The sequence below is a fragment of the Capricornis sumatraensis genome, chromosome X, assembly GCF_032405125.1.
Source record: "Capricornis sumatraensis isolate serow.1 chromosome X, serow.2, whole genome shotgun sequence".
In the NCBI taxonomy this organism is placed as follows: domain Eukaryota; kingdom Metazoa; phylum Chordata; class Mammalia; order Artiodactyla; family Bovidae; genus Capricornis; species Capricornis sumatraensis.
This window is the reverse complement of record NC_091092.1, coordinates 28,898,220-28,970,308: the sequence shown is the minus strand read 5'-3', so window position 1 is coordinate 28,970,308 and position 72,089 is coordinate 28,898,220. Positions and strand designations below refer to the sequence as shown.

The following is a 72,089-nucleotide window of genomic DNA, read 5'->3' as shown; positions in this document are numbered from 1 at the left end:
GCCCAGGACCCCCAGGAAGGCCTCACCCTACAGGGAGGCCAGGCAGAAAATCCAAAAGGGCTCAAGGATTTCCACTCATACCTGGACATATGAGTCACTTCAGACTCATTGAAAGGCATTCAGGATATTTGGGGTGCTCCTGAGTTTAGAGGTGGGCCGGGCAAAAGACCCTTATCCTTAGTCCCCCAAAGAATTTTTCTAGTCCTTTCTGTGTACCCAGGCCAGGGTTGAGGAGCAGCCGGCCAGGCCCACGTTCCAGCGCCGTCCCCATGGGCCTTTTAGATTGTTTTCTCCCATTTTGAGCTAAAGCTGGGACAGAGGTCCCAGGAGCCAAAAAGCTGCCCTCCCAGCCACCCCCAAACCCCGACGACGGCAGATTAATGACAGGAAAAGGAAAGAACTGCAATTAGAGGGCAGCCTAGCGGTCAGTTTACTCTTCCTCAACAAAGCCCACTTCCGGCCCCATGCCTTCCCTGCTGCGGGCTTTCCAGGCTCACTGGTCCCTGGGGCTTCAGGGGCGACTCTCAGCCTCCTGTCTGCAGACCAGACTCGGGCCTGGTGAAGGGAAAGCCACAATAGACCTGATCAGCCTAAATATAGGCGCCCAGCCTACCCTCCTTGGGCCCGGGCCAGCCTGGTGCCCACCCTCTCTCTGTTCCCTCGTTTCCAGGCAATAAGAGGAGGAAGTTATCCAGGCAGCTGCATCCTAGCTATACAAGAGGGGGGAAATGAATGGAAGGTGGAGGAGAGAAGGGGAGAACAAGGGAGAAAAAGAGGAAAAAATAGTGGGTAGGGAAAACCAGGGAAGGAGGATGGAAGAGATGCATAGGAATAGGAGCGGTCACCCCACCACCATGCCCTGTACCACTCAGGTCCCTTTCCCAGCTCCCCCGCATCACATGTAAGGGGCTTTCTTCCTAAGGATGCAGGCGCCTCACCCAGTAGGCCTTCATGGTGGTGGTATCTGCTTGACCTGGCCGCTGACCTGGTTTCTGGTCCTCTAGCTTGCTGTGACCTCTCGGAAGGTGTGGTCGCTGCCCCTGATTACTGACTTGCTCTTGGTCAAGACCAAGGGAACTGAAGTGTTCCACGGTAGTCCCTGGGAGCGGGGGACCAATTATGTGTATGGGGGTGTGTGTGATACTGCCCCTGCCCTGGGGGATTGTCACTGGACCCCCCTTTCGTAGGAAAGAGGATGTGAAACTTTCAACTTTGTGCAGGTTTGGGGCTTCAGTTCCTCAAGGCCTTATCTCTGGTGTCTGCAGCCGACCCCACTCTATCTGTCTGGCCATCTGTGAACCCTGGTTCCTGTGTGCACCTCTGGTCTTGACTTGATTCGGGTTCAGCCTCCCCTTCTTGTGTCTCAAGTCAGCTCTCCTTACCTGGCCCCACTTTCTCCTACTATCTTGCCATGTGCATGCATGTGCAGTTAAGAAAGCTCATTTCCTGAAAACAGGCTTATCAGTGCTGTCGACTGAAAAAAAAATGCATAACCTAAAAGTTGAGAATTATGGTTTATTGAGTGGACTTTCTGAGGACTTGGGGGGTGGGGGATGGGGGATGGGGGAAGCCTCTCAGATAGCTCTGAGGGACTGCTCCGGAGAGGTAAGGGAGGGGCCAGAATACAAAGGAGTTTTGTAACAAAGACCAGGTAGTCAGAATATCAAAAGATTACTGTTAGTTAAAGAAAACTAGACAACCCAAGTAAATAAATTTAGCACTTCTCTGTGTTATGGGAAGATGCAAGAGTCTGCGCTTATTGAAGTTATTCCTTTGCTTTGCAAAGATAAGGGCCAGTATTGTGTTCTTTCCCATCCTGTGTCCCCTCAGGGAGCATCATCAGTGGTGGCTGAAGTGGCTAAGAGCCTGGCAGCTGGCAGCCAGTCTGCATCCTGGTGCCTCCAGGCTCACCGTGGGGTGACTGATGGTTGGATGGCCATGGCATCCTTTGTTTGCTGATACAGCGGAGATGGGCAACAGTTTTCATCCGCAATAGGTTGAGCCATGGACAGAGGAGCCTGGTGGGCTACAGTCCATAGGGGTCCCATGGGGGTCACAATGAATCGGACAGGACTTAGTGACTAAACAACAACAAATCTGAACACTGGCAAGTGTGTAGAGTAGCCAGCTCATTAGCAGCTGAGATTAAAAGCAGAGATGAAGACAGAAACTGGCAGCATTCTTTTATTATGTTAGAACCAATCATTGATGTCCCAAACCTTTTCTCATTCAGTCTGTACCATGGCTTTCCAGAACGCATAATGCCAGTCTTACTGGCCCTTGGATGGGACAACAATGTGTCACAGCCCTCTCTCTTGGGATATCGATGTGTCAGGCTGAGGGCCCCAGTGTGTTTCCCACGATCCGTCACAGGAAACCAGGCCTGGGGAAGAGAGAGCCTGGAGGCCGGGCTGTGGGGTTTTGGAGGGTTTGCTGTACTGCATGAAGAGGTGACGCTGTTGCACATGAGGTAGGTCTCCAGTAGTAGACACGCGTTTCCTCAGACACATTTAATCTTTTACTACAGGGTTCTGGGGACCAGAATTAAGGTGCTGGTGGAACAGTGGGCTCAGCCTGTGGCCTGACTGGGTTGAGGCTCCTGAGGTGAGGAGCCTGCTTAAGGGGACCGCTCGCTGCTGAAGAGCAGGATGAGGACTTGCAGCGTCACCTCTCAGCTCTGGGCCCAGCCCTGGTTTAAACGCGCTGTGTTGGGAGCAAGAACAGCTCTGTGCTCCTTACTGACCACAATTGTAATGCAACACAATTTAACTCCTGGTAACACTTCTGCTTCTCCCAGCTCTCCCTTCAGCGCTCCAGCAGCTTCAAAGATTTTGCCAAATCCAAACCCAGCTCCCCTGTGGTGAGCGAGAAGGAATTTAATCTGGATGATAATGTGAGTTCCAGAGCCTCCTTGGGGGATCTGGCTGCGGGCCCTGGATTGGGGAGTGGAGGGGAGGGAGGGAGGGAGGGAGGGGAAAGAGGATTTTAGGATTGTGGAGGCAAAGCCTTTTTAAACACTTTGGGCCTACCTCTGCACCCACCAAAATTCTAGGCCCTAAAGCTTCATCTGCATTCTTTTCGTTTGCAAATTGCCAATTTAAATCTGAATGAATAGGGCCAAGAATAGGTCTGGGGCTAAAATGAGGATAGGGACCTCTCTTTCCCACCCCTCCAGGGTTTACCTGGACCCCAAGGCCTCCTTCTGCTCCCAAGTCCTGGACCCAGACATGGCCACCTAGGTTCCCGAATCTCCAAATTTCTTGTCACAGATTCCAGAAGATGAGTCAGGTGTGCCGACCCCAGAGGATGCCGAGAAGAGCGGCAAGAAGCTGGGGAAGAAGTGGAGAGCGGTGATTTCCCGAACCATGAACAGGAAGACGGGCAAGAAGATGGTGAAGGCCCTGTCAGAGGAGATGGTGAGGCCTGGGACCCAGGGACTCCGCGGGTTGGGGCGGGTGCCACAAGGAAAAGCAGCGGTCTAGTCGGGGGTGAGCATGTCCGTCAGGAGAGCCACTGCCTGGGCACACTGCCTGGCCCCATACAAGCACGAAGGTCACCATGGGAAGGGAGTTCCCCCAGCCAAGCACGTGGCAGGCAGGCACGGTCCTGAGGGAGCAGGAGTGGGGTCTGAGGAGGGATGAAAGTCTGGGAAACAAGCCTCCTCGGGAGACTGACCTGAGGAGATGAGATAGCCTGGGGCATGTTCATTCACCATGAAGTTTTACTTGAAATGAGCCACTGAGATTGGAAAGGCTTGATTCAAAGATGCCCGAAGAAAGAAAATCGAGAAGGCTGGCCGTGGGGACGGGGTTTGGGGTAGAATACATACATGTATAGCTGAGTCCCTTCGCTGTCCACCTGAAACGATCACAACATTGTTAACTGGCTATATTCCAATACAAAATAAAAAGGTTTTTTTTTTTTTTAAAAAAAGGCTGGCCTTGGCCCAGGGAGGGAGGGCAAGACAGACAGCTGTGCTGCAGGCACATCCAAGTAGGTGAAGTCACACCGGGCGTCTGGTTTGCTCCTGGCTCTCAGAGGAGGCACCCTGGCAGCAGTGTGCTGGAGTTAGCTCCCGCTAGCTAGCAGACTCCTGCCAGCTCAAGACAGCAGTTGCTCAAATCTTCAGTAATTTCATGAGCCAGGTGTGAGATACAAGCATTATTGAAAATTAATTTATACCAACTTAGAATTAAATCAATTATTTTAAGAAGAAAAAGAGTAAAGTCAGTCTTCAAAATTCACTTCCTAACTCTTGTCCCGCCTTTCACTGTGCTCTGTGCCCTTGTCCCAGTGGCTGGGGGGTGCAAATAGCCAATGCTGCCGCTCATGCTGGCTTCCCTGGTGGCGCAGTGGTAAAGATTCTGCCTGCCAATGCAGGAGCCATAGGAGATGCGGGTTCGATCCCTGGGTCAGGAAGAACCCCTGGAGAAGGGCATGGCAACCCACTCCAGTATTCCTGCCTTGGCTATCCCATGGACACAGGAGCCTGGTGGGCTACAGTCCATGGGGTCACAAAGAGTTTCACACAACTGTGAACGCATGCACACTGCTCATTTAGGTGGTAGATCTGTTGGCCACTATGGGAAGTATTTACAACACAGAAACTGGCAGCCCCTACAACTCAGGGCTTTTATTCCCAGTCAACTAGTGAAAGAGTTACAACTGCACTGAGGGCTGGGGAGGCCCAGCAGCTGTGGAGTCAGGCTGACGGGGCTGTGAGTTCCTGCATGGCCTTGGGAACATTCCTCCGTGACTTCTCACCTGTCAGCTTGGGAGGATCAAGCACCTGTCCTTGAGTAAGGATGAACTAAAATCCTCTGTGTCGCACATAGGAACATAGTTAAAAGTAGTGAGTCTCTTCAGCACTGTAACCTGCCTGGCTATGCGCTATTAACACCTCTGGGTTCAGACTCCAGCACCAAGACTTTTTGTGTGTGTACATGGGCACTTCAGGCTGACACAGCACGTTCACATGGTACCAAGGGAGCCTCATTCCATGGGCAGGGCAAGCACTCTCAGTCCCACTTCACAGAAGAGGAAACTAGGGCCCAGAGGGTGCCCTGCAGCCTTGCAAGAGGCACGGCTGGGGTGGCAGCCAGGCCCCAGCTCTCCCGGGAGCCCCGGCTCACTTCCTCTGCACCCGAGGCGGCCCCATGGGCACCTCAACCGAGGCTACTCAGGGCTTCCTGCTTCTCCTCCCCTCCAGGGAGATACTCTGGAGGAGGGCTCAGCGTCCCCAACGTCTCCAGACTGCAGCCTGGACAGCCCCGGCCCTGAGAAGATGGCGCTGGCTTTTTCTGAGCAGGAGGAGCAGGAGCTCCCAGCTCTCAGCCGCCAGACATCCACAGGTGAGTGTGGGAGATGGGGGCACACTTGCTGACCCTGGAGGAAAGGACAGGGTGAACACCATACAGGTGACTGTCTGAGAGGGTTGGTAAAAGAAATGAATCTTTCCTGTTAATCTGCTGGGACCTTTCCCAGTCTTTTGAAATTAAATCTTCCTAACAATCTCATGGGGTGGTAATATTATTATCCCCACTTCGTTGATGTGAAAACTGAGGCTCAGGCAAGTTAAGTGACTTTCCCAAGGTGACCCCGTCTTGAATTTAATTCTGCCCTCCAGGAGCCTCCACTGGCTGGAAGAACCTCATTGCCCTCTTGGTCTAGGCCTCCTCCATCTTTCAAGGGGAGCTAGAGGCTATGGGCTCCCTGGGCCTCTGACATCCAAGGCTGGGGGTCAGGGTATTGGCTCTCCTGCTGTGAAGACTCCACCTCCTGGACACAAGCCCTTGGTTTGCTGGGCCCGGGGCTCCACTTGGCATCTTCTAGATGTCCCTGGGGCTGGACAGGAGCTTTCAGCAGCCCTGCCTGAATGAGGTTCTGCAGGCTGTGAGCTGCAGACCTACAGAGGCACTGCCTTTCTCACCCTTATGATTAGTTCCAAGTTCTCTGATGTTTCTCTTGCTCCAAAGACACTTCCTTACCCCCACTAAAAGTCACTTCCGCCCTTCATCCTGCCCTTCTCAGAAAGAATCTGAGTTTCCATGTGATGTAGCTAGACACCGAGTCTTATTAAGTAATATTGATGCACGGTGTGGCTTCTTGGTGGAAGGTGACTTCCAGGAGCCCTGGAGTGGGAGTCAGGAAGCCTGGAGTCTAACAGACCCAGGGCTGCCAATTATAAGGTGAGATGCTTTGGGCAGTTCACTTAGCCTGACTGGTCTCAGTTTCCTCATCTGCTCATTGGGGGTGTTGGCCCAGTTGTTTTCTAGAGACTCTCCCAATTTGCCTAGTCTTTGATCCTCTTATGGTCAACTATTTTCATGCCTGGGGCCCCTGAAGCTATGCTCATCAGGGTGGCGGAGAGGTTGGTTCAGAATCACTTCTGCAGTGTGAGACTTCTTGGAGCTCAGTTTTCTTCCCTTGGGATTTCTAGCCAGACCCCCTGGAAGGTACCAGCTGGGCACTGCCCCAGCTGAACTGGGGACAAAGATGACCTTCCTCCCCGCCCCATTTCCTGCAGGCAGTGAACTCTGCAGCCCCAGCCCAGGTTCTGGAAACCTTGGGGAGGAATCAACTGCACCACAGTACACGGGCCCCTTCTGTGGCCGGGCACGAGTCCACACCGACTTCACTCCCAGCCCCTATGACCGTGACTCACTGAAGCTGCAGGTAAGGTTAGCATTCAGGCCTCTGTTGAGCCTGGCAGGTTGTACCCATACAGGAGGCTGCACTGAGCCAGGGTAAGGTGGTGTCAGCAAGAGGCCAAGGGGCCCTCTCATCCTCTGTCCGTTCTACTCTCCTCTCCTCCCACAGAAAGGAGATGTGATCCAGATCGTTGAAAAGCCGCCCGTGGGCACATGGCTGGGCCTGCTCAACGGCAGGCTGGGCTCTTTCAAGTTCATCTATGTGGATGTGCTGCCCGAGGAGGCTGTGGGGCCTGCGCGCCCCAGCCGCCGACAGAGCAAGGGCAAGAGGCCCAAGACCAAGACTCTGCATGAGCTGCTGGAGCGCATCGGCCTTGAGGTTTGAGTGGGGGGCCTGCCCGTATGTCTAGGAGCAAGGGATGGGGGCCAGAGCAAGTCAGTTCCGGGCGGAGAGATGGGTCTTCAGTGGGGGTGGCTGGTAAGTGGCCTGCTTCTGCCCACAGGAGCACACATCCACTCTGCTGCTCAACGGCTACCAGACACTGGAGGACTTCAAAGAGCTACGGGAAACACACCTCAATGAGCTAAACATCATGGACCCGCAGCATCGGGCCAAGCTGCTCACAGCCGCTGAGCTGCTGCTGGACTACGACAGTGAGTGGGCTTAGGAGTGGAGGGTGGGAAGGGTGGGGTGGGGAGGCCTGCCCCAGTCCTGCCCTGGTGCCCCTCCGCAGTGGACAGGTGCTTTCTACACTTGAATTCCCATCTCTGGGCAGAGCTTGTGAGCAGAAGGGGTTTTAGGAGAGTTTTCTCGACCTCTACAAAGTCCTGTGAGATCAAAGGGGGCCAGAGGAGGTGAGGCACAGACTCCAGGCCTCAGTGTTGGGTAATGATGAGGCCAGGATGCAAGAGCAGGCTTCCTGGCTACTAGCTCAGTGCTGAAGACGTTTGCACTCCTGGACAGGAGAGCTGGCCTGGACAGCACTTGGGGCAGGGGGAGGGTGGTGGTGGGCCCCCAGAGGGAGAGACAGCCTCCAGTGGGCTTCCCAGGGTCCCTCCACCCAAAAGGAGCCCCTGAGATTTCTGAAGCCCCCTCACTGCTAAAGCCTGAGCCCCCCCCCCAATTCCTCTTCCTCCCTGGCCTCTGGCAGCTGGCAGTGAGGAGGCGGAAGAGGGCACAGAGAGTGGCCAGGAGCCAGCGGTGAGCACAGTGGCAGAGCCCAAGGTGGACATCCCACGCGACTCTGGCTGCTTCGAGGGCTCTGAGAGCGGGCGTGATGAGGCGGAGCTGGTGGGCACCGAGGAGCAACTGCATGGCCTCTCCCTGTCTGGGGCCCCTTGAGGCCAGAGAGGGGATGGACCCGGCCTCCCGTGGTGGCCCTAGGCTGGAGGACTGGCACTGATCCTGGCCCTGATCCCCCAAGGGCCCCTAGGGCAGCAGAGGCCGGCCAGGCCTTACAGATGCAACTGGAGTGCATGACAGGCCACACAAGCCCGGTCGCCTCCCTCCACCAGCTACTGACAGCACAGCTCTTCCAGCTGCGGCCAAGGCAAGGGGGGTACCAAGAGGCCACCAAGGCCTCCAAACCCTCCTTGCCTCCACACCATCTTCCTTTGTCGTGATGATCCTGAAAAGGGGGCCAAGTCAGTGGTTCAGGTCCAATCTCAACACCCTGGGAAAGGTGACCATTGCAAAGGACTCTAACTGATCACAGATGAATCCAGATTCTCAAAGGTTTGAAGAAAGCCACATGTATCTTTCCTACTTTCCTTCACCTTAATTTTCTTACAGGTTTAGCCACTAAATCATTGTGCCCCTTCAACCGAGTGCTTTCTTCAGTCTCAGTCTAGGATGGGTCAGGATAAGAATGTATAGTTTCTGAGGGCCTTGCTAACTCTGACATTCTGTGATGGTTAAATGTCTTTTGTCCTGTTACTATGGCCCCGGACACCAGTGGGGTTTACTGAGGGTGCTAGAGGGGCTTTGGGCTCCCAAATGAAATGGCTCCTGGTCCTCCGTTCCATACCTTCTCATATAACTCAAGCCAAGCTGCAATTGCCCCAGCTTAAGTCAATGCCCACACGTCAGTAAGCACCTTCCGAGCCCCTCAAATGACACTTCCCCAAGGCTGAGCCAGACCTGGCTTCCAAGGACAGACTGGCCCCTCAGAGGTCCAGGCCCAGACCTGGCCTCTCACATGGGTCCTTAAAAGCAAAGAAAGTGCAAAGCTTAACATTGTGGAGTCTGCTACTCCATCTTTACTCTGCTAAGGTTTCGATGGACCTTGAGCTCCAGAAGGGAGAGAGTGTTGGTAGGGGGCCTCCCTTGACCCCAGTACCAAGTTTGTGCCCAGAATTCCCAGAGTAACTCTTTCCCAGGGCCCAACTGGCCTGAGGGCAAACAGTGCCCACCATGTCTTGGACTGCCTGCTTCGCAGACACACTTGGACTCAGAACCAGAAACTCTGGTAGAAGCCATCTTGGGGGGGATAGTTTCAGTGTAAATATGAGGGAGGTGGGGGGGGGTGCTTCCAAGGTGGCTCAGTGGTAAAGAATCTGCCTACCAATGCAGGAGACACGGGTTTGGTCCTTGGGTTGGGAAGATCTCCTGGAGAAGGAAATGGCAACCCACTCCAGTATTCTTGCATGCAGAATCCTTTGGACAAAGGAGCTTGGCGGGCTGCAGTCCATGGGGTCACATGACTAAGCATGTGTGCATGAGGGTGGAGGGTGACAGGTTGGTAGTAATAAACTGGTAGAACTAAATTACTGTCTCCTGCTGTCTTTCCTATGGAGTAGGCGGGGAGGTAAGGGGCAGGGTGTGGGGGGATGGAACAGATCAGTCTCCTTCAAAGCTGGACTCAGCAGAATTTCCTTCACTGTCAGGGCCATCTGTCCCTTACCCAAAAGATGCTCATGCCCTTGATCCCGCTGATGGCTGACCAACCCTCCTCAGAGCCCAGGCTCCTGTGGCCACCAACCTTGCTCGGGCCTGAGGGTGGGAAGCAATAGCTCTCTCCTTCTTAGGACTATTCATTCCCCACCCCCAGTGACTGAGAAGCCTGTTCTGGGGGCTGTCCAGGGTCCAAGAGGGGGAGACTTGCAGTCAGCATGGCCTTTTCTCCAAGGTCACCTCTTCTCGGGTCCCACCATGTACCCACAGCTCCACTGTCTCCTGGGAGGTGAACTGGAGACTAGGACCCTTGGCTTTGTTTCTCCAACATGAACTGCTTTAGGTACGGCAAACTGGAATGTGAGCTCCCACCAGCATGAGGATGAGGCCACTCTGCTTCCATGCTTTGTTCCCAGCCACAATCATCCACTACTGTGAGTGGCTGGGCAGCCCAAATGGCCTCACCGCCCAAGGGGTACTGAATAGTTCCCGTCACTTCAAAAGCACCAACACAGGCTTTGCATGCATCCTCATGCTATCCCCCCACTCTGAGGGGATACCTTCCATCATCTTCCCAATTTACAGAGGAAACAGGTTGAGTGGGAAACCCAACAAGTTTTCAAAGCCTCGCCAGCCCTCCAGAGGGCAGTCTATCCCTCTGTGATGTGCCTCTGACATCCTTTGACCCAGCCATTCCCTTCCTAGGATTCCATCTGTACAAAGAGCCACATGAGTGCACACAGATATATGAACAAAGATATTCAGGCTAGCTTCACGTAAAAAATTGGAAACAATGCAAATGGGGAATTAGTTAGATACATTATGGTTCATTCATACATCATTAAACACAATGTTGTAGAAAAATATGTAATGACACAGGAAAAATCTTTGTGATTTTTTATTGTTTAACTTGAAATGTTAAAATTATACAAATAACGTACAAACGTTCTTGTAAAAGAAGTCTGAGCAATATCATGGGGGGAAAGTGAGTAATAAACCTTATTTATAGAGTGATTCCATTTTTATTTATGAAAAGGAAATATACACAAGAATACAGACCAGAAAAATCTGCATCAAATGGTTAACCAGTGGTGATCTTGTGAGGAGGGTGGTTGGGATTAGGGGAGTGAGCAAGAGGAGTATTCACATAATATATTCTTGTCTCATTTGAATTTCAAAACAATGATTTTTATATCTATAAAAAAGGACCAATGTGTTAATTTTTAATATAAATTTATTTATTTTAATTGGAGGTTAACTACTTTATTGTATTGGTTTTGCCATACATCGTGTTTTAATTTTTGAAAACATGGAACTAACGGGCCTAAGCCTCCAGTTTAGGGTAGCAGCAAAGTCGTTGTCCTGCTGCCTTTCTATGCAGGCTTTTGGAAAGATGGGGAGTGGGGGTGAATAAGACCCAAAGTACTTAAAATCCACATACACCAAGGGGAGCCTATCAGAGGAGAGTCCTACAATTTTCAAACCCCCTATTAACTCCAAGCTGGGGAAAGGAAAACTTCAGAAAAAGAGGAATGACTGAGAACATGTTTTGAAATCTTGCCCCGCCCTGGAGTGGGGGATGGGAAGGTGTCTCACAGCTACTGGGCTTCAGTTTGGTCTGTAAGCTGAATATAGGCTGAAAGTAAGTAGTTGTGCAAGGGCTCCAATGATCATCAGATTTAGGGAGTGGGCCGTGAAGAAGGGCAATGAGGAAATGTAGACTACAGGCCAGGGGGAGAAAGGCAGTGTGCCTCTGCAGGTCTGCTGCTGGAAGCTCCTGTCCAGCCCCAGGGTCATCTAGAAGATGTCAAGTGGAGCCCCGGGCCCAGCAAACCAAGGGCTGGTGTCTAGGAGGCAAAGTCTTCACAGCTGGAGCGCAAACACCCCCAGCCCAGGATGTCAAAGGCCAAGGGAACTGTAGCCTCTAACTACCCTTGGAAGGTAGGGGAGGCCTAGGCCAAGAGGGCAATGGGGTTCTTCCAGCCAGTGGAAGCTCCTCTAGGGCAGAAAGGAGAGTACTAACAGTTAGCAGCTCTGGCCAACCTGACTTTAAGTATTAGGTCTCTTACTCATTAGCTGGATCATCCTGGACAAATCGTTAAACCTCCTTGAACCAAACTTTCCACATCAGTACAGTAGGGATAATAGCACTAGTCCCCATGATGGAGCTGTTACCTAGATTGAATGAAGTAGTGTATGCAAAATACTTGGCATAGCGTTGAGCACAAAATTCATGCACAATGAACGATATCATGTCACCATCCTGTGACCTCCATTTCACTCCCTTTAAGGCGCATCTCTCCTTGGACCCCTAGTTAGTGCAGTGACCCAGAGCAAAGGCTTTGGAGTTACTAAAGTGTCTTCAAATCCTGGCTCCACCACTTACTAGTTAGTTACACAATTTGAGGTAATTACAGACACATACATTTCTTTTCTATAAAATAAGAATAATGATCTATATTGTGATAAATATATCAAGTGAACACTTTATACACCTTAAACTCACACAATGCTATGTTAATTAAATCTCAATTTTAAAATAATTTAAAATAAATAAAAATAAAATTTAACAAAAAAGAATAATCAGCTAATAATACCTACCTCTTGGGGTCAGCAGAGAAAGAAATGAGATAGTGTATAAAGTTCCTGGCACATAGTGACAATAAATCGTGGAGTTTTACATTTTTTGTAACCTTCAAGGTACTAAGCTCAAGAATGGGCACAAAGGCCATGCTGACATGTGCTTGTCTGCAGGCTAACTGCTGTAGCTCAGAGACAAGCTATCTCGAAGCTTCCAGAGGGTGCTAGCATTCAGGGTAGGGGGTTCCAGCTCTGGTGTGTGGAGAGGCCGGTGATGGGACAAAGTCCATCTGGGAAGCCCGGGACAGCCCTTGCTGTGCCCAGCCCATAGGAAGATGATCAGCCCTGGGTACCAGCCTTATTTTAGGCAACTCCCTTGGACGTCCATGTGCTGCCAGAAAGAAGTGGATAAAAGCCAGATTCAAAAAGAAAGAGCATCAAGTCAGGAGTAGAGGCTGAAGCAGTTAGGGGAAGCAGTCAGCGGTATCAGCACCTTCCTCCTAAACCATCTCCCCTGTCACTCGCCACCTCTCTTTCCCAGTGGAGCCATGGGAGACAACGGGCATTAAAACCAAGCTAACAGAGGTCTGTAAAGGGAAAAATGGGCCCTGATCACGGTAGTCTCAGTGAGGTTCACCGCCTTCCCCCCCAGCCTCCCAGGCAGGAAATTCAGGATGAGGTATGAAGTTTCCCAGCTGGGGAAAAGAAGTGGCTCTCCCACCCCTCCTTCACAATAAGGCTACCTTCACTTCTCACACAACGTCAGCCACATTCTATGTTGCTTGGCCAACAAACAACACAATCAAGTGGGAAGGAACTGCCTCCCCTGTAGACCCAGCCGACACTCCTCCTCCAGGAAGGCCCTAAATAAACGCAATTCTATAGCACTTGATATGTAGACTTCACCTTTTCCTATAACTTCACAGTTACCAATATAGCATTTGTATACCACTGCCTCTGGGACCTGCCAGGGATAGCGTCAGAAAGGGCCCAGGGCAATGGCCCTCACAAAGGGACAGGCAATTTGACTGTGGGAACCCGGCTAGGCAACTTCCTGACTTTCTGTGCTAAAGAAACCCCACCATCAGTTCAACCTAAGTGCAGGTGTCTGAAGAGAGATTTAAGAGATTTAAGTTTAAAACAAAAACCCAACAACTGCCCCCAGACCAGCTCGACTATATATAGTCAGCCCTCTGCCTGCCTAAAATGGAGACATCATTGGTAAAATTCACCCAAAATGGCTAAAAAAAAAAAAAATCCTAAAATCATCGCTGCTTCTCAACTCTCAAGAGAATGGGGTGAACAACGCAATTTCGCCTAAAGTTAGCCCTAGAATGTGGTCAGTTTTCAACAAGTATTTATTGAATGTTAAATAAAGGAAAGGTTCATTTCATTTCAGTGGCACTTGGAATTATTCAAACCACTTTCACTGTCTACACCTGCTCGACTGAGGGGTAGGGGGTTATGCTGGAAAACTCTCTGGACTCGGACTGAGGACATCTGGATTCTGGTCTTGGCTTTACCAGTAACTGTCCATGTGACCTTAGATAAGTCGTGGTACTTTCTGCTGAGAGACAGAGAGGGAGCACAAAAGTGAGCACAGGCAATATGAACTACATGGTTGATTGGTGTTTTCCTTTCAGGAGTGTCATGGAGAGAGGCCAGGTTTTATGACAGTCATGTCTCTAGTTGGGGCACAAAACTGCCACCCACGCAGGCAAGTTGGAATGGTCAGATAGCTGAAGACCGGCAGTGGCTTGCAGAAAAGGTAGTGGGAGGGGAGCTTGAAGAAAGTGAAGAGACATGGAATGTTAGGGTGGTAAATCTACGCTGTGCTCCAGAGTTGTAAGGACACTTCTAACTCAAGGCTCCCTTACTTTCTGGCCTACGGTGGAGGATGAGCTCAAAGCTTCCATTTATTAATGACAACCCAGTCCAGTACTCTTGCCTGGAGAATCCCATGGGCAGAGGAACCTGGTGGGCTACAGTTCAAAGAGTCACAAAAGAGTCGGACACAACTTAGTTTGACTAAACAACAAGAAAAACCCCTAATGCCAGAAGAAAGATAAACAAAGGACTTAGCCAATTCACAGAATAAAAATGGCAAGAAACATAAGGGAGATGCAGAAAATGTTTTACCTCATAATTAACGGAATTAGGAAATGAAGGCATGGAGATACCAGTTAATAACTAGCTATCAGATGATCAAATGTTTAAATAAGGTGTGTTGAAGGAGGCTCTCTGATACAGAGGTGGTAGGACAAACTGGGTCAGCCTTTCTGTAAAGTAATTTGGCCATATTTATCAAGAGCCATTGGAGGAGGAAGTGGCAACTCACTCCAGTATTCTTGCTTGGAAAATCCCATGGACAGAGAAGCCTGGCGGGCTACAGTCCGTGGGGTCACACGACTAAAGTGACTTAGCATCAAGAGCCATTAAACTCAGTAATTCCACCTTTAGGAATTTATCCTAAAGAAATAATAACAGATATGCCCATATATAAGGAAGTTCATCATAGCAATATTTATAATAAGGAAAAATTGGAGATGCCTAAAAAATGTCTGACAATAGGGGAAAGATTATATATATCATGGAGTCATTAAAAAACATTTTCAAATAATTTAAAATGGTATGAAAAATACTAAGTAAAAAAAGCTGGATTACAAAACTATACTGATAGTTGAATTCCAGTTATGTTCAAAAATATGTATGTATGTATATATGCATGCACAAGAAAAAAGACCAGAAAGAAATAAATAAAAACATTAACAGTGATTAATATATTTGGTGATAAGTTTATGAGTGATTTTTTTCAATCTTCTTACATTCCTTTTTTTTCAAAATTTCAACATGTGTTACTTTTAAAATTTAAAAAGCACATTAAAGGTATAAGGAGATGAGGGGCATTGTTGATTTTCTAAGTCTTCCAAATATTTAGAGGTAGAAAGGGACCTTTGAGATAATCTAGTCCAGGAGTTCTCAACCCTCCCTTCGTATATATAATATTTTGTAATATACCCTTGGCCTGAAATGCATTTCACAGTTAATATAAACTGCTTATACTCATAATTTCCAGAACAGTAATATAATACACTAACTGTAGTATAAAGAAGAAACAAAAGGGAAGTCATTTAGAATCAGATAACTAAACTTCAGATGCAAATGCCTTTATAAGACTATACTAAAAGCTCTACTAGTCCAATGCTTCCACTATACATGCAGATTCACTGCAAACGCAAGTGCTACAAAGGAAGAATAAATATTGGAAACTTAAAACACCATGAATGGCACTCCTGTTGGTGACCTGATTTTCAAAAGTCACAACTCTTGGTAAATTTCTGAATAAAATAAAGGACCATCTTTACTCAATTTACATAATTGCTGCATTACTGGAAATTCAGTGTATAATATTAAAACTATAAAAATATGTTTTGTGTTTACTTGTATAACGATTAGGCCCAGATAGTGGTACTAGGTTTTTCTACCTATACTGATGTCCTATAGGGCATCTGATGGTTTACAGAGGATTTCTAGTTCCCATTTCCCTTTCATATTTATCCACAACATGAAATCCACAATGACTCCGTTTTTAGGGAGTATGCCTTGCATCCTTTAAAAGTAATGATATTTGCAGTTGTAGCCTTTGAAACTATTTCTAAAGCATATTTCCAAAGAACCGCAAGCAATTCCTAGAATGTGTTCTCAAAAGTGACACAAATGCTTTTTGAATCATTGGATGCACTGGTCTTCTTTAGTAGCACCAAGGCACGAGAGGAAATTATTAAAAAAAAAAAACAAAAACATTTACTGTGATCCCTTGGTGATTTTCCCTAGCCCAGCCCCAAGCTTCAGAGGTATAAAGTGAACTGAGCTGGAAGAAAAGGACTAACAGGGCCAGGCCTTGGGGAGAGGGAGGGGAGCTAGGTTGCTAGGTTACTGCTTGAGCCAATCCAAGTGGTCCCAGAGGGGCACCAGACACAGTACTGGTCCCTCTCTCTGCCCCACTAGGCTGAGGGCCCTCTAAAAGGGAGGGGGTCAAAAGGTGGTGGAGGGGTCTGGTCATTCACACTAGGCACAAGTAAAGAAATGAGGCAGAAGCACAAAGAAACAAACATCCTTCTATTTCTACAACTATTCAAGTCTCCTTCATTAATTGGCTTCCCTCCAGAAAGAAGGATTTCTTTATTAAGAAACACCAGAGAGTGAAAATCCCACCATACACATACAACACACACACACACACACATTTGTAGGCTCACACAAAAGTGCTGAGATTTACATATTAAATTGCATTTAAGTTAGAAAACAGATTTTAAAACAAAATAATTATTTTTCCCTCAACAAGGTAACGAGATTCATTCAGCAGGAAAAAGGGACTTATGGGTAAAGGCAGGAAGGTCAGGACAGGAAGAATGGAGTTTAGCTGCTATAGATTGAGAACCCACTGCTGCCACTGGTGAAAAAAGCAAAGGGGGAGATGGTGTTCTCATCTAGGGCAAAGGGGGCCCCAGGGCCAAAGGGACATGAAAAATAAAAAGGCCCCAAAGAGTCAAATTCCACCAGCCCCCAGAGGTTTTGGATTCATGCCAACCATCCTGGCCTGGGGAAGTGGGGAACATAGGAAACTTAAGGAATGGGGAGGAAGGGGAGAGGTGGAAAGAATGTCAGCCATTGAAAAGAGTAAACAATTTAAAGCCTATTCCCCTGGGAAGGACCAATTCATCAATCTCCACTCTGATCAGAACTCAGACTAGGAACAGTCCCAGCTGGTGCATGGTATGAATGGACAGATCTTCAGGCCAAGGTCTTAAAAATAGAAGATTTATAAAGGAAAAGAACAAGGGCAGGGAGTAGGGAAAACCAGAAGCTTTAAAAAAATCATTTCACACTAGTGATAAGGGGTTTCCATTTTGACCCTTCACCTCAGGAAAAGACAGCTTATCTAATGGACCCAAGGGTCAACAGAAGAGTGGCTGAGGTAAACTGGAGGAGAGAGGACATGGGCTGAGACAAGATGGGCAGAGAACTGACTAAAAACAGTTTCATCTGAGTGGCGAGTTAACTGAAAAAAATCTAGTATCTTCCCAACTTTCCAGGCTTGGCCTTATTTTGAACTGACTAAAATCTAACTACAAGGACAAAACCGAGAGAGCCAGAAAAAGAATGGGAAAGCAGGGGCAGATAGGACAGGAATCAGTCAGTCCCAGGCCCAGTCTCTCTGTCTCTCCAACGACTGCTAACCTCAGATCCTGCTACAAGGAAAATAGGAAGACAGAGAAAAATCTGTGAGCAGCCAAGTTTCATTACTTTTGATTAACTGGGGAGAGTGAAACAGGAATTGGTAAGGAATTTTGATTAGAGACCATTTAAAAAGAAATATTACCATCACTCGTAAAAGATCACTAACAAAATATTTCCGGGGGCAGGGGGATGATAAGCCTGCTTTAATAACCAAGACTCATCTGCAATTAAAACCATCCATCTGTATAAAAACAATATCCTAATAAAGAACTTGTTCTATTACTTTAATATAACCCTCGACCCTCCCAAGCTTTCCAACACTGTCCATGGCCTTGAAAGGCTTTTTTTTTTTTTTTTTCATAGTTCAGAATAAGGTAAACTGCAACCCAGAGAGTAAAATAGATCAGTGGAGAGTTTGGGAGCAATCTCTCCAACCCAAGGGTCCCCTGGAAAAGGGAAGTATGGGTAGTAATAACAAGCAACCCCTTCAACCCCACCCCCACCCCCCACACCGCCACACAAAGATACTTACACCCCACAGTGGTTCCTGAAATGGAAGGGGAAGGAGGAGGCAGGCAGTTTGCATTAGACACAGTTTAATCACCTTCAAATAGATTAAAAGTTCTGGTTTACACTCCCCCCCCTCCCCAGAAGTCATCCAGACAGGACCCTGGCTTAGAAAGAGAAAAACACAGGTGCTCTAGGAAATATAGCCACATATAATACATAAATTTTCTTCCCTGAAATAGAGCAGGTCCTGAGCAGAGCTGACTGGGGGCCACAACCCACCCCCAGGGTGAAGTGACTCTGGGACTCTGCCGGTGGAAGTGCTGGAAGATTGGGGCCTGGAGGAAGCCCCTGGTGTGGTTACCAAGCCCAAGATGGGCCAAGGCCTTGGAGTGGGTTACCCGGGAGGGCAGCAGTGCGGGGCTTTCCCTCCTCACTCAGCCGAGGCCTAATGGAAGTACTTGTTATCCTCTTTTTTCTATTATTTTTTTTCTGTTTTGAGGGGATACAGGGGGAGAGGAGAGGAGAGGAGAGCCTCTCTGTGCCTTGGTTTCCCCATTTGTGCATACAGGGCCTCTACAGGCCTCACACAGGGAGTCTGAGGGGGTAGTGTTTAAGTGAGCACTCGGGCTTCCTCTGAGGAAAAGGAGCCACCAAAGTGCAGACTTTTATTACTGCCGTTCCTGCTCCCAACGGGAACAAGAGTCAAAAGGAAAACAAATTAAAAGGGGCTAGTGAGAGAGGAGGAGAGATGAGACAGAGAGTGTGAGGGGCCGTGCCATTGGCATCTCATAAGTTCTTATTGAGAATGGCACAGGTAGTAAAAAGTTTCTGGGTAGTCTACAAGAAATGTAAATTGTTATCTATACTACAACTACTTACATATATCTCACAGGAAAAGAGTGGGGCTTAGGTGTTAAGAGAGTGGACAGGGGACAAAGGAGAAGCTACACGAATAAATACAACAACTGGAAGCTACCTGCCCCATTCCTGAAAGGATTTGCTGGCAATGTTGGCACTTTGGAGCCGTGAGAATCCTCCAAACCTACTCTCCATCCTCCTCCATTCTGAAGGCCTCGAGAATCCAGGTAGAATGCCCTGGCCAGCAGTCTCTGTGACTGCCTCTGGACTCGTGACATGCAGCAACTTGAGGGGAATTGAGCCAGTCTCAAGGACCTTTACCCCAGGATTGGGCCAGTGACCCCAAGCAAGAGAGCTGGGATCTGGAGGGAAGAGAGGGGAGTCCAAAGAGACTCCGTGGCTGAGGCCATGGAAAACCAGCGCCAGGGCCCAAGGGACCCATTTGTCCAGTTACCAGAGGTGACTGACATCTTCTGCGACTGCTTAGAGTCCAGAAATTAAAAAAGCTTGCAGCAAGAAAATGTCAGTTTACAACAGGGTGAATAAAGACCAAAGAAAAACAGTGAGAGGAACAGTTTACTCTCTCTGTCTCAGGTTTACCTTCTCCCCTTAAATCTCTCACAGCCCTAATCAAACACAATGAAAGTCTCTTCCATACATAGGCTACTTCTCAGCTTCCGTCACCTCCTGTGGGGGCTCTGGGGGCTCTGGGGGTGGCATCTCTTCAGGAGTGCTGGTGTCCTCCGCCATCTCATTGCTTAGATGGTCTATTGGGGCCTGAGAAGGAAAAGATATCAAAGTCAATACAGAATCCAAATGGAGATAATCCATAGACACTGAACTCATCCTCTGAACCCATTAACCACACTCATGGCTAGAGATATGCTCCCACCAGCCCGAAACTCAGAACCAAAACTAGACTATTGTCTTCTCAACAGAAAGCAATTGAAATGTGAGTTCTACTCTTAACTGCCTGTTGTGGACAGATGTTTCCATTATTATTCATGATAATAATAAACAGGGCCACAAATAATTACACAGATCACCTTCCCTCTTTCACAACAGAATATTATAACATACATGTCTCACAAGGTCTGACACAGTGGCTCTCAGTCTTCTTTGGGCCCTAATACGTGGCTCACTAGAACAGTGATTCTAAACCAAAGGGGGTAGGGTGGCTAAATTTTCAGATGGTACATCTGCTTTGAAAATATCTCCTGAATGATAGTCAGGGAAGTCTCCAAAATAATTTCATTTATATTATGTGAAAGTGAAAGTCTCTCAGTCGTGTCCAACTCTTCGTGACTCCATGGACTGTAGCCCGCCAGGCTCATGGAATTCTCCAGGAAAGAATACTGGAGTGGGTAGCCATTCCCTTCTCCAGGGGATCTTCCAAACTCAGGGATCAAACCCAGGTCTCCCGCACTGCAGGTGGATTCTTTATGACCTGAGCCACCAGGGAAGCCCATTTATATTATAATAACATCAAAAAGAATAAAAGACTTATGAATAAGGGTCACAAAAGAAATATAAAACTTATACTCTGAAAACTACAAAACATTGTTGAAAGAAATTTTAAAAGACCTACATAAATGAGATTACAGCCCATATTATTGGCTTAGAAGACTTAATCATGTTAGTCTTAACATGTAATTATGTTAATCATAATATTCTCCAAATTAATCTACAGATTCAATACAATCCCCATCAAAATTTCAGCTGGTACATCTGCAGAAATTGATTAAGTTGATTCTAGGAGTCATATAGAAATCAGAAGGAACAGAACCAAAACAATTAAATAAAGAATAAATTTGGAGGACTCACACTTCATAATCTCAAAACTTACTACAATGCTACAATAACCCAGATAGTGTGATACTGGCATAGGAATAAACTTATTGATCAGTGGAATAGGACTGAAAGTCCAGAAACAGATTCTCACATTTATGATCAACTGATTTTTGACAGGGGTACCACAACAATTCAACACAGTGAGGATAACCTTCAATAAACTGTGCCAAGACAACTGGATATCCACATACAAAATAAAGAATTTGAACCCTCTACCTCATACAATATACAAAATTTAACTCAAAATGGATTAAAGACCTAAATATAAGAGTGAAAACTATAAAACTCTAAGAAGAAAACAGAGTATAAATCTTCATGATCTTGGATTAGGCAATGGTTTCTTAGATCTGACAATGAAGTGAAGTGAAGTGAAAGTCACTCAGTCGTGTCCAACTCTCTGCGACCCCAAGGACTATATAGTCCATGGAATTCTCCAGGCCAGAATACTGGAGTGGGTAGCCTTTCCCTTCTCCACGGGATCTTCCCAACCCAGGGATCGAATCCAGGTCTCTGGCATTGTGGGCAGATTCTTTACCAGCTGAGCTACAAGGGAAGCCCTGACAATGAAAGCGCAAGCAAAAACAACAACCAAAATAGATAAACTAGACTACACAAAACTGAAATCTTTTGTGCTTGAAAGGACACCATCAAGAATGTGAAAAGACAATATACAAAACTGGAGAATCTTTGCAAATCAAATCTCTGATAAGGGACTTCCATACAGAATAAAAAACTCTTACAACTCAACAATTTAAAAAAAAATCCCAAACAATCCAATTTAAAAATGGACAAAGGATCTGAATAGACACTTCTCCAAAGAAGAAGATACATAACTGCCCAATAAACTAATGAAAAGATGTTCAGTATCATTATGCATCAGGGAAATGCAAATCAAAGCTACCATGATATATGGCTGCACATATTCAAGGATGGCTAGAATCAAAATGGTGGATGATAATAACAAGTGTTGCCCAAGATATGGAGAAACTGGAACCCTCATATGCAACTGGTGGGGGTGAAAAAATGGTACAGCCACTTTGGAAAACAGTACAGCTGTTCCTAAAAAGGTTAAACATAAAATTATTATATGACCCAGTAATTTCATGTATATAGTCAAGAGAAATGAAAACATATGTCCATGTAAAAACTTGCATACACATGTTCATTTCAGCATTATTCATAATAACCAAAAGGTGGAAACAATCAATGTCTATCAATTGATGAACATATAAATAAAATATGGTCTATCCATATAATGGAATATTATCCAACCATATAAAGGAAAAAAGTACCACCACAAGCTACAACATGGATGAACCTTGAAAATACAATCCTAAATGAAAGAAGCCAGTCACAAAAGACCACATATAATACGACTGCATTTATATGAAATGTACTGAAGAAACTTAACAGTTGCCTAGGGATGGGACTGTGGAGAAGGCAATGGCACCCCACTCCAGTACTCTTGCCTAGAAAATCCCATGGATGGAGGAGCCCGGTAGGCCGCAGTCCATTGGGTCGCTAAGAGTCGGATACGACTGAGCGACTTCACTTTCACTTTTCACTTTCATGCATTGGAGAAGGAAATGGCAACCCACTCCAGTGTTCTTGCCTGGAGAATCCCAGGGACTGGGGAGCCTGGTGGGCTGCTGTCTGTGGGGTCGCACAGAGTCGGACACGACTGAAGTGACTTAGCAGCAGAAGCAGGGATGGGGCTGAGGGAACTGGGGGGAAAGGGACAGTGACTGCTAATGGGTACAGGGTTTTTTTTTTGGGGGGAAGGGCAATGAAAATGTTTAAAAATTGACTGTTGTGATGATAGCACAATTCTGTGAATATATTACAAACCAGTGAATCCTACATTTTTAATTGAGATTTTATGGTATCTGAATCATATCTCAATAGAGCTATTATTTAAGAAGAAAGTTCAACTAATAACTTCTGAGGAACATACTTTATTAAAGCATATCTGAGCAGTATAGCTGGGAGAGTTTCCGTAACACCTGCATATTCCAGAGAAGCAGCCCCCTTCTATCAAGGTAACCACACCACTAACTCCGACCCACTCCCCTGACCACTACCACTGCTCCTATAGCATTTTATTCTTCCCTCATCAAGACACTTGTCACTGTACCAACTAACAGCCTGTTTTATTGTCTCTCATCCCCACTACACAATGAGGTCCGTAAGACCAGGGACATTGCGTGCCTTGTTCATTGGTGTATCCTTAACACATTGGCTGGCACAAAATGTTGGAGAAATGACTAGATCTTAATCTATGTCAAGGGCACAAAGATCTTAAGAAAATGTCAGCACAGAAGCAAACACAGGGAAGCTGGAGTGATTGGACACAAAATTGCCTAATTATATTGCCAAGGTATAAATTTACCCTATACCCTCTATCACCGAATCAGTCTTAAAGTCTAAAAGCTTTAAAAAAGTCAGGAACACTTACTGGGCCCTGAGGCAAAAGGCTGGTACTCGCCTCTTGAGTACTGGGGGGTCGACTTCCACTTTCCTCCAGTGGCAAAATACCCCTTCGATCCAGCACACTGAAGGAGATAGCAGAGTTAACAAAACACTTTGCATCCACCTGTCCATCCACCCACATCTGCTTGCTGTGTGTGCTGGAAAACACAAGCCTGCCCTTTGGCAGTCTAGCCTGATCCAAGCACGCACCTCCTGCCTTCCATTCACTTTTTTCTTCCACAAATCATGGAATACCACATTAACAAAGGAATAAACAGATGAAATAAGAATGAAAGGTCATCCCTTCAAAACAACCAGCCTGTGGTCTACGGTCCATGTAGATATGGCACCCAGGGACAATCCCTGGGAAGCCCTCTTTTGACACAAAGAGGCCATGTTCAGAAGAACGCATCAGACCAGGTGACAGGATTGGGTCTAACTGCTTGTCCCAAGAGTCCCAGAACCTTCCAGTCCTTTGAGTACCTGGGGGGCAAGGGGCCACACAGCACTTCACAGCAGTTTTTCACAATGTTGCCATGGCTATAGGGATTCTGGACACGATTCTTCCCTGTCCATGAGCCTTTGATCTGCAAGATAAAAGCCAAGGCTTACATTAAACATTATGTTGAAGAAATACATAGGGCATGGGAAGATGGAAAAGTTCTAGAGATGGATGGTGGCAATGGTTGCACAACAATGTCAATGTACTAATGCCAGTGAATTGTACACTTAAAAATGGTTTAAGATGGTGTATTTTATGCTATATGTCTTTTACCACAATAGAAAAAAAAAGAAATATATGCATAGCCATGGAAAAATATTCACAACAGAGTTGAAAATGTAGATACCTGAGCGTTATATATTATTTCCATTTAAAAATACATAATATTCATGTCAATGTATGGCAAAACCACCACAATATTGTAAAGTAACTAGCCTCCAATTAAAATAAATAAATTTATTTTTAAAAAAAGAAAAAAAAAAGAAATCCAGACTGAAAAAAACCCCCATAATATACTCAAATAAACAAACATGGGAACAAGTCTAGACAAGTCTAGAAGACTATAGATCATACCATAACAATGGTGAGGCCTAGGAGGTAAAATTACAGGGACTTATTTGCTATTTTTTGTTTATCTGTAGTTTCTGATTTTCTACAATAAATATGGATTAATCAGTAACTTTTTAAAAGCAAGGATGTAATTCAATGCAACTGTCTCTCTCCATTCCAAATCCAGTTAGTTAACTTTTAAGGACGTATGAACATTTGAAGACCTTGTGCCCACCCAACCATTCAATCTCTTTTTCCTCATTCCCTATAGGCATTCAGCTCCAAACAAAGCAGTCTGCTTGTTCTTCTACACACCTGGTTTAACCAATTCCCACACCTGGCTTCTGCCTGCCTCAATCTCCCAGACCCTGGACACAGTTCTCTAGCAGGTAATTAGAGAATAGGCTTTTGGTAGAAGAATATGTGATAAGGAAAGGAAAAGCTGACTCACATCTTCATTGGTTGTCTGGTTGAGAGCCACAAGGAAAGTGTGGAATCCAGTCAGTCCCACGACGGACCAGAGCGTGAAGAAGCAAATGAGTACTTCTAGAACAGTGAGGTGTTGTTAAGGAATGTTGAAGAAGCCACACCAGGGGACTTAATGCCTCAGCCCATGTTCATGGCACCAATCATACCATCTTTACCCCTTGGAACATACATCACAAATATATATCCATTTATAACAATGGATGAATTCTAAACTCACTGGCTGTATCCCTCATGAAAAGTAACAGACTCCTGTTTATACACTACAAGGAGCTCTCTAACAGATTTACTGTATTTAGACGTTTTCTGTTTATTCATCATTGGCTCTTTGAAAGGGACATTTAGGAGGGGTCCAAAGCAAAACAACGATGGTCATCTCTGCCACCGGAAAACAAACGCTATAATCAAAAAAAATGGTGGGAAAGAAACCAGAATGTGATTTCTAGAAATCCCAGTTGAATCTCCTTCTCAGAAATGTAATTGCTGTACAAAATAAGCCTTAGCTGTAACAGGAAGGTGGGACTTCTAGTGACACAAGAGATCTATTGAGAGCAAAGTACAGCCCACTAGAGAAGGCAGAACTGAGCCTGGGATTAGAAGGACTTGGGAGGGAAGCAGCGGAGACAAGGGTGAAAAAACAACCTCCCTTTAAGCCCCAGCCATTTTCCATTCTGGTTGCTACCACTAAGACTACATTTTTCAATTTTAGACATTGGCACTCTCTGACGTCTGAAAAATGAGATGGTGGAGAACTGCAGACAGAAAGCACGCTGAAAAGTAGTTTAAGAGGGCTGCACAGGGACCTACTGCCAGGGGAGGATATGTTCCAGGAGTTTCTTTCAATGTCTCCAGGAAGCCAATTTTCAAGGATTCTGTGAAATTGGGAGGAGGAGTAGAAAGAAAGATTAGTAACTTCACTAAAAAATATCCACATACTCTAGTGCCTACTTTCTTCCCTCCCTATCCGTGTTACAAGCTGGCAAGAGATAAGCCCTCATTCAGGTAAGGGACTCACCTGCAAACTGGTGCTCTCTTGACTAAAGGGTTCACCTTTCCAACGCAGGACCCAACACAACTAGAGAGTCAGCTACAAGCCCAGCATCTGGCTCCCCTCCCTTCTCCCTAACCTCCAGCTATGGGCATGCAGCAGGGAAATGCATTCATAGGTGAAAGAAACCAGGAATATCCAAGAAAAATCCTCTCTCTTCACCAATCTATATCTCTCCACTGTTCAAAACCCAGCTCAGAACTTATCTCTTCCCAGGGAGCTACCCTGAGGAAGACCACTCCTTTAACTCCACATCCTGTCTGTTCTTGGGCTGTTGGATATGTGTGTGTGTGTGTGTGTGTGTGCATGTGCAGACATGCACAAGTGTGTGTTTTCTATCTTCCGAAGCAGACCATGAGCCACTAAAAGACATTTCTCTGGTATAACCCCTTCTACCACCTGACACCAAGCAGGTCTTACGAGGCAGAAGAGAGGACACATACACCAAAAATACATCCCCAACCTTTGGGATCACCTGGGACATGCCAGGTACTCTAGGGACAAACTGGTACTTATGGCCCCAATCCCTAGCAGAGGGCCACTGAGAAGGCCAACATGCTCAGTAAATCCTGAGGTTTGGAGCTCTGCTCAGGAGCAGACAGTAGTGCTCACTTCTAACTGTTCCTAAGGTGCCTTTGCAATGGGAAAGTCTCCCCAGGATACGGAACCACTCCCCTAAGCTGTCCTCAAGCCTCCTCCCTCCACCCACCCTCCCACCAACAGACACTGCCCTGTATACTCACTGAGAGCCACATAGACGATGTTGAAGGCGAAGACATAGATCGTGAGGAGGGAGAGAGACAGGATGAAGAGGTAGAAGTAGCGGTAGTTCCTCTTTCCAACACAATTCCCCACCCAGGGGCAGTGATGGTCGAAGCGCTCTGTGGGAGAAAGAGAGAGTCCAGCACCAAAGCCTCCAAGACGAAGCACAACCCCACCATCCACTTCATACGGAATTCCCAGACCCTTAGGGTCCTTGTGTACTGCAACTGTAAAAAATACTGGTTTTCACTTTTTGCAATGTTTTCACAGCCATCTCCTTCGATCCCCACAATCACCCTGGAAGTTAGGCAAAAGAAGATATTCTTTTCTCCATTTTACAGATAAGGAAACTGGGCTACTGAGGGGTTAAGTGATCTGTCTCACCGTCAGTTAACAGCACAGAGCTTGTTTTTCCCAAGAAAAGTCTTAGTACGTGAGTCTACTAAGTGCAGGAAGAATAAATCGGTATAAACAGCCAAGGAAATTTTGAAAAATGAGTAGTGTGGTTTTTCTTAAACTCCAGTTAGTAAAAAATTATACACTTTAAATGGTGTGGCATAGCTTAATGGAATGGAAATCACCCAGAAATAGAATATATAAAAATCTTCTGTCTGGGAAAAGCAGTGCTACAAAACCAGTGGTGAAAGGCAGTATCATTCCATAAACAATTGGTTACTTGACTGAAAATAAGCTTCAATCTTTTTTCCTCACACTATTTATCAAAAGTAATTCCAGATGGATTAAAGAGTTAAATGTAAAAACAAAGTGAAACCTTAAAATAACCAAAAACACTAGGTGAACATTTGTCTCCTGAATGGAGAAGGGCTTTCTAAGCATAAAAGTAATGGAAAAAAACACAGATGACAAAGAAATGATTTGACTTCATACACTTCAAAAAATATTTCCTATATGTTAAAAATACTATCAGGAAAATGAAAGAGGAAGAAAACCCAACAGGAATATATTTGAATTTTATAACAGTGTATTAAAAGTCCTTATAAATCAATAACTAAATACAAATACTCCTTCAAGAAAATAGTCAAAAAGCAAAACAGTTAATAATACCACATAAACATATATTTAGTCTTCTGATTCATTAATAAGCCAGTGCAATGCTGCTGCTGCTAAGCTGCATCAGTTGTGTCCAACTCTGTGCGACCCCACAAACGGCAGCCCACTAGGCTCCCCCGTCCCTGGGATTCTCCAGGCAAGAACACTGGAGTGGGTTGCCATTTCATTCTCCAATGCATGGACAACAATAAGAAAGTTTTTGCCTATCAAAATAAGGATATATAAAATGATATTCAATGCTAGTGAGAACAAGGTAAAATGTATAATATACTGTTTGTGGAACTACAAATTGAGAGAACCTTTCTGGAAAGCAATTTGGACATATGTATCAAGAGCCTTAATAATGTTTACATCCCTTTGGCAGAATAAATCCATTTTCAGTAATTTCTCATAAGGAAATAGAGAAGAGCACAGAAATTTAGGGTCAATACGTTTCCATTAAATTTTTTATTGTGGTAAAATTTATAAAACATACAATTTGCCATTTTAACCAATTTTAAGTGTAAAATTCACTGGCATTAATTACATTCACAGTGTTGTGCAACCATCACAAATACTTATTTCCAAAAATTTTCATCACCCCTAAACAGAAACTCTACTCATTAAGTAGTAACTTTCCATTTTCCCCTTCTCCCAGTCCCTGGTAACCTCTAATCTTCTTTCTATCTCTATGAATTTGCTTATTCTAGATATTTCACTTAAGTGGAATCATACAATATATGGCCTTTTGCATCTGACTTCTCTTACCCAGCATGTTTTCAAGACTCAACCATGTTGTAGCATGTATCAGCACTTCATTCCTCCTTATGACTGAAAAATATTCCATTGTATGGCTGTACCACATTTTTGCTTATCTGTTTGTTGAGGGACACTTGGATTGCCTCCATCTTTTGGCTATTGTGAACACTGATGTACAAATATGTTTGAGTTTCTGTTTTTCAGTTCCTTTTGGTATTGCTATGGACAGAATTTTGTCATTCCCCCGCCTCCCTAAAATTCATATGTTGAAGCCCTAAGCCCCAATGTGACTGTATTTGGAGATATGGCCTCTAAGGAGATAACTAAAGTTAAATGAGATCATAAGGGTGGGGCCCTAATCCAATACAACTGGTAGCCTTATAAGAAAAGGAAGTATGCGAGCACAGAGAAAAGGCCAGGTGAGGACACAGCCAGAAGGTGGCCACCTGCAATCCTCACCAGAAATCCACCCAGTTTGCTCTGTGATTTTGGACCACTAACACCCAGCACTATGAGAGAATTAATTTCTGTTATTTAAGTTACTGAGTCTGTGGTATTCTGTTACGGCAGCCCAAGCACACTAATACAGGTATATATCCACGAGTGGAATTGCTGAGCCATATAATTTTAACTTTTTGAAGAACTGCCAAAGTATTCTTCACAGTGGCAGCACCATTTTACAATTCCCACCAGAAAAGTATGAAGGTTCCAATTTCACCACATTCCTAAACTTATTACTTTTGATTAATGTGTTATAATAATGAATGAAATAGGATTGTGAATAATATAGACTGATAGCAGATTGCCTAAATCAACTAGAATATAGCCATATGATGGATTATGCAGTCATTAAAATAGCATATTCTGGGACTTCCCTGGCGGTCCAGTGGTAAAGACTTTGCCTTCCAATGCAGGGATGTGGGTTCAGTCCCTAGTCGGGGAACTAAGATCCCACAGGCCATGCAGTGAGGCCAAAATAATAACAATAATATATTCAAAAAACACTTATTAAAGATGTAGAAAAATGCTCAGGAGATAACATTAAGTGACAAAGGCAGGACTAAAAACTCTATCATGTAGATAGAGTTTTACAAACAAGAGAAAGACTAGAAGGAAATACAACAAAATGGAGAATGCGTTTGGGATTAAATTTTATTTACACCTGTACTTTCTATCTTTTCTACAATGAATATGTATTATTTTAATGAATCAAAAAAACCCACAAAGAATAAAATACATAATTTTTAAAGCACAATGAGCTGTGTACCAGTCAAAAAAATAAGTGTTAAGAATGGTGCATCTCCTAGTTAAAGGGCTGCAATATCTTTTCAGAAAAAGGAATGAAGATAGCCTTACTTTAAACAAACCTGCCATATAAAAAACATTGGAAAATATACATTCATACAGATATATTTTTATTATATTAAAATCACACTTTTTTCTAATAATACAACTAGTACATGCTCATTGTAGAAAACTTGAAAATAATGTTTTTCTAATGAAGGAAACAAAATCCCTTATAACCCCACAACCTATAGATAATAGACAATAAGCATTCTGGAGAACTTCCATGCATAATTCTTTATACATACTTATATTTTTTTCAATGGGTAACTGAGATCACACTATAAATGTAGCCTATCTTCTATTTTATTTCATTCCACTTTTCCCATAGACATAGATGAGCTTTTCCCACAGACAGAAGTCTACTGCATGAATGTCCCACAATTTATTTGACCATCTATCTAGTGGTGAACAATACGGTTCTTTCCAATTTTTCATTATTATAATAATCTGGAGGTAAATATGTCCATACCTAAATCTTTTACCATATCCCTAATTACTTTCTTGGGATAGATCCCTAGAAAGCAAGTTAGTGGCATCAAAGTATACATGTTCTAAAGGCATGAATCTTACTAGGTTGCCTTCCAAAAAGTTTGTTCCAATTTATACTCTCACTAGTGTAGGATGAAGCATTATCAAGTTTTCCTTGCTGAATTTCTAGATTTAAAAAGATCTTGTTTTAATTTTTCTCTTTGATGTTGAGTAGAGATGAACATTTTTTTTTTCATGTTAACTAAGTAAATGCATTTCCTGTTGTATCTGCTGTCCATATTTCTACTAAAATATTAGGGCTTCTTCTTAAAAAAAAAATCAACTTGCATGAGTTCTTTATGTTTAAGAATATTAATAAGGAGAGGAAATTCTTTCTGAAAACCGTCACATCAGACTTTCTTGAAATATCGTTTCCTGATTCACTTAAAATGTTTCAACTTATAAAAATCCTATCTACAAATATCTTTTACCATTTAAAGTAAGATACATCTTCCCACCCTTAAACTAAAAAGAATTGGCTAATAAGAGGAAAGCAAGGTACTCAGGCATACTCCATGGCATATACAAAGAATGCTGGAAGAATCCTTATTGATAATATAAGGAACTGCACACATTTGCCTTTCAACAGACGTATTTACTGTCTGTTTTTGATCGTTTCCAGGGCTCAGCATACACTAGGCAGTGATTACAACTAAGTCACATATATATGCAAATAGAAGCACAGACCCCTGTATTATGCACACATACACCTGCCACACTTGAAGCAGAAGCAGAGAAAGAACAAATGAGGATTTTGGAATTAGACCCTTTCCAGCTTCATACGAACCTACACAAAGGTGCTTCACCTATTTCCTCATCTGTAAAATGGGGATAATATCTATCTTATGGTGTTTTTATAAGTCTTAGATGAGAGAAAGGGAAAGCACTTAGCACAGAGCCTAATATATACGAGAAATTCAATAAGTGCTAGCAACTTTTTTCTTCTTGGGAACACCACTTCTTATTTAGCCCTTCCTTCCTCGATGCTGCCCTCCAGTGGACTAGGATTCTCCTCCCCCTTTGTAAGGTGGGATCCACTTGAAACAGATTCAGCAGAGGAAAATTCAGATTTGAAAAACAGGTAAAGTTTATCTCTTCATTTATAAGAGGTTTTTTTTTTTTAGACTAGAGGATATTTAAATTATGATCTGATCTACAAAAGTATAGTTGATTTACAACTGTTCAGAAGCTTGTTTCCTATCTAAAGTTTCTTAACCAAATCTAGCTCATTTTCTATCTAAATCTATCTTCCCGTCCCCGAAAAATCACTCTGATCCTCTTCAACTCAGCCTTTCCCCCAGGCAAAGCCCCTTTGGTTTTACTCACCCACACAGTTGTCACAGATGCTGCAATGAGAGGCCCGGGGAGGCCGGAAGATCTTGCATGTATAACAATATTTCAGTTTCACAATCTGGTTGTTTATCTGGAAATTCTTGATACGAGGGGGTGGTCGCTGGCCTTGGGGCACCGCACCATTGGTAGCTTCTGTAGAACAGTAAAGACAGTTAATACCACCTCTCCAAGAGCAATGAGAATAATCAAAGGTTCCCTAGGCCCACTGTCATCTCCAGACTAGATTCTCAACATCACAAGAGTATCTTCCCAAAACTCCACTGAGTGCCATGCAATTATTTTGTTTACATGTAAAAAAGTGTTTCTTCAAGCTTTTTGGCTGATAACACAGAAAAACATTCATATAAGAAGAAATAAAAATGGCTAAAAAATATATGAAATGAAAACATCCAACTTTCCCTATAACCAAAGAAATAAAAAATTAACACAGAGTTACCATTTCCACTTTCTATATTAACAAATATTAGAAAGAAAAATACTCAGTGTTGGCAAGGATGGGGAGGAGGTACTAGTAAGCAATATGGCAGTGACTACCAAAATTTTAAATGTGTATACTTTTGACCCAGCAATTCAACTTCTAGGAACTTATCAAATTACAAAGAGATGTACAAAAGATGTTAACGCAAGATATTTGTCACAGAAGTCCCTTTTAATAGTGAAAGACTGAAAATAACCTCAATATCAGAGTAGGAGATTGGTTAAGTAAATTATGATACACATGTGGGGTGAAATATTATGTAGCCATTTAAAATGATGTATGCATTTTAAATGACACAGGAAAATGTTCACAACATACTGAAAAATGAAAATGTATAATAAAAAGAAACAGGTATAAAGGATTTTATCTTGCAAAAGTAAATATATGCATGAAAAAACTGGCAATATTTAGAATCAGAAAAACAACTATTTAAAAATAAGTGATACATGCTTATTGCAAAAAAATTCGAAAAGACAGAAAATACGAATAGGAGATAAGAAAAGTCACTGACAATCTCTCAACTCAGGGATATTTATGCATTTTGGTGTATTTCCCTCTATTCAACAGATAAACAAACATTCATAATTTTTTAAATTTGAGATTATATTATAGATACAATTTTATACCTTGTATTTTTCACTTAACATTATACAATGGGCATTTTCCCACAGTTGTTAATTGTTTTTTTCTGAAAACATTATTATCTATATTGTATCATATGCATGTACTGCAATTATTTGAACCAATCCATGTTATTGGGCATTTAAGCTGTCTCTGGAATTTTGCTATTTAAATGATGTTGTACGCAAAAACTTAAAACATTAAAGACAAAGCTTGTTCCCTTTGATCTCCACCCTAATCACAATCTCCTCCTTTTCCTCAAGAATATGTTTATGTGTTAAAATTTATTGCTAAATCATAAAGAAAAAAAAAGAAAACATGTTGAAGTCTGAGCAGTAATATATTAAGTTGCTGTCATTAAAATAGCTAGGAAAAAGAAAAAAGTGATGCATTAAAAATCCTTCTATGATTATTTGTGTACATCCCAGATTATTTCCTTTAGCTAATCCTGAGAGAAGTGAAATGACTGAGTCAAAGGGTAAGAACCCTAAAGCCCATGTCACTTATTGCCAAACTGCCTCCCAGACAGATTGTATCAATTTAATGCCCGCCCATCTGTAGCATGTGAGAGTGCCTGTCTCATTGCACCCTTGCTGTGCAGGATAATTCTAAAAACAGATTTTTTTCAATTCACTTTGATTTTTAAAATATCTGCCATATGGAACTTTTTTCCTTTTTTTGCAGAGTGGGGCGGATGCTGTGAAATCAAACAATAACAGTGTGACACAAGTCTTAAAAGAATGGGGAGAGCTATTCATTAGAGGATGATCTAAGTACCAGCATGTCACCTTAACATTCTTCTGCATGTGCTTTGCATGAAGGCACCTGGGAGACAGAGTTCATGGCTCACCCTCCCCATAAGGCAGGCTACTATGCAAGGGAACCACATGTCTTCTCTCTCCTACCCAGCCCCCACCCACAGCATACCTGGTACAGGGCCAAATGTAAGTTGACAAAAACTTAACATAAACATATGCATGAACTCAAGAATACACCCTACTATTGACAGAAACATGCTAAATGCAGAGGTAACAACCTGACAGCTCAAGACTGGGTCCTGGGCCCAGCAATCTGACAAAACAAAGCTAACCTTGCTAACCGTCTGCTGTGAGAGGCAAGATCACGGCAAAGCACTGCCTTGACCTTCAGCTTCTCCATATGTGAATGGAAAGAGGATGATAAAAGAATAATAACCCCGAGAGAGCAAAGACTACACTCATAACTGTCCCTTCCTATCTTGCTGCTAACTAGCCCAGGTCTTCCCCAACTCCAGCTGTGCCAACAAGCCCCACCTCTGTTTCCTTCCCACAACTCCCACCCTCACTGTGTCCCTAAGTAGTCTGAGCTCAGATGTGCACAAACCCGTGTCCCCTTAGCACAACTAAAACAGACTGAAATGTTTCAAAAAGAAATCCACTAAGAAGCAAGATAAGCACAGTTAAATAAACAAAAGAAATACAAAAGCTGGAAGCTTTCAAAGCAAGAATATCAAATCAAAACATTGTACATCTTAAACTTACACAATGTCACATGTCAATTATATCTCAATAAAACTGGGGGGAAAAAGAAACCAACTAGAACTGGGAGAAAACATTTCCTTGACAACAGCACGCATATAAACATTAGGAAAAAACTCAGGATGAGAAGTACAGAAATTATATTAAAAATGATAAAAATTGTATCAAAGGGTACAAAATTCAGTCTGAAAACACAGAAAAATATACTATCCTCTTGGAGAGGCACATAATATTTATACAAATATAAATTCTCTCAAAAATAAGATATAAATGCAATATAATACCTATTAGAACTCTAACATGTTTATATCTTTCTAATTAAATAAAATAATATTATTATTAATAAAATCCCAACAAACGAGCAACAATAACAACAAACCACCTGAAGGAAGTAAAGGCTAACCACGGATCAGTGCTCCATTGGCATGGCTTTTAGTCTTACAAGTCCTGGGTCCCTTTCTTCTACTCTACGTGACTTGGATACTGACTCTAGCTACTTGAGTATCAGACTTGAGAACAACTTAGGCAGGCACTGACTGCTATTGGATCTGGTGGGCTCCCAGTCTCTCTGAGTACTGGTATCAGAGCCTTTTGCAGTGTGAGCTCCTAGGATATCCCCTCCTCGAGTTCTGGAATGTTCTGCTTCAATTCATGAAGGCACTCTGGCTGGCTCCTGGTTAGTACAGCACTTCATCTCTGTCCCAAAGAGCCCTACCCTGAGCTGCAGACTGCACTGTGATGAGCTTGTAACTACTTCCTTTACCATTCCTAGAATTCTCAATGGTTCCTGGCACCGTAAGTGTCCCCTTTCATCCTGTGTTTCCCTAAAGCAGGAATTCTTAGTTAGAAACTCATGCGAGTGCTTCAAAAGATCTATGAAGTCCTGAAATTATATCCAGGGACTTCCTTGGTGGTCCAGCGGTTAAGACTCTGAGCTCCCAATGCAGGGGGCCCAGGTTCAATTCCTGGTTAGGGAACTAGATCCCACATGCCGAAAACTAAAAAGATCTTGCATGCCCCAACAAAAATCCCATGTGCCCCAACTAAGATCCAGTGCAGCCAAAAAAATAAATAAATAAAAATAAATAAAAAATTGTATGTGTGTGATGCATTTAAGAATATTTTTATGAAGAGAAGGTTTATAGTTTTCATTCAAAAAAATCAAATGAACTGATGACCCCCCCAAAAGTTTTTATTTTCTTAATTTAAAAAAATCCTCTTGGAAACAGTGCAGCAGGACCTTGGTAAGAGATCCTTCCTGAAATGCAACCCCAAAGAGGGAAGAATGAAGTTCACATTCTTTACTGAGTGGTAACAATCTCAGATTCAGGATCTCTAGGGGAAAAGGCTGGAAGTGAGTATTAATCTGCAACTATAATTATGATTCCACTCCCTTACCAATCAAAGCCACTCACTGTACAGCATCTTGCCAGCTGGTCAGAAAACCCACCTATCTCCATTTCTATGAAAGCTGCTTCATCTGGTAGGGCCCGAGGGATCACTCCAGGATCACTGAAGCTGGTCCTCAGCAGGGTAGCCATGGAGAAAAGGAATAGCATGGCAGCGAACACAGGGATGGCAGGAGACAGCTGAACAGCCAGGTAGCGGCATCTTGAAGAAAGCAGACAATTGAACACTTAGTTATTCCAACCCAATACTGACCTCGAATTATTACCAGTGTGTCACTCTGGTCTCTACAACAAAATCACAGTACTTCAAGGGCAGGGACATATTTTTTACTTTTCTCAAATTACCAAAACCTCCTAACATATGGTTCTGCACATACTAGGAGCTCAACAAATACATCACTGATTGATGCTACCTATAATATACAGGAGATAGTCTAAGGGACCTCCAATACCCCCAAGCCCAGTCCCTTCCATCAGCTTGCTGGCAGCCACATTTCCTATGCACTTCAGCAAAGGCTCATACCTGTTAAGGTCCGGGACGTAACTGAGCCTGGATTGTAAGCACCACAGGTTGCTCTCACTCTGGGAATGTCTAGAGTTTTTCGTACTCACTCATCTGACATTGGGCCTGAGCCCAAGGAGGGGGAAGAAAAGATAAGGACCAGCCATGAAGCAGAGTCCCAGTGTCAAACAGATGGTATGTCCAGTGTGTTCAAAGGCCACTGAAAAGCTTCAGAGATGCTGCCTGACTCTGCAACATCCACTCACTCCTCTTCCTTCCTCAACTAGCTCAGCCAGTAGGTGACCAGTGACCATAAGCAAGTGAATAAGAAACCTGTATCTCTTTAGCACCCCTTCTCAATATCATATTTCTTCCCCTCTTTCCCCTTAACTCACCTGGAAGGCCATTCCTCTCCCTCTCTGGATATCCCAGCTCTACTGGCCTTTCAGACCTAAAGCCATCAATGCCATCATTGTCACCATCACAACCACAATTTATTGAGCACACACCATATGCACTTGGCTCTTCAGACACACTGTAGCATCCACTTCTCACACTACATCTGTGATAGCTGAAGAATCTGGGATTTAGTGAGGTCTTGCTTCTTCCAAAGGCCTATCCTAAACTGCACTGTTTTTCACTATGTTGACTTCATCTCCCCCAATTAAACTTCCGAAGAGCAAGAACTTTGCCTTTTAGGAGTGGGAACGCCTGGGTTTGAATTCTGGTTCTACCAGCTCATGTTGGGGTAACTGAGTTAACTTCTGTCTCCTTACCTATGAAATGAAGATGATAATAGTAGTATTTCATAGGGTGGTTGTATGGCTCAAATGCATGAATACAAATAAAATGCTTAGAACTGCCCTTGACACATAGTAAATGCTAAGTAAATGTCAGCTATTAGCATTATCATCATGGATCTCTATCTCCCTGAGCCCAATACAAGTATGGGAACAAAGAAGCTATCAACAAATACTTATCCAGTTGAACTGAATATCAAACCAAATAAATGGGAATATGTGATGAGAGTTATCACTGACCTATTTTTATTCTCCTTCTCCTGATGCATATTTCCTCCTTCAACACAGAAATCTTGTCTCGGAAGCTGACTATAAGTAGATGAACAAGGACCAGAGGGAGAGTGAAGAGAGTAAGCTAAGGAAAAAGGCTCACCTCATCAGCATGGAGATTAAGCATGCCGCTGTCCACTTGGAGTAGACCTTTAACCCCAGGCTGTACCTACGCTGCACGTTTAGAACAATCCCCATGAGATCCTTCTCCTGCCTCCCTGCCACACACTCAACTGCATGGCGGGTGGGAACCAACCGTACTGCTCGGCTGAGCAATTTGCCATGAAGGTGAACATACAGAGTGAATTTGCAAATGATTTCTGTGGCTTTTTGTTTGCTTGCCTGCTCATTTGTTTTTTAACAAAATCCTTGCTCTCAGCTTGCTTTTGTACGATTTTCTTCCTTCTCCTAAAATCCCAGGGTAGGGTCTGGCTAACTGAGTTCAGGGTAATGAAGGTCCTTGCATAGCACGAGCTTGTGGATTACCCTCTTTTCCACTGCTCCCCTTCACTGGTACAGATAATCAAGAACTGAATTCAGAAAAGTCACCTGCACTCATCAAGGACCCAAAAGGACACAGGAGAAACACAAGGTTCTGATCTCTGAGACAAGCCAAATGACATTACCACACTGGCAGAAAATAGCCATCTTCCTCATCACTGCTCATCCCTAAAATCACTCTTGAAAACAAAGAAGTGACATCTCCAGAATTCAGACTGCCCTGGGTGTATCATTGCCAATGAAAAGCCTCAGAAAAATCAGAGCCATCTGATTGGCCACCAAAGGGAGTTTAAAACTGCTTTATTTGAGGGAAAAGATACAAAGAGAGTAGAACACAAACACACACATTAATGATGCCCCCATACCCTGAAGGACCGAGCTTAACTAAAGTCTCATTTCAACACCTGCTTGTTGACTGGACAAAGGACAACTTAGATTTGAATTATGCTTCACCATCAAGGATAAAGGTCTCTGTAATCTCCACACAGAATATCTTCTGCACCTGCTAAAACAATCCACTCTGTGTGTCAACAAGTACACAACAGGCCCATTGTATTGTTCTTCGGAGACAAGGCTACTGGCAGCCAGTTGTCACTAGTGAGTGGGTGTGGCTGGGAAGGCAGATGTGGGACCAGCAGGCCTTTCTACTCAGAATAAGAGGAAATAAGAAAGCCAGAGGCTAAGACCGCTGCAAACTACAACCCATCTGTCTGCCTTTAATACCCACCTGGGTTAGCCTCATAATTGCAGTAAGCTAGTGATCTCTCTTAAATAAGAATAAGCTATGCAAAGATTTGGTGGTAATTCCCAGTATCAACCTCAAAAGTCAGGAGTATCCTCAAACATCACTAATTTGTCCTAGAGAAAGACTGGATCTATCATCCACAAATAGAAACTCTTTGAAACCCTGTGTACTTTCTATCTATATTGATATGAATAATGATATCCATACACTACTTGAAACAGAACTCTCCTTTGTCTTCAGAATACCAGGCAGTTAGAAGTGACTTTTCTCCCTTGTGAATTTTATAAATGCAACCATGTCCCCACTAAATCTCCATTTCTGCCACCTGCAGAGACATCATCACTTTAAGCCATCTTCTTTCAACCTCTTGATCAGCTTCAGGCTTCCACAGCTGGACTACATGACAGGACTCCCACATGTCTCATGGGCCACATGATGGTACTGACCAGCAGTAACCAGCAGTGCCAGGCTGGGCTGGTGTGCCATATCCCATCCCCCATCTCTAGCACACCAGAGTTCATTGGAAGGACAATCATAATGACATAGACTTCAACTCACACAAAAAACTTCAAAAGAGATTCATGAGTGGAAGTGGTAAGAAACCAGACAGATCCCACGACAGGGCTGCCTCATAGCCCGGCAGTGTGCACTAGTGTTCTGTACTCTGGTTCTGTCTCCCTAATAGCTTTCTTGCTATGCTTTTTGCTGTTGTTCTTTTATCAGCACAATCAGCCAAGTATTTATGGGTCTAACAAATGAAGAACAAGAGAAATGGAACTTAATTTTGTTGGAGAAACATAACTAACATATGAAACAGCTAAATAAGATAAGACCAATAATCAAGTGTACGGATGGTGAGTCAGACTCTAAGGACTGTAAGTGGTCAGAGAAGAGCTCTCTTGGGAATCTGGGGGCTGCTTGAAACTGCTCCCATAGCAGTCATTAAGGGTGTCTTTAAGCAAGCTTGGCACAGCAGAAAGGGCTAAGGATTAGAGCTCCACAATGGCCCCTGAGCCCACATAACAGAAATAAGCCTTTGCTGTAAGTCCTCCCTGACAGGGGCTGCCATCTGTCCTTATACATACATCCTATCTCTAGAGCACGTAAACACGTAGAACCACCCGCAGGACCAGTTCAACATTCTTGCTGATGACATTCAGAGTTTGCATGAGGGACAAAGTTTCCTTGGACACTAAAACATAATTTAATATCAGCTTCAAGATTTACTGCTATGTGAAGGTCAGAGTTTTGAAAATGCATAACCCTGTTTTGCTCCAGCAGCAAAGGGAAAATTAAACAAACAAGGACATTTTTCAATTTTGGGGCAATGAGCCATCCTCTCACTGAGGAAGGCCAAAATCTCTATAAGGGCAAACCCCTTAAGTAGTTTCCAAATTTCAATTGTAACAATACATTTCACATTTCAATTGTAACAAATATAACCAATTTCAAAAATAACAAGTAACAAATTTCAACTATAATATCTTCCTGATCAAGAACTTAGAACAGTTCCCTGCTACCTATTATATTAAGCCCCCACCTCCTCAGGCCAGTATTCTGAGACCCTCCTTTAACTGGCCTTATCTAATCATCATCATAGGTTCTTTCTTGCCTCTTCCTTACTCCATTCCAGACACATCTTCCTCATTACCGTGAGTTCATTAGCCTCTTGCTACCGCAAGAGGAGGCATAAAGTGTCTTTTTTGTTGTTAAACACAATACCAGCTCTGGCATCTCTGAGGAGGAAGATTTAAGACATCTTTCCCTCAATAAGCATCTCAACTGTTGTCGGCATGCTAGGGACACCCCTGTCCTTTGTGTTCACTTTTCCCAAAGCAGACGATCACTATACTCAACTAAGACATTCTCAAAAGATGGGAGATACGTTCAGTGGAGACTGACAGTGTGAACCTCATCACCACAAAAGGTAGTAAAGGCTGAAAATACACAGATGAATTCTGAATGACAGAAGCGTAAAAAATTGGTAAAGAGAAATACATTGTTCAGGAGACATAGCCCAATCCTTCTCCAGGGGACATGCTTTATCAGGAAGTTGAGTTTAGCTAAGTACTGTAACAGATTGATATCAAAGAGGCAACTATGCCTTTCTAAAACTGTCTTTAGTTGGCAGAGTCACAGAATAGGGCTAGATAAGCACAAGACTGAACCTCCACAGGGCAATTCTTCAGAGAATACTCTCTTGATTAGAGATCATGACAAAGTCACTTTTTCTTCTTCTTAATCTCACCTAAGGAATTCAGAGACCTGGACTTTGTCACTATAGACAGGGATATCCCTCCATGTCAGAGTTTGGCCTTGCTCTACCTAGCCCTGTGTCTCCTCAAACCCGGTAACTTTGTTATCAGACTGCCTCTTCCCTTCTGTCTGACCATGGGGACACAGTGCCCCTTTCATTGCCATCACCCACAGAGTAACATGCTAAGGAGCACACATTACCTAATTTTTCTCAGAGCTGTCCTCATCTTGGAAGCAGAGACTAGGAGCAGTAACAGGGGTGATGATCCCTTGTAACTCAAAAGCTTACTCTCTAAGTTCACACTTAAAGGAAGAGGTTCCTTGTTCCTGCAAGGCTACCAGAATGCCATGCTAGAATACAGTCAGTTTTCCACAAACATGCCTTCGTTTTCTAGTGAGTAAAATCGCTCAGTTGCGTCCAACTCTTTGCAACCCCATGGATTGCATGCTACCAGGGTCCTCTGCTCATGGGATTCTCCAGGCAAGAATACTGGAGTGGGTTGCCATTTCCTTCTCCAGGGGATCTTCCCAACCCAGGGATCGAACCTGGGTTTCCAGCATTGCGGGCGGACGCTTTACCATCTGAGCCACTAGGAGCATGAGTTAAGGAGGCCAAAGTAACCTAGAATCCACTAAAGCAACACAAACATTAGCAAGACTCCAGAATATGCCAGTCCAGCATTTGGCACTATGCACAGCTTTAGTAATCTGCATGTCTTCAGGATTCCGTATTCAAAAGGTAACAATGAGATGAAAGGTAGTATCGTATAAAGGCAGTGGCTGGCCGATTGACCTTGATGAAATCTATTTCTGTAGACCTGGTTTTGTCACCCGCGAAAGGATGGGGATGGTCTTCAAGGCCCCTTTCAGATCTATCATTCTATGATTCTGTGAGTCAAGACTGCTACATCTTAAGTGCATCCAGAATGTATCAATTCAGCTACATTTATTGATTACATACTCTAAGTAAGGCCTAGTAGAAGGCAATGTGGGGGCCGCACACATGCAGAGGATAGTCCCTGACCCTGAAAGAACTCAAACTGTAATATCCACAGAATTACAAAATATTAAAAATGTCATGTAATTATGTGTTAAATGACTGATATGTACAATTAGTCCTATGAATGCAGAAATTACTAGAAAAATTTCATGAAGGAAGAGTCAAGAAGGGACTTGAAAAAGAGGTAGAGTCTGAATAGGCTAGAAGTGGGACAATTATTAAGCAGTGCTACAAAGCTTTTTTCAGTTCATCCAATTCAATGACTCCTCTGTACATCAGAAGCACCCAGGAGGGTCAGTCCAACAGGGTTTGATAATGCCTTGATACGATATCCGCTAGAAACAGCACAGTGAGGCATAAGCACTGATCACAGCAGTAAACGCCTTCCTACTTCAGGGGTCAAGAGTCACACAATCATTCATGCCACAAGAGACCTTGACCCCAGTAGTGATCTGGTCACACAGTTAAAAGAGAAAGCTAGGAAGCCACTTTCAGAACACAGTGCACTTGGTCTTTTCCCCAAGCTTTATCAGAAAGTTGAATTTGACTAAATACCACAATAGCCTTTCAGTAGTTGGACAGTTCACAGGTTGTCAGTGTCAGTATGCTATAGTGTCCTGACATTCCTAGCCAAGCTGTTGGCTATGTGTTCATCACACAAGCTGGACAGAGTTTGGGCAGAAAGGATGGAGAATGGTTCATGTGCTTAAAGCTCACATTTCCTAAATACCTCATCCTAAGAATACATTAGGAAATTCCTCTTTTTTTTTTAATTAGAATACTCTTGATTAAAGTATAGCTGATTTACAATGTTGTGTTAATTTCTGCTGTACAGCAAAGTGATTCAGTTATATATACATTCTTTTCCATTATGATTAATTCCAGAGTATTGGATACAGTTCCCTGTGCTATACAGTAGGACCTTGTTGTTTATCCATTCTATATATAATAGCTTACATCTGCTAACCCCGGCCTCCCACTCCATTCCTTCCTTAACCCATCCCCCATGGCAACCGCAGTCTTTTCTCTGTGTCTCTGAGTCTGTTTCTGTTTTGTGGATAGGTTCGTTTGTGTCACATTTTAGAGTCCACATACATAAGTGATATCATATGGTATTTGTCTTTCTCTTTCTAACTTACTTCGCTTAGTATGATAATCTCTACTTGCAAAGAAATTCTTTTTTTTAAGCACTGTACAATGTATACTCTGCTTCTAAATTCAAATACATTTACTATAGATACAATTACATTTAAAATACAGCTATCTACTGGTAATCTTCTATCCTCTCCTTTTCTATGTGTGTATTAGAATCTTCCAGACAGACACAAGAGTTATAGAATTTCAGAATCTCAGAGCTGCAAGAGGCTTAGTGATAATCTAGCCCTATTTCCCATCCTGGGCAGGAATTCACTCTGTGACAGCAGCTCTGAGAGATGGCTACCCAGCTTCTTTGGAAACGCTTCTAACAACACAGAGCTAATGAGCACCTGTATGGACCACTTTTTCTCATTTTATGTAGTTAACCTACTGTGTGTTCACTGAAAAATCACAGGACCCTCCTTTGAGAAATCTAACCATGTAAAAGCGAAATCCAAAAATAAAAAGATGTCCACTGACACTACTAACACTGCATGTTTTTCATCAAGGGGCGCCCACACGCCTGACCAGATTTCTCAAGCCATCTGGCCGACCCAGGGCTGTGCCACGGGGGGTTATAAATCACCTCTCACTCATTCCTGCACACCTGCTGCAAGCAGGACCCTGTTACGAAAATGCAGGTCCAGATGTGCCTCAAGACCTGAACTTTTTTCCTCAAGGCCAAAATGCAGCAGCCAGAGAATGTACAGTCTATGCTCCTGTACAATTTAAACATGAAAAGAGACGGCCCGGTTCAGACACCCTCAACTGCCTGAAGGCAGGGGACTAAACCAGGTGATTTCCTGAGGTCTCTGTAAGTTCTCATACTAGCAAAGGAGCCCATATTCTGCCCCCAAACCCTATCCTCCACTGTGTGGTGGATAGTGAATTATAGACCCCCAAAGAAAAAGGTTGCCTCGAAAGAGACTTCATTCCTCAGAGGCAGGCTGGTGTCCTCTGTACAGCCTGTCAGTGGCTAGGCTCAAGGCAGCCGCCACCTAGAGTGCCCATGTGTCTGCATGTGACAGACAGATGTGTGCATGTGCACACATATATGCATACACATACGTGCTCACAAACACAGATCCCACCATTCTTAGTAAGAAGGATTCATTGACGGGGCCCTCTCCCCTTTGGTCAGATGTAAACTTCCCCATTCCACTTCTCAGCTAACACTTTTACTTCCTTCTCCCTTCCCCCTTTCCTACTCTCTCGCCCAGCCCTACCCTCGAAACTATTTACTCTACCACACACACAGCTGGAACCCAGGGCAGTTTACAAACAACCTCACCCTTCACATCTGAGGCCAAAGCACAAGAAATAACTTGGGGGGGAAAAAGTCATCTCACCAGAAAACCCAACCTGCCTCTGTCAAACAGTAACTTGGTTGATTATAAGCTTCATCTCACAGGCAGTTTTCTTCAGAGGCCTTCAGGGCCGAACAGAACACATCCAAATCATACTCTGTCTGATTCCCAGATACAAAAAGGGCCAAATGCCAGTAGCTCCAAATTTCAAGTTCCCTTGGCCAGTCAAACCAGAGGGTTCCTGGGCCCAGAATTACCAGCTCGCTCAGGGCCTGGAAACAAATCTCATCTCTGTTTTGAATGGTTTCAACCACAAAAATTTAACCCTGAGTTGGGGAGGGGAGAGGGGCAAAAAGAGCTAGTGATTTAGCAGAGGAAGGAGTGAGAATGACAGAAAGCAGAGTTCAGCTCTGCACTTCCATAAACAAGCAAGGAAGAAACAAAGCTAACTTGGAGACAAGGATGAGAAGTGGGGAAATATTTTTTTAAATGTTATGCTTATGCCTGCCCGCCTGCACACGCTCACTTGTACCACACAAAGTATACACACACACATTCAGCCATGAAACTCCGACTGGAAAGCAGCTAAGAAGCCATGATCAACCCGTCTGATTTTGCCAAATATTTTACAACTTGGTAGCAACAGCAGCAAAAAACGTGCCTTTGACAAAAAGGTCCTCTGACCTTACTTTCCTGGCCTTGTTATAAACTACATCCCTCTCCTTCCCCTGCTGTTATTCAAGCCATTTGCACTGATCCCAAAGTCTGGCAAACCAGCCCCCAAAAAATCACTCTTGATGCACTGGGAAAGCCTGAAGCCCTTACAGAAGAAAGACAAAAGTGAGCCCCCAAAGATCAGAGTTCATTTTAATTATCCACCAAGGCAAGCCAAGAAGCCCCCTCCTCCATCCCATGGCCACACCCCCTGAGGGGAGTTCCATTTCCAGGTCACTGGAGTGCATGAACTGTAGCAGGTTCATATTAGGTGTAGCTCATGGTCTACAAACACATCTCTTGGCTCCTTCAAGGCCTTCCTCATAATAATCCCAAACCAATTAGCATTGCTCTCATCCCTGGAATGTACCACATTCTCAGCATACCCAGGAGTCATGCCACAGTAGTCAACTGGTCAACTCCCTAGAGCAGTGACCGACACAGATTTCAAACTGCCTCTAGAACTAGCTGTTACATCACAGAAAAAATAACTCCAAGGCTGGTATCAGGCACACACAGAATAGAGAGTTGTTTATGTTGAGTGATTTTGACTGAAAGAAAGAGCAACTCACATTTAATGAGCACATATGTGCCACACAGGCAGCTAGACTGTGGCACAGCTGAGGCTGGAACCAATCTGTAGGTTCCCAATTCAGTTGGCTTTTCAATTTAACAGCTAGCTGAGAGCTGAGCCCTAAGAAAATAGGACCCAGAATAACAGAATAGGTGAGTATCATGGGGTGGAGTTACGACCACAGGGAGTGCTCCTAGGCTCAGGAGGGGTGGAGAAGAGGCCATCTGTCACTAACCACCTAAGGAGACCACTGCAAAGGGGACGTGAGTAATGAAGATGAATTCTTTTATTTCCTAAGTGTTCCAGGGGCGGCCCCAAATCAGTGCTATAAAATTGGTTATCAAACGTCTTGGTCTTTTAAGGAGGCACATACAAAGCAATGAATTCAGGTGACATGATCTATAGACACTGCTCAAGAGGATAGTGACAACCTTCCAAGGACTAGCCATAAACTCCCCAGAAAGAAGGTTCTTTCCCTGGACCCAAAGTAACCGTAATCAGGCAACAGTACTCAATGGAAACTCACTCGAAGGCGAAGAAGAGCGTACATGTCCCCAGGATGAGGAAGAGGGTCAAATAGAAGATGCCCTTTTGCCGGGCCATCATGACGCGGCCATCACAGCAGAAGGTGTTCCTGCCTGGGAGTTTCTCCCATTTCCGTGTCACCTTCTTTCTCACCACCATCACAGACATGATTGGAATTCCTGGTCCAAAATGGGTTTGTGATTATAAGAGGGAAGATACAGAAGCTGAGCCCAGCTTTGAAATCACGATGTGTGCTATTGCTGCCACTGGGTCAAACATCATCAGAAGTCCAATTTCTAGCCCTAAAGAAAAACACAAAAAGAAAAAAAAAAATGAGGCAAGAACAAGAAAATGCAGTTCAATCTTCCTTTCCCAGAGGCAGAAAGATGAGTACTGCCTCAAGGGTTGAGAGTGAAGAAATGGAAGAGTTTATTTCCAATCTGTTTTTGTCCCTTAAAAGAAGAAAAGGTTAAAGGTTCTCAAAAAGAGAAAGAGGCTAGTATATCTTACATACATCCCTTTACTTTCAGTATAATACTGATGATTTGACTATCACAGAACTAGGAACTAGAAGAGGTTTTATAGGTGACAGCCCCAATTACTTTGTTTTGGAAATAAGTAAACTGAAGACTGAAGTGGGGAAATCACTTCTCTGGGTCACAAAGCCACGAAGCTAAGCCAAGAAAACAGGTCTGTTGACTTTCAGTCCAGGGTGCTCTCCACTATACCATATTATTGTATAATTATCATGAAAAAGACTCTAAAAATAATGGAATTTCTATCCTTAAGGGCCATTCCCTCCCCTCCTCCATTTCTTCACCTTCTTTCTTCAATTAGCCACTGGAATCTGAACCACACCAGGGAACAAGTCATCCTTTGGGAGAGCTAGGAGGTTTTGGACACTGTACACAAACCCAGGTTGTATTTACTCCAAACAGATTTCCCCTAATCAAACCCTCCTAACTTCCTGAGTCTGGGAAATGAACCAACTTTGCCGGTCTAGCCTAACATTTGTGGGAATCTTAATGAAACCACATCACAGACCTGTAGGTGAAGGGCTGACTTAAGCCAGAGAGATTCTTATATGGCTGGGAGGAGGAGGGGCTCAACGGAGGGGAGGGGTGGCAGCAGTTAAGAAAAGTCATAAAGGTGCTTTCTGGGACATTTCAGAAGTACCATCTCCACTTAGCATCCTGAATCCCCAGGCCCAGCCTTTCTCACCGCTGTCACCCTTCTCCTTTCAGGTGTGGTGCTGTGGCCTCTATTTACCGATACCACATGCCTCACGCTGGCAAGGAGGCGGAAACCTGCAGCTCGACTGACTGATGAGAAATAACCAACTGGGCTGGAGAGGGCAACAGTCCAAAGAGAGACTAGGAGCTGAGCAGGGAAAGGAGAAGCTGGAAGGCTTGGGAAAGGGGAGGGGGCATCGGAGGTGTAGAGAACACTTCCTTTGTGTAAAACTAACCTGGATAACAATCTTCTCCTGATAAACCGCCCCAGCGGGAGGAGAGACCAGGAAGGGGAGCCGGGCCTGGGAGAACAAAGATCAAAATCCGTCGAGAACCAGCGACCAGCCCAGCGGTTCGGGGCCCGGGGCCCGAGGCCCGAGTCCCGGACGGGCGGCGGGCGCGGCCTCTAGAGGCCCGCCCAACCTCAGCCACGCCGCCGACCACCGCCCCGGGCAGGATGGGACGCGCGCCACCTCCGCACGCTCGTACACACACACGCCCCGCCACGTGTAGTCACCCCCGGCCAGGGGCTCGGCAATCGCCAAGCCGAGAAGGGCAGAGCAGGCTCCGCGCATCCCAGGGCAGCCGAGTGGGCTGCAACCCACCACGCGGCCGAGCCCCGGAGACCCCCCACCCCCACCCACCCCCTTGTTACCTGAACCCCGGAGACCGAACTCGGCCGGGAACCGAAGCCAGGAAGTACACTGTCCCAGGGGACCGCGTCGGCCGCCAGAGATGGCAGCGGCTTCTCCCCAGCCCAGAGGCTGCCTCCTCCTGACAAGGGGCCCCAGTCGTCGGGGCCCTAAACCAGCTGTGGCAACCGCCCACCGCTGGCCAAATGGAACGCTCCTCACGTCACCAGGTCGTTCCAGTAGTTGCTAGCCCTCTATTGGCTGATCCGCCTCGGCGCCTCCGCCCCTGCCACCCCTGCCCCGAACTACCATTGGCTGCGCAGAACGCCACTCGACGACGCCTCCGCCCCATTCCCCCACCCATCTCCCGACTTCGTGCCCACCTGCCAAGCCTTTGCCAGCCTCCCTTTGGGGTCTGAACACCGATGTGTGAAGTGTCGCTTTCTATTAATATAGTTCCGCAGGGACTGGGATGAAGCGTAGTGTCAATGGGACTAGGAAGAACGGGGGACCTGCCTCCCCCCCAGCACACGTACCATGAGACGCTGAAGGAACCCTGGCTCACAGATCCCGGTGCTCACCCCAAACTGGATCCTCCTTGGGCCTCTCCAGCCGTACTTACATAAAATCAATCGCGACTTGGGATTTTACTCTGTACCCGCATAAAAATAAGTCCTCTGCCTCCCAAGTCCTATTCACGAGGTAGGGATCCCACCTTTGTCCCAGTCACCCTGGCCTGCATCTGTGGCTTTAGGGACAAAACAAACAGATATAAAAAGGAACTTGAAAGAGATAACTGTCCCCAAGAGGACAGAATCACTTTGCGGTATCGTAAACAAAAAATTGACGCTGAAACTCTACTGACAGGACATAAATTCTTTCAGGTAGGTGATGAAGTAAAGATTGCTTCAAAAGCTTGTAAATGACTATTAGATTTGAAGAGCTTGTGATAATGAGGCGCTGAGTGGGGCTCAGAGGGGAGCAACAGAAACTCTACCCACCAACCACATTGATTCTATCTTTCTGCCACCTCTCTGACAGGGCAGTTATTACCACAATGAGCCACTGCTACTGATCTGAGTGAGTCGCATCCTTTAGCATAAGATTGGAGTGGGGAAAACAGTTGAGAACCACGGCATCAATATTCTACAACAGACTTTAAAAGATACTGGGTCTGTTTCCGCTACTGTGGCTCTTGGCTTCCAAATATAAGGGGAAATATGAGAGAGGGTGTAAGGTGGTCTTTCCTTACCTGTCACACTATCAGGGAGAGTGCCCAGATTGTTAGCTATTTTCCTAAGCTTGAACAAAGTTTCTCTGGGGTGAAGGTATTTGCAATGAATACAAAAGAGACTGCCAAAGCTCTTCCCAAGGCAGTTTTTTTGGTGTGTGTTAGTTGAAGGACCACTGCCTGGTCAAGAATTATTTCTCCTTTTATGGGATTTGGGTCCCACGAGATATGAAGCAAAATTCTACCTAATGATAGTTACATTTGACACATTCATGGTACCCTTCAATCAAAAATTTTAAAGGATAAAAAAATTACTAGGTAATTCTCTTATGAGAGATGTGTTATAATTCATTTGTAGGAGAAAGTACATCTTTATAAAGCTTTTATTGTTCCCCAGCACTCATGCTGATTATAATCATCAGTGTAGTTTTTATGAACTGTATGATCAGTATCATCACCTCCATTCTCCCCTTTAAATCCTGGAGGCTGCTGGTATTGCATTCATTTGGTATGGAAAGGAGAGGGACAGCCCAGCAGGCCTCTGGGTTCCCAAGCCTGTGTATACCAGAGGCCCTTAGGAGTCTCCCCAGCTGTCATCCTCCCAGTTGGGGAGTGGACAAAAATAAACCTCCACAGCACCCAAACGTCTCAGGTGTAGGTGAAGCCCTGGGAGTCCTGGAATGAGTCACAGCAAGACATTCCTGAGCTCTGCCCCTCCCTGCTCTGGGTCACATTCCCTCCCGGATTATTAAGTGACTGTGTAGGTCAGGCTTGCTTTACTACAATCTGTTATCATTTGTGCTCACCTCTGAAAGAAAAATAAGGAAAATGGATATGGACAAACCCTCCATACCGATTCCTTCTATGTCATTGCATCGTTTCATATTATCCCCAAGGTCTTAATACACAGCCCTAACTACACTGTGACTATAAATGAACATTGTTTTCTCTTTTTCTCTTTTCCACAAACCTCTAGACTTTATGCATACAAAGGGGTGTTGGCTCCTTTGAAGGGGAGTTGCAGTCACGTGGTGAGCACTCGAAACGGCATGGAATAAAGGCGTAGGCCTCCATTGTGTGGTCACACACATTCTGGTGTGCTTTTTTAAAAATACTTGTCTCCATATTGACAGTTCCTGCGTGTGTTCGTGGTGTGGAGGTGTCAACGGCCTCAGATTCTGAGTGCTGCCATGGAGTTGCAACTTGCCTCTTTGTGTTGCTCCAGACATCTCTCCTGTAAACACCCAGAGACCCCTTCAGTACTGTATCCAAAACAGATCCCCAAACTTAGTCGCCATCCTGCATTTAAGCTCTTGTTGGCCTCATTTTTTTTTTTTTGTCTGTTTACATTAGCCTCAACCCTTTCAGGCCGCCTTGTCCTCCTACCCACACAAGTGTCCCTTTCTAGCTCACCCACCTGGCCTGCTCTCTTCTTACTTTCTGGCTATAAATAAACATATATTTGTAGAATGAATTGATGAACAAAGGAAAGAACCACGGGCATCCTGTCCACAGGGACCAACTTAGTGTTCTTAAGCAATAGCTATTTCCCTGGGGGCTGGGCTGCTTTCCCTGACACAGAAGAGGCAAGATGGTATGCATAGCAGAAAGTGCCAAAGCTCAGGAGCTCGTGTAAATTATGTCAAGTAATTTCTCATTTCTGAGTCAATCTCCTCAGCTGTAAAACAGAGCTAATGCCTACTTCATAGAGTTATAAAAGGAATGGGAGATGATGTGTGCTAAATGTCTGGCATGTAGGAGAAACACAATCAATGATGTATGTTCTAATGATATCTGTAGGTAACTGCCGTTTCCCACCTCCCTCCTTTATCTGCACTGATGACTGGGGGTAGAACTGTAAGAAGAAACAGACCCATTCTTCACTTTGTCGAACCCTGGTCATCCGTGTGCTGTGTGTTTACAGAGCGTCTAAATCTGTCACTTGGAATTAATCCTTATCTGACTGGCCCCTTGGCTTCCCAGTCCCCGGGGAACCTTACTTATGCTTGGGAAAAGCTTGGGCTATAATCTTGGTCTAGTAGAGTGGCTGTTTTGTAGCACCATCATCTCCAGGGAATCCTCAATATTGCCTGAATATTATGTGTTTCAATAAGTAAGAGACCACTGGCATCTATGTCATTGTACACCTTCTGTGTTCACATCACGGTGTTGGGACTGTTGGCTCCTGTCAGAGACTGAGAAGCACCTTTAGGATGCCACCGTGTGAAAACCAAACATTTTACAAATAAGTAATATTTGTATAACAAATACAATACAAAAAGTCCAGGAAAAACTGCCTGGGTGCCAAGAAGATCCTATGACAGTGCAACTAAAGTGCTCCAACCCAGTCTCTGCCCCTGCCTCTGATGCCAGTCTGCTCTTGCCAGTTTTAAATTTTATTTCATCTCTAGACTGTGGATCTTTGACTCTACCCAGAATGATTTTAGATGCTGTGCCGGAGCCCTCAACACTAATCCTAAGACTTCTTGTTGTTGTTTAGTTGCTCACTCGTGTCCCACTCTTTGTGACCCCGTGGACTGTAGCCCACCAGGCTCCTCTGCCTGGCGGATTTCCCAGGCAAGAATACTGGAGTGGGTAGCCATTCCCTTCTCTAGGGGATCTTCCCAACCCAGGGATTAAATCCACTTCTCCTGCATTGGCAGGCTGATTCTTTACTGCTGAGCCCCCTTTCACTAAACAGGAGCCATAATCACATCAATGGAGACCATTTATTAAGGACCTCCTCTGAGCCAAGGATTGTGCTAGGTATTCACAGTTTAGGTCCCTAGATTACGGTCTAAACTTGATGTCTACGTGAGAGCATATGATACAAACCCAGCACAGCCCTAGCCTCCCACTCTGCCCAGCCCTCTCATTCCACGAGCTGACTTCAAGGGATTGTGTTAGCCCAAAACTATAAACTGGTTTATGGTCAGTCATTAAACTGTGGCAAGCACCCACAGTTTGCTCAGCCTATACCAGGCATGATGAGAAATATCCAAGAACTAAACGACATGATCCCAGGCTCTAAAGAACTTCAAGTATTCTAAGGGAGAACAGAATAGCTCATGTGAAGTCATTAAAGATAAACATGAAACAGGGCAGAGTCCAGTTCTCAAGCATGCACCACAGTTTCCAACCTTTTAAGGAGAGCTTGCCTCAGAAGGGTGTACCCTCTCAAATACTGTTGATAGAAGAGTAAATTGGAAAAATCTTTCAGTAGGGCTGTTCAGTAGTATCTCTTAATATTTTCATATTGTATAACCATTGACCCAACGATCCTACTGCTACTAAGAAATACTGGCACATGTGTTCAAAGATATATGTACAAAGACATTCACTATAACACTGCTTGTCAATGAAATAGTTAGCAGCAACCAAAAGTTCATTAACTGTATACACAGGAAAGAGAAGACTATCACCTTTCTGTAGGTGTATATATTTCAATAAAGATTTTTACATTAAAAAATTAAGCATCAGCTGACAAGCAAGTGTGCCCAATATGTATTAAGTTTAAAAATCAAGTATCTAAACTTTTCTAAAATACAAACTTTGTAAAATAAAAAGCTCATTTTGTATGTGTATGACTTTATATATCATATGTATAGTTTTTAAAGTCTGGAAGGATATATACTGAACAGTGGTTATCTCTGGCAAGTGAGAGTGGTGAACAGACTTTTAAGTTTTACTTTATACAGGTCTTTCATGTCTGAATTAGTTACAAAAAGTGTTATTAATTTTAGAACTTTAAAAGGAAGATTTATATTATAAGGCTGTATATCTCTCATTCAATATGGCAGAAAGACCACATGCATTTATATCCACTCTCTCCTAAGACACTATTAGAATTATAATAAAGGGATTGAAAAGGCATAAGCTCATAACAAAGAGAAGGACTCAGATGACACTGTATTTTACAAATGTTTAGAAGACAGAAATTGGAGGAAAGGATATTGACTGAACACACGCTGATCTGGAACCAACGAGTCCAGAAAAACACCGTAGATAACAGAAAAAGAGGCATCCAGGGAAAAGGGAAGTTGGAAAAAGAGATAATATAGTTAAGAGCTAGGGAAATTTAGGATACAATAAAAGCATAGAAGGCAAGAAATAATCCAAAAAGAAGCAATGAAGAAATCCAAGAAAAACAAAATCTGTACAAGAAATCATGGATCAAATGTGAAAAATCAGATAGAATTAACACAGAAAGTGGGCTTATAGATGAATAGAATTTATTCTGAGCACTAGACAAAATGAGAAAGCTGGAGAATAGAGATATATATGGTATAGACAGCACATGTTTAGTCAACTCACAGCCAAAAAGAAAAAAAATGGGGGGAATCAAAAATTCAAATACAAAACTGTTTAAAAATGTCATTTTCCAATAATGATGACCAACTAGAACATGGAGTGATATAGAATGATTGATGGAAGTTGTAACATGAAAATATAATCAAGGCCCATTTCTTAGCTTTACACTGAAAAATATACAATCATAATAATACAAACACTATCTTTATTGCTTTTCAACCTTTGGAATCCAATCTAGAGACAATCACAGGAAACAATTATAATTACAAAGTGTAAGATAAATGTTAACAAATAATTTTAAAGCATAGCATACAGAAACTGGAAAGTAGACAAATTTAGGGGAGGTGGAAGGATGCATAGAGGCACTAATATTCTAATTTTAGAAAGTATAGAATCAAGAGATACTATCTATAGATGATGGAACAAGAAATATTTATGTGTCTTATATGAAGGCACAAAGATAACCAAAAAAGATATGTGAACAGAAAAGATACGCACTAAAATGGTTGTCAGTTGAGAGGGGAACTAAATAAAGGAACTAAAAAGAGTGATGTATTAGGAGAAAAGAGAAAAGTGGTTGCTGCAGTTTAAATGAGTTGTGTATGTGCTTAGTCACTCAGTTGTGTCAGACTCTTTGCAACCCCACGGACTGTAGCCCGCCAGGCTCCTCTGTCCATGGGGATTCTCCAGGCAAGAATATTGGAGTGGGTTGCCATGCCCTCCTCCAGGGGATCTCCCCAACCCAGGGATCGAACCCAGGTCTCCTGCATTGCAGGTGGATTCTTTACCATCTGAGTCACCAGGGAAGCCCATAAGTGAGCTGAATTCCCATTTATTAGACCAGGAAGTCACTAGATAGATGATATCTAGAGCTGGTAAATCAAAGAAAGGCATATCATTTAGAGAAAATGGATTACACCCCCCCCCTTACTTATCTCTCTGCTTCCACCCTTGTCTCCTTTTAGTCTATTATTAACACGGCAGCTAAAGAGGTTCTTTTAAAAGTTAACTCAGACCTTGCCAGCTGCAGCTTGTCCAATGGCTTCCCATCTGTGAAATAACAGAAAATTTTTTATTGGTCTTTGTCTCCCAGTTCCTGGCAAAGACTTCCTAAAACTCCTGTAAATTCCTAAGTGGTAAAAGCACTAGGAACATCTTTTGTTTTAATATTTGGCTTTTGATCCCAGTTCCTGACACAGAGCTCTTGAAACCCTTGAAATTTCCTGGGTGATTTACTCTAATGAGGCAACTCTGGGGGGCTCCTGGAGGAAGACTGGTCACCAGAAAGACCACACCATGATTAGAAACTTGGGATTTTCAGCATCACCTCCCATTCTCTTGAGAAAGGAGAAGGGCTGAAAATGGAGTTAGTAATCAATCACACCTATGTGATCTGTACCCTTTATCACATACTTATATAATAAACTGGTAAACATAAGGAACATGAGTTGTAACTGCTAGAACAGTTCTGTGAGCTGCTCTAGCAAATTAATTGAACCCAAGGAGAGGGTCATAGGAACCTCAGATTTACAGCCCATCAGACAGAAGGAGAGGTGACAACCTGGACTCGCCATCTGAATTTGGCGGGGGAGGGCAGCAGTTTTGTGGGACTGAGCCCCTAACCTGTGGGATCTGATGCTCTCTCCAGGCAGAAAGTGTGGTCTTGAGTTCAAGGGTAGGACTCCCAGCCAACGGCTTGTTGCAAGGAAACCCACATGCACACAACTGGTGTCAGAAATGCTGTGAGTGTGGCAGTCATGTGACAAATAAAGGAGAAACACGGGGAGGGAAAAGGTTTTTCTAACTCACCATCTCACTTGGAACAAAAGCCAGTCATTACACAAGCTTGCTAGACCTCACCCAGCCATCTGTCTCAGCACTCCCCAAGCCCTGCATCTCCTGCTACACTCCCTTGCTGGTGCTGTGTCAGCCCTCTTTGCCATTCCTTGAGCAAACAGGACATGTCCTCCTGCAGGACCCTTTTGTACCAGCTCTTCTGTCTGCTCTTTCCCTAGATATTTGCATTTGTTGTTTGTTCAGTCGCTCAGTTGTGTCTGACTGTTTGTGACCCCATGGACTGTAGCCTGCCAGGCTCCTCTTGTCCATGGGATTTCCCAGGCAAGAATACTAGAGTGGGTCATTCTTCAGATACTTGCATGGCCTAATCTATTACTTCCTTCAGGTCCTTACTCAAATGTCCCCTTCTCAGAGAGATTTTCCCTGCCTACACGATTTGAAATTGCAGACTCTGCCTCGAAGAGCTCCCTAGCTCCTTTTCCTGCTTTATTTTTCTCCACCACAATTACTGTCGTTTAACATGCTGTATATCTTAATTATCTTGTTTATTGTTGCTCTCTGCCACCAAAATGTAAAGTCAATAAGAGCAGGGATTTTTGTGTTTTGTTCAGTGCTTTATCCCAGGTGCTGAGAATAGTGACTGGCACACAGAAGGTGCTTGGTATGGACTCAATTGTATGCTCCCAAAATTTACATGTTGGACTGCCAAACTCCACTATTTCAGAATATAACCATATTTAAGGACTGAAATTCTGAAGCTCCAGTACTTTGGCCACCTGATGTGAAGAGCTGACTCATTGGAAAAGACCCTGGTGCTGGGAAAGATTGAAGGCAGGAGGAGGGGGAGACAGAGGATAAGATAGTTGGATGGCATCACTGACTCGATGGACATGAGTTTGAGCAAACTCCAGGAGTTGGTGATGGACAGGGAAGCCTGGCAGTTCCATGGAGTCTTTACAAAGAGTCAGACATGACTTAGTGACTGAACAACAGTATTTGGAAATCAGGTCTTTAAAGATGTGATCACATTAAAACAAGGGTGTTGGAAGAGTCCTAATCCAAGATGACTGGTATCCTTATAAGAAGAGGAAGAGTCACCAGGGGTGCACATGCACAGAGGAGCAGTCTCATGAAGAAGCAACAAGAGGGTGGCCATTTTTAAGCCAAGCAGAGAGGCCTGGAATGTATCTTTCCCAAATGGCCCTCAGAGGAAACCAAGCTTTCTGGAACCTTGATCTTGGACCTCCAGGCTCCAGAACTGTGAGAGAACAAATTTCTGCTGATTAAGCCTCCCAGTCTGTGGTGTGTTGTTATACCAGCACTATTGCAGTGTTCAATAAATATGTGGTTTGAGTGAATGAATAAACAGGTCGATGGATACAACAGGAGCATTAGAAAAACTCAAACCAGAAAGAGTTAAAGTGGTAAAAAAAAAAAAAAAAGTTAAAGTGGTAACACTCAGGGGATGGGACCACAGGTGGGGAAGAGTGTGGCAGGAGATAGTTGCATTTTATTATAAGGAAGTCCTTTGGCGCTACTTCATTTTTGTCCACATGAATGTATCACTTTGATAAACATTTATAAATGGTAATTTTTAAAAGGGGTTTTTTACAGAACAACAAGAAATGATGTTAAGTCCATGAGGCTTTATATTATTGGGTCCCCACTGGTGATGATTTTGCCCCAGGGGACATTTGTCAATGTCAAGACATTTTTGGTTGTCACAAGTGGGGGTGGGGTGCTACTGACATCAAGTGGGCCGAGGCCTGGGACACTGCCAAACTTCTTACGATACAAGGGACAGTGCCTCCTAACAGGATTATTCCACCCAGAGTGCCAAGAGTGCTGACAGTGAGAAACTGTTTTACATAAATGTGTGGGTGATTGAGCCATAACAAATTATTAAGGAAAGTTATGGCTGCTGAGGAAATAGAATTAATCTCTACAATGTTAATAGAAATAACCAATAGAAGAACGTACTGGGGAGAAATTACCATACTATTCTACAACCTATTCTTTGATGCCTCTGTGAGAGAAAAATTCTGGACTGAATGATGGCAGTGCTAGGAACATGGGGGGCATAGTAAGTATAGAGGGACTGACTGACCTCTGCCCATAGATCCTTATATAAAACTTCACTACACACAAAGGCAAATGGCCATTCATCCCATATTTCCTCACTCTCACTGCACTGCCTCGTCCAGCCAGTTCAATCCATCTTCTCAGCTCTTCATAAATCACCATTCAACATTTCCTTCTTTCTTTTATCCCAACCTCCCATCTCAAGATTTCCCCCAGACCACAACTCGTGCTGGAATGCCTTTTCTGCACCTTTGAGGCAAGTTTCTCCCTTCTGTCATTTACGCAGGACCTCTCTGATGACACCTTCTCCATCTCCTTGGAAAAGAGTGAACAATCTCTGACTGAGTCCACACTGCATAAAAACAGAAGCCGCTTGACAGCTAGCAAAAGCATCTACTTGTTCACATACATAACTAAGTAAATATTCAATGTATGATCTGTTAGCTGTTCCTGTTGCTGTGTATTTCTGATAAATGCATCTGTGCTAGTGTTATGTCCAGTTAGAAGTGGTTTGGACAAATGTGATCTGCTTTGGGTATATGGTTTCCAGGAGGAATGTGAGAAGGAACACGGGCAGTCACTGTTCCATGCTACTACTTAGAGCATCACTTTCCACCTCAAAGCACAGCATTTTCATGCTGCCGGTACTGAGTGCCAGCTAGAGAAGGGGAAAGATCTGTTCCACCATCAATGCACTGTGGAAGATCTATAAAAGCAAACACAAGAGACTGGTAACAGTGCTCGCCTTCAGGGGTAGAAACCGGAGAACTTGTATAAAGGTGGGAGAGAATTTTCAGTATACACTCTCTTACTGCTTTGAAATTTTGCTCCATGTGCATATATTACCTATACAGAAATTTTAATTAATTTTTACATCAATATACTGTACAAAACCACAGTACTTGGATTTCAAGCCAAACCTCTACCCAGCCACAAATGGATATAAAATTATTCCATCTCTTATACTCAGAACTGAAGTATTATGTATATATTCAGACAACCTGTTAGACTGAATCCCACACCGAGAAAAAAACTAAAAAGAAACTAATGTCTGCAAAGATATGTTCCCTGTTGATATGATTTTTCTTTAAATTGCCCTGAAATAGGCAGAAGAAAATTGGCTATAGTAAACTATAATGTTCATCTACCTCACTAAAGCATTAATTTTAAGGATATTTAGAGGTCTGAAAAAATGCAGTGACAAAATTTTAATTACATTTGAATGATATGTAACTGATTGGCCAGGAGCTTTTAGCACTCTGTGTTGGTTATAGACGACAAGAGAAGGCCATTCTATCCAGGAATAAATAGTCTCTGCCTTGTTTTAATTAGGATATAATAATGATAGAGACCAAATCCCTTGGGATGAGAGAATGCTTTATTGAGAACTTCATTTCCTGAAAATTTCCACATTACCCAGGGACTGCAAAACCAAACGTCACAAGTTAAAAACGAAACAAAATAGAAACATCTCTTGTCCAAACTGAACCTCTAGTATGAAGATATACTCCTTTTTTTATCTGACTTCTAAGATCCTTCTGGACTTAAGAATGTCTACCAGATCTCTGGCCATCCAAGATAAATAGTTTTTACTCTTCTGATGTATCTTCCCCTGGAAACTCCAGGAAATTGACTTTCATTCCCACTGAGGAACCTCTTCCCCACTGGCTGCTCCTGTCACATCTTGCTTTTAACCCTTGAAATCTTTTGCATAGAAGGTAAACTGAAGACTAATTTTCAAAAGGTGATGTCAATGTGTTTAAAAAAAAAGAATACTGGAGTGTGCTTCTTAACTGCTCTTCTAAATGGGGAAGGAATCAGACCAAGCCGAATCAGCTAAACCAGGCTATCTAACTACCTAGAGCAATTCAGCCTACCTCTGCCCTTCTACACTCCGTGTTTCTGTTCTGGGTTGAATAATATCCCATTAGTTATTATATTTATCTCTAGAAATGTGATCTCTGCTATTCTAAAATTTAAAAAGGTATCTCTTCAATCTTACAAAGTCTGTTCTTACATGATCACAGTTTAATTGGTTGTATATGTCACTCTGGTATGTTCGTCTGCTCGGTCTGCCGTAACAAAATACAAAGACTGTGTTGTGTAAACACAGAAATTTATTTTCTTAGAATTCTAGAGGCTAGAAGTCCCAGATCAAGGTGCCAGCTTGATTAGGTTCCTGGTGAGAGCTCTCTTCCTGACTTGCAGACAGCTGTCTTCTTGCTGTGTGCTTACGTGGTCTTTTCCTCTCTGGCATGCAGAAAGAGAAAGAAAGGGAGGTTCACGGGCAGGGAGAGATCTGGTCTTTCTTCCTCTTTTTATAAGGATGCTAGTCCTATTAGACTAGAGTCCCACCCTTATGACCTCACTTAACCTTTATTACCTCCTTAGAGGCTCTGTCTCCAAATATAGTCACAGTGAAGGTTAGGGCTTCAATATGTGAACTGAGGGACTTCGCTGGTGGTTCGGTGGTTTAAAATTTGTCTGCTAGTGCAGGGCATATGTGTTCAACCCCTGGTCTGGTAAGATTCCACATGCCATGGGGCTACTAAACCCACATGCTACAACTGCTGAGCCTGTGCTGTAGAGCCTAGGAGCTGAAAAGAGAGGCCATGGCAATGAGAAGCCCAAACACTGCAATTTACCACAGTAGCTCCCACTCACCACAACTAGAGAAAGTCTGTGCAGGAATGAAGACCCAGCGCAGCCAAAAATAAATAAACAATTAATTTTTAAAAATATGTGAATTGAGTTGGAGGGACACAATTCAGATCTTAACAACTGGTTTAACACTAAAACAGACTGCTTCATATTTTAGGAAATTATCAGTTTATTGGAGATATAGGGAACATGTATCTACCTTGTAGTTTAGTTGCTCAGTCATGTCCGACTCTTTGTGATCCCATGAACTGCAGCACACCAGGCTTCCCTGTCCTTCACTATCTCCTGGAGCTTGCTCAAACTCATGTCCACTGAGTCAATGATACCATCCAACCATCTCATCCTCTGTAGTCCCCTTTTCCTCCTGCCTTCAATCTTTCCCAGCACCAGGGTCTTTTCCAATAAGTTGGCTCTCCGCATCAAGTGGCCAAAGTATTAGAGTTTCAGCTTCAGCATCAGTTCTTCCAATGAATATTCAGGATTAAATATTCAAAGTATCTACCTACATATATACACACATTGAGAACACTACAACTGGCCAAGAGGCAAAGTGAACTGATTGTTTGGGAGTTGGTCAAGATGGTGCATAGAATGCATTTGGAAAAGGAAGAATAAGGATGTTAGGGAAGAATGGGAAAAGTCAACTGGTAGAATAAGAAAGGAGGAGGGGCAGCAACTATACTGGGAATCTTTAACCAGGAGAGTGTTGAGTTGCTAGCAAAGCCTTGCATTAAAGCAAACATTCCACAGGATTGAATAAACTGCTTTGAGTACACACTCCTCCCAATATTCACAGGGGCAAAGCTCTGTCTGGCAGGCTGGACTATGAACATTGGCCTAACCTGTCTCATCCTGATTGCACACTCACAGAAGAACAGCAACTATGTCCTTCTAACTCACTTTCTACAGCATTATTGGGCAAAAAAGGCATTTAAATGCTTTCAATGGTGATGATTATAGAGAAAAATGGAATATAAATGGCTACTGACATGTTTCATTGTAACAACTTTTATAACCCCATTATTAAGGAGATGAATATCTTCATATTCCTAAATAAGAGGTAATCACATGTCTAAAGGCTCTTCGCCCCTCACTTATTTTGTTAAAATGCTATTCTCATTTATTTTCCATCTTTTCCCCCTGCTTGTGCATTAGTTACTATGGAAACATTGGGATGCTATAGTTGAGCATATCAACATCCCCAAGTTCTGTTAGAGTATGAAGCCAATTTACATCAAGGTTACTGGGAGAGGGAGTTATTGCTGAGGGTTATAAATGAATGCCAGACAGAATGAAATGTGTGGCACTATCAGACAAACACGGTCCTCACTTAGCATCACAGAAGGGATAAGGCTCATCTCCTTGGTCCATTCTGTGTACAGAAATCCAGCTGTAGTTATCAATGAGGTTGTCTAGGGCCATCAGTGTTGCTATAACAAAATATCATAAACTGAGGGACTTTTAAACAACCAACACTTATTTCTGACAGTTCTGGAGGTTGGGAAATCCAAGACAGGGAGGTAGTATATCCAGTGTCTGGTGGGAACCTGCTTCCTAGACAGTTAACATCTTTTCACTGCATTCTCACATGGTGGAAGGGGCAAGGGAGCTCTCTGGAGTGTCTTTCATAAGGGTACTAATACTTTTGTTTGTTTGTGCCACATGGCTTTCAGAATCTTAGTTCCCCAACCAGGTATGGAACAGGGATTGAACCCCAGCCACAGCAGTGAAAGCAGTCCTAAATCAATCACCAGTGGACGGCCAAGGAATTCTCTAGGGCACTAATCTTATTCATGATGGCACCCACCCAATGACTTAAGCACCTCCCAAAGGTCCCATCTCCTAATATCATCACCTTGGGGGTTAGATTCCAACATATGCATTTGTGGGGGACACAAACATTCAGTCTATAGCAGAGGTCTACAAAGCAAAGATATTTATCTTTAACAGTAGCATGGGTTCTTTTCTTTTTTTGCTTTAAATATCATGTATTTATAAACATTTTGCAATTTGTTTCACTTCCACTTTAATCCAAGTGTTCTTAGACAAGTCATTATAAATTTCCAAGTGGTCAGATATTTTTTTGCTATAGTTTTACAGTTAATTCTCTTTTTAACTTTATTGTGGTAAGGAACTTCGACCACATGTGTGTGTGTTTGTGTGTGTGTGTGTGTGTACCTAACTATACATTCTCAACCACAATGCACCACATACAACTAAAACTGAGTTTATCATTTTCTCTGGAACTAGATACTCCTCCATTTTCCTTACCTCAGTTGTAATGCCACAGGCATCCAATCACTCAAGGCAAGAAATCTACAGATCACCTTTGCCTCCCCTCCTTCCTTATTCACTAAATTAAATCAGTCACCAAGCCCTGCAAATCTTATCTCCTAAAAATTCTTCACGTTTGCCCCCTTATCTATATCTCTTCTTTGACATTACCTATTACATAATGCAATGAAAGGATGGAGATTAAGTTCACTTCCACCTCTCCCACTTCCCATCCATCTTTGCAATATAATTTTCACATTATTATTATTTCCTGTAATGATTATCTTTTTTACTTTAAATAATATGCTTAAACATATATTTCTTATTTGACCAAACCAGAGGTATCCTTCCCTCCCTGCACTTTGCAAGATAAAGACATTAGTCTCCCATAGTTCCCTCTACTTCTTTTCACTCTTATCTCTCAATCTACGTCCATTCCCTTACACCTCTATTTTCACATGTGTCCAAACCATCATCTTATCAAGCCTCCTACCTAGTGTCCTTATTTCCATTCTTGCCCCCCTCCCTTAACAATAGCCAGAGTGATCTCTTATGAGTTTAATGCAATTTCTGCTTCTGTTAGTGGTGAAACAACTTGTTTCAGACTAACCATCTCACCGAGAACAGCTACAAAAGCTGATCAACATATGAAAAAACATCTTTTTGGTCATTTTGAAGGGCCAGCAAGGCAGCAAGGAATTGAGAGTGCAAGATTCTGGAGAATCTAGATAGAGAGAAATGAGCCAGACATCTGGCTGCATTTTTGCTTTTAGGGCATTTGCCAGTTTGAAAGCTGTTAACTGAGAAGCTAATAACCCAAGCAGAAAACAGTGCAGAAAATAGTGGTTGGGAGTCTGAGAAGCCAAGGAGAGACTTCAGAGACATCATGGACCAGAGAGGGGTAAAAGAGGGGAGTGGAGAGGGGAGGGCTAAGACTGGAGTGCCCATGAAGGAGGAGGAGCCCTGATAAACACCACAGAATTTCAGCTGATTCCCCCAAATAGCCATTACCTAGGGGACGGAGGAGCCTAGTGGGCTGCCATCTATGGGGTCACACAGAGTCGGACACGACTGACGTGACTTAGCAGCAGCAGTAGCAGAGGTAAAAGGGAATGGGAAATTGATCAGCCCTCATAAGACCGAAGGTCAGTCTCAGTCTCTAATCTAATTAAGATGATCCATCCCTACCCTGAGCGCTTGCCAGAGCAAAAAATAAATCCCTTGTTTACAACATCAAGAGTGAAGCCCGGTGTAAACTATGGACTGAGAATAAGCAGCTCGAAACGTGTTTTTGTCCCTAGAAGTAAAGAATTGCCCAAAGAAAGATGGGGAAACATCAGCAGGACACAGAAGTTCCCTAAAAGGGTTCCCACTGGCTAAATTTGAAAATTACAGTAAATAATGATAGTATTAGATTAAAACCCACTGAATAAAGTAAGAAATTGTGAGTCCATATTGATCTGAATGAATGAATAAGTAGTTTGATTAGGAACTGGGGCTAAATAGATGTGTATAGCCCAGAAGATACCACCTTAATGTAATGAAAGATCAAAGCATCACTTCAGTGATATTCCTGCCAAAAAATTGTAAACTAATATGATCATGAGGATATACGAGATAAACCCAGGTTGTGGGACGTTTTATGAAATAACCGGGACATTTACAAAATAATAATCCTCAAATGTCAAGGTCATGAAAGTCAAGGAAAGAGAGGAACCGTTTCAGGTTGAAGAACACTAAATGGACATGACCAAAAAATGCAGTGCTTTGTTCTGAATTGTATTCTTTGGCTATAAAGGATATTATTGGCAAAACCAGCAACTTGAACGAGATTTGAATACTGGATATTAATGATGTATCAATGTTAATTTTCTGATTTGATTGTTATGTTAGAATGGTCTTTGCTTTCTTTGAAATACACATGGAAATATTTTGAAATCATGTCAGTGACTTACACATAAAAGGTTCAGGGAAAAAAGTTTTCGTAGTGTACTTGAAACTGTTCTGTAGGTTTGAGATTGTTTCAGATTTTTTAAAAAATGTCTGGGTTTTGAATTAAAATTTATGACATTAACTGCACATGACAATAACTCAACTTAAAAGGGAATGAAGTGACTTAAAATGTTGAAAGGTGCTTACACTAAGCAGTGCTAAAAGTACTAATTGCAGGTAGGCTTTAGTCAAGAATGCATGTTGTAATTTTCTAGGTTAACAACTAAAAGAGTAATAAAAGAAAGTGTTGCTAGGAGAGTGGCCAAGCTGACAGAGTAGGAAAACCCCAAGTTCACCTCCTCCCACACAAAAATGACAACTATTCACAGAGCAACTATTGATGAGAAAGACCTGGAGACTCACAGAAAAGATCTTCTAAAACTAAAGTTATAAAGAAGAAACCACAATGAGATGGGTAGGAAGGGCAGAGATGCAGCAGAGAGGATAATAGGAATTGCAGAGGTTCTCCTAAAGGAGTAAAGGATCTGAGCCCCACATCGGGCTCCCCAGTCCAAGGGTCCTGCACTGAGAAGGCAATCCCCAGAACATCTTGCTTTGAAGAAAAGCAGAGTTTAATTTCAGTAGAGCCAGAGGGCTGTGGGAAGTAGAGGTTCTATTCATTCATAAAGGGCACAGACAAAATTTCATGGATTCCGGGACCCAGGGCAGAAGTAATTTGAAAGAAGCCTGAATGGGACCTACCTGCTGATCTTGGAGCACCTCCTGAAAAGGCAGGGGGCAGCTGCAGCTCACCCTGGGGACACAGACACTGATGGCAGCTATTCAGGGGAGCTCATGCTATCATAAGGACTCTAGTGCAGGCAAGACCCATTTGGGGATCCTCCCTCCAGCTTGTTACCAGCCTGTCAGCACCCAGTACTAGGACAACTCAGGCCAAGCAACTAGCCTGGCAGGAACATAGCCACACCCACCAGCAGGCCTGCTGGCTTAAGACCTCCTGAACCCACAGCTGCCACAGGACAGGGTCCCATTCACCAGAGGACCCAGACACAGCCTTGCACACCAGTGCACCGGCCTAAGCCCTGAGACATCCAGGGCCCTGCAACCAGAGAACTTGTGATCCAGTTCAACCTACCACTGGGCCAGCACTAGCCTTGGGACCAGCCTCACCCACTAGTGGGCAGGCACCAGCTCCAGGACCTCCTGGGCCTAGCCCCACCAACCAGCAGGTCAAACCACTTTGGGACCATTAGGACCCTTCAGCCAGAAACCCTGGGACCAACTCCACCCTCCAGTGAGCTAACACTAGTCCTAAGACACCAGCTTCAGTCTCACCCACCAGTGTACTGATGCCAGCTCCAAGGCACCTGGGCCTTGCAGCCAGAGACACCAGAACCAGCTTTGCCCACCAGTAGGCCAACACTCGACCTAAGACCTGATCTCACCCACCAATGATCAGGCCTCAGCCTCAAGACTACCACAGCCATGCAGCCTTCCATGTCAGGAACTAGTCCCACCACAGAAGGCCTGAACACCAGCTCTGGGACAACTTGGGCCCCTCAGACAGTTGCTCTGGAATCTGGTCCCACACACAAGTGGGCTGACACTAAATCCAGGACACTTGGGGCCCTGCAGAAAGCCACCTCATGACCTGATGCCACCCACCCAAGGCTAGCAAGCCTTTGCACCAGGCACAGCAGTAACTAACCAGAGTGGGGGCAGACACATCCACCAGACCATGCATAACAGTATAGCTCGGCACAACAGAAGGACCCATGCAGCCCATATAAGAGGCATTCCTAGAGCATATAGCTCTGGTGAACAGAGATGATTGTGCTGTTAGAACACATAGGATGCCTTCTACAAAAGGTCACATATCTAAGGTCTGGAAGCATAACCAACCTACCAAATACACAGAAATAAAAACAGCAACTTAGGCAAAATGAGGCAACAGGGGAATATTTTCCAAATGAAAGAACAAGATAAAACCCCAGAAGAAGAACTAAGTGGTGGAATAAGCAATCTACCCAATAAAGAGTTCAAGGCAATTATTGTAAAGATGTTAAAAAAATTCAGGAAAAGATTAGATGAACAGAATGAGAAGTTAGAAATTTTGACAAAGTGTTATAAAATATAAAAAAGAGCCAAACAGAGATGAAGAATACAATAACTGAAATAAAATATACATTGGGAGGAGGAATCCATGGTAGATTAGATGATACAGAGGTACGATCACTAAACTGGAAGACAGAGTAGTGGAAATCATGGATGCTGAACAGAAAAAAGAATAAAGAATAAAAAGAAATGAGGGCAGTTTAAGAGACTTCTGGGACAACATCAAGCATACTATTATTTGCATGGAGAGTTCCAAACAGGATCAAACCAAAGAGGACTATAGTATAATTACAGTATAATTAAAATGGCAAAAAATTAAAGATAGGGAATATTAAAAACAGCAAGGAAAAAGCACAAGTTATATACAAGGGAACTCTCACAAGGCTATCGACTGACTTTTCAGTAGAAACTCTGCAGGCAAGAAGGGAGTGGCATGATATATTTAAAGTGATGGAGGGGAAAAGTCTACAATCAGGAATACCCTACCTGGCAAGGCTTTCATTCAGACTTGCTGGAGAGATCAAAAATTTGTCAGAGAAGCAAATACTAAGAGTTCAGCATCATCAAACCAGCTTTATAAGAAAAGTTAAAGGGACTTCTCTACAGGAAAAAGAAAAGACCACACTAGAAACATGAAAATTATGAACGGAAAAATTTCATCAGTAAAGGCAAATATATAGTTAAAGGTAGAAAATCAACCATGTATAAAAGTATTAGGAAGGTATTAAACAAAGGTAATAAAATCATCTATATCCACAGCAAATAATTAAGGAATACATAAAACAACAAAAATATAAAATATGACATTAAAAATGTTAAATGGTGCAGGAAGAGGGAGTAAAAATGCAGGAATTAAAATGCATTTGAACTTAAGAAATCAGTAATTTAAAATTTTCATATATATATGTGACGCCAAAACCAAAGGTGTCACAAAAACAGAAAATTGCAAGCCAATATAACTGATGAACATAGATGCAAATATTCTGAAATTTATTCCAGGACTGCAAGGATGGTTTAATATCCATAAACCAATTAATGTGATACACCATATTAACAAATTGAAGGAAAAAATCCTGTGATCATCTTGATATAGAAAAAGCTTTCAACAAAATTAAACATGAATTTATGATTTAAAAAATAAAAATCAAAAATAAACAGCTCTCTTGGGTTCCCTGGTGGCTCAGTGATAAAGAATCCACCTGCCAATGCAGGAGACACAGGTTCGATCCCTGATCTGGGATGATCCCACATGCCGTGAGCAACTAAGGCTGTGTCCCACAACTATTGAGGCTGTGCTCTAGAGCTTGGGGGCCACAACTGCTGAGCCCACGTGCTGCAACCACCAAAGCCTGAGTGCCCTACAGGCCCTGCTCCACAATAAGAGAAACTACTGCACTAAGAAATTTGCACACTTCAGCTAGAGAGTAGGCCCTGCTGTCCAGAACTAGAGAAAAGCTTGTGCAGCAATGAAGACCCAGCACAGAAAAAAATAAAATATAATCAGTTAAAAAAAAAACAAAACTCTCAACAAAGAAGGTATAGAGAGAACATACCTCAGCATAATAAAGGCTATATATGACCAACCCACAGCTAACATTATACTCAACAGTGAAAAGCTGAAAGCATTTCCTGTAAGATCAGGAACAAGACAAGGATGTCCATTCTCATCACTTTTATTCAACATAATATTGGAAGGCCTAGCCATAGCAAACAAGAAAAAGAAATAAAAGGAGTCTAAATTGGGGAAGAAGAATTAAAACTGTCACTATCTTCAGATGACATTATACTATACATAGAAATCCTAAAGATGCCACCAATAAACTACTAGAATTCATGATGAACTTAGCAAAGTTGCAAAATACAAAATTAATGCATGGAAATCTGAGACATTTCTATACACTAACAACAAATAATCAGAGAGAGAAATTAAGAAAACAATTCCATTTACAGTTGCATCAAAAAGAATAAGATATCTGCAATATCTTTTACCTACCTAAAGAGGTAAAAGAACTGTACTTGGAAAAGTATAAGGTACTGATGAAAGAAATTGAAGAGGACTCAAATGAATGGAAAGATGTACTGTGCTCATAGATTGGAAGAATTAATATTGTCAAAATGATCATATTACCCAAGGCAACCTACAGATTCAGTGTAATCCCTATCAAATACCAATGACATTTTTCACAGAAGCAGAATAAATAATTCTAAAATGTTTATGGAAACAAAAATTACCCTGGATAGACAAAACAACTTTAAGAAAGAATAACAAAACTGGAGGTATGACGGTCCCTGATTTCGAACTATAGAACATTTACAGTCATCAAAACAGTATGATACTAGTACAAAACAGACACAAATATCAATGGAATAGAATACAGTGCCCAGAAATGAACCCACACTTATATGGGCAATTAATCTACAATATTGGAGGCAAGAATATACAATAGGGAAAAAAAACAACCTCTTCAGTAACTGGTATTGGGAAAACTGGACAGCTACGTGCTAAGGAATCAAACTGGACTACTTTCTCACATCATATGAAAAAATAAATTCAAAACAGTTTAAAACTTAAATGTAAGACCTGAAACCATAAAACTTCTTAAAAACAAAAAAAGCAGTAAGCTCTTTGACATCAGTCTTGGTAATTTTTTTTTTTTTTTGCAGATATTTCCTCAGGCAAGGGAAATGAAAGCAAAATTAAACAAATGGGACTACATCAAACTAAAAGGTTTTTGCATAGTGAAGGAAACTATCAACCAGCAAAGGCCACCTACTGAATGGCAGAAGATATTTTCAAATGATATATCAGATAAGGGGTTAATATCCAAAACATACAAAGAATTAATGTAACTCAACATCAAAAAAACAAACAACCTGATTGAAAAATAGGTAGAGGATCTGAGTAAACATTTTTCCAAAGAAGACATACAGATGGCCAGCAAGCACATGGAAAGACACTCAATATCACCAGTCACCATGTGTGCATGGGCGCTCAGTCACTTCAGTCATGTCCAACTCTTCGTGACCCCGTGGACTATAGCCCGCCTGGCTCCTCTGTCCGTGGGATTTCCGAGGCAAGAATGCTGGAATGGGTTGCCATTTCCTTCTCCAGGGAAGTTTCCTGACCCAGGGATCGAACCTGTGTCTCCCTCATTGGCAGGCGGATTCTTTACCACTGAGCCACCTGGGAAGTCATCACCAATCACTCAGGAAATGCTAATCAAAATCACAAAGAAATTACAACTTACACCTCTCAGAATGGCTTTTATCAAAAAAGACAACAAGTAACAAGTGTTGCCAAGGTCATGGAGAAAAGGGAACCCTTTTGCACTGTTGATGGGAATGTAAATTGGTGAAGCCACTATAGAAAACAGTATGGAGATTCCTCAAAAAATTAAAAGTAGAACTATCATACAATCCAGTAATTCCACTTCTAGGTATTTATCTGATGAAAACAAAACATTAATTAGGAAAGATCTATGCACCTTATGTTTATTGTGGCATTATTTAAAATAACCAAGACACAGAAGCAGCCTGATTGTGCGTTGACAGATGAATGGATACAGAAGATGTGGGGTGTGTATATACACACAATGGAGTGTTACTCAGCCAAGAAAAGAATTAAGCCTTGCCATTTACAACAATATGGATGGACCTAGAGGATATTGTGGGCTTCCTTGCTGGCTCAGTGGCAAAGAATCTGCCTGCCAATGCAAGAGTCGCAGGTTCAATCCCTGTGTCGGCAAGATCCCCTGGAGGTGGAAATGGCAACACATTTCAGTATTCTTGTCTGGGAAATCCCATGGACAGAGGATCCTGGTGGGCTACAATCCATGGGGTTGCAAAAGAGTCGTACACGATATAGCAACTAAACAACAACAAGAGAGTATTATGCTAAGGGAAATGTCAGACAAAGACAGACAAATATTGTATAATTTCACTTATCTGTCAAATATTAAAAAACAAAATACATAAACAAACATACCAAAACAGAAACAGTAATAGATACAGCGAACATACAAGTTGTTACCAGAGGGGAGAGGGATGGGAGGGGAAAAGAAACAGGTGATGGAAATTAAGAGATACAAACTTCCATCTGCAAAATAAACATCATGGTATGACATGTACAGTGTGAGGAATACAGTCAATAACTCTAATATCTTTGTATGGTGACATATCATATCAATAACTAGACTTATCTTGGTGATCGTTTTGAAATGTACCAAAATAGCGAATCACTATGTTGTGTAACAGGCAGTAACATAGTGTAGTAGGCCGATTATGCTTCAAAAACAAACTCATAGAAAAAAGAAGTCAAATTTGTGGTTACCAGAGGCAAGGGGTGGGGAAAGAAGGAATTGGATAAAGGCAGTCAAAAAGCACAAGCTGTCAGCTGTATAAGATAAATAAACACTACGGATGTAATGTCAACATATTAAATACAATTAGCATTGCTGTATGTACAAAAGTTAGTTAACAGTGAATCCTCAAAGTTCTTATCACACACATAAAAAAGTGTTTTTCTAATTCTGTAATTTTGTATCTATATGACATAATTGAGGTTCAATAAATTTATTGTGATAATCATTTCATGATATATGTAAGTCAAATCATTATGCTGTACACCTTAACTTATACAGTGCTATGTATCCATTATATCTCAAGAAAACTGGAAGAAAAATATTTACTGGTTAAGAAAAAGAATGTATTACTGCTGCTGCTGCTACTAAGTTGCATCAGTCATGGCCATGGACTGCAGCCCACCAGGCTACCCCGTCCCTGGGATTCTCCAGGCAAGAACACTGGAGTGGGTTGCCATTGCCTTCTCTGAAAAGATGGAAACTAGAATAATAAAAAACCCCATCATACTTAGTGACTCACTTTAAAATAATAGAGCATGGGAAGGGGAAAAAATAGTAACTTTACTGTGGAGTAACCTGACAGGCACCACCTTGGTCAAGGTTAATGTGACCAATGATAAGTCATGTTGATAACATGTACCCTTTGATATGATGTAATTAGAAAGGCATTTCATCTCTGACGTATTCTTTCCCAAAGCCCAATATCCCAATCTAATCATGAGAAAAACATCAAAGAAACCCAAACTGAAGGATATTTTACTTAATTATGACAAATTCTGCTCAAGATTGTTAAGGTTATGAAAAACAAACACTGAGAAACTTTCACCAGTTAGAGGAGATTAAGAAGACAGGATAACTAGATGCAATGTGGTAGTGATGCTAAGATCCTGAAGCAGATAAAGAACATGAATGGAAAAACTAGTGAAATAAGAACAACATTGAAGTTTAGTTAACAATGTTATTTTAAAAATTTCAACAAATGATAGCATTACAGGAATTTGAAACTGAGTTAAGGGTGTATGGAAACTTTCTGTATTACTTTGCCACTTTTCTGTGAATCTAAAATTATTCCAAAATTAAAAGTTTATTTAAAAGAAACTTAATAAATCCAAAAGTAGACAAGAAAAGGAAAAAAAGGAAACAACAGATATGACAGACAGGAAACAAACAGAAGGATGGCAGATATAAACTTTAATGTGTCAATAATTATAGCAATTGGATTAATATTCTAATTAAAAATATAGTTCAATTTATGAAAAAGTCAGCCACACACTGCTTGCAAGAAACACATTTCATTTTATTTGTAAGAAACACATTTTAAATGACATGATACAAAATGGTCAAAAATAAACAAATAACAAAACAATATCATCCAAACAACAAATCAGGATAACTATGTGAATATCAAACAGAATAGAGTTTAAGGGAACTGGCATTATAAACAGGGACTTTCCATAATGACAGAAGATTTGACTCAATAGCAAATGATAGCAATCTTAAATTTATACGTATCCTAAATAACAGAGTCAGAAAATATATAAAAAGTGACAGAACTAAAAGAAGAAATTTTTAAAATTCACAATCAGATTGGGAGATTCATACACATCTCCCCCAGTAATTGGCATGAAAGGCAAATAAAAAACAGTTA

At 43.1% G+C, this 72,089-nt stretch overlaps 2 protein-coding genes and 1 non-coding gene across 4 annotated transcripts in view; 2 read left to right on the top strand and 1 right to left on the bottom strand.

The window, feature by feature from the left end:
- Positions 1-8,492, top strand: part of SASH3 (SAM and SH3 domain containing 3) — a 13,076-nt gene extending 4,584 nt beyond the window's left edge. The window contains exons 2-8 of the mRNA XM_068962950.1: positions 2,798-2,893; positions 3,270-3,416; positions 5,210-5,351; positions 6,527-6,675; positions 6,820-7,029; positions 7,154-7,304; positions 7,802-8,492. Coding sequence (XP_068819051.1) covers positions 2,798-2,893; positions 3,270-3,416; positions 5,210-5,351; positions 6,527-6,675; positions 6,820-7,029; positions 7,154-7,304; positions 7,802-7,992 — 1,086 coding nt within the window. The 3' untranslated portion in view covers positions 7,993-8,492. The remainder of the gene's footprint in view (positions 1-2,797; positions 2,894-3,269; positions 3,417-5,209; positions 5,352-6,526; positions 6,676-6,819; positions 7,030-7,153; positions 7,305-7,801) is intronic.
- Positions 8,493-18,003: 9,511 nt separating this feature from the next.
- Positions 18,004-47,821, bottom strand: ZDHHC9 (zinc finger DHHC-type palmitoyltransferase 9). 2 transcript variants are annotated; one of them, XM_068962104.1, is made up of 11 exons: positions 47,680-47,821; positions 47,261-47,326; positions 45,794-46,094; positions 35,503-35,663; positions 31,410-31,568; positions 26,381-26,518; positions 25,413-25,461; positions 24,555-24,657; positions 23,536-23,639; positions 23,039-23,135; positions 18,004-19,509 (listed from the first exon to the last, which is right to left on the bottom strand). In XM_068962104.1, the coding sequence occupies exons 3-11, from the start codon at positions 45,958-45,960 to the stop codon at positions 19,396-19,398; spliced, it is 1,092 nt and encodes a 363-aa protein (XP_068818205.1). In that variant the 5' UTR covers positions 45,961-46,094; positions 47,261-47,326; positions 47,680-47,821; the 3' UTR covers positions 18,004-19,395. The 2 variants fall into 2 exon arrangements, with proteins under 2 accessions (XP_068818205.1, XP_068818204.1); XM_068962103.1 differs by lacking the exon at positions 47,261-47,326 and having other exon boundaries at positions 24,555-24,659; positions 25,415-25,461.
- TRNAG-CCC (transfer RNA glycine (anticodon CCC)) lies at positions 34,957-35,029 on the top strand. The gene has a single exon. It is a non-coding gene; the product is annotated as a tRNA-Gly (tRNA).
- Positions 47,822-72,089: the final 24,268 nt, after the last annotated feature.

What these genes read in the sequence shown, in the direction of transcription:
- ZDHHC9 (XM_068962104.1), bottom strand. Translation starts at nt 45,960, where the DNA reads ATGTCTGTGATGGTGGTGAGAAAGAAGGTGACACGGAAATGGGAGAAA. An exon ending in CATCGTCTATGTGGCTCTCA is followed by an intron (nt 25,462 to 26,380) that starts GTGAGTATACAG and finishes CCAATTTCACAG; the next exon opens with AATCCTTGAAAATTGGCTTC. An exon ending in TGTGGCCCCTTGCCCCCCAG is followed by an intron (nt 23,136 to 23,535) that starts GTACTCAAAGGA and finishes TATCTCCTTCAG; the next exon opens with TGTGCTGGATCGAAGGGGTA.